At 38.4% G+C, this 72089-nt stretch overlaps 3 protein-coding genes across 3 annotated transcripts; 1 reads left to right on the top strand and 2 right to left on the bottom strand.

Annotated features, from left to right (window-relative positions):
- Positions 1-34865: 34865 nt before the first annotated feature.
- On the bottom strand, positions 34866-37872 carry LOC113328057 (probable serine/threonine-protein kinase SIS8). The gene is made up of 12 exons (XM_026575150.1): positions 37817-37872; positions 36825-37690; positions 36700-36740; positions 36516-36584; positions 36332-36432; positions 36091-36169; positions 35837-35935; positions 35658-35726; positions 35527-35576; positions 35345-35426; positions 35131-35225; positions 34866-35022 (listed from the first exon to the last, which is right to left on the bottom strand). The coding sequence occupies exons 1-12, from the start codon at positions 37870-37872 to the stop codon at positions 34866-34868; spliced, it is 1764 nt and encodes a 587-aa protein (XP_026430935.1).
- Positions 37873-50571: 12699 nt separating this feature from the next.
- Positions 50572-51375, top strand: LOC113328056 (F-box/kelch-repeat protein At3g06240-like). Its single transcript, XM_026575147.1, has one exon. The coding sequence runs from the start codon at positions 50572-50574 to the stop codon at positions 51373-51375; it is 804 nt and encodes a 267-aa protein (XP_026430932.1).
- A 180-nt stretch (positions 51376-51555) lies between these two features.
- LOC113327675 (probable leucine-rich repeat receptor-like protein kinase At1g35710) lies at positions 51556-53776 on the bottom strand. Its single transcript, XM_026574826.1, has one exon. It carries the CDS (start codon positions 53648-53650, stop codon positions 51596-51598), a length of 2055 nt encoding a protein of 684 aa, XP_026430611.1. The 5' UTR covers positions 53651-53776; the 3' UTR covers positions 51556-51595.
- Between the last annotated feature and the right edge of the window lie 18313 nt (positions 53777-72089).

Here is a 72089-nt window from a genome sequence, read left to right as displayed (position 1 = left end):
GATTTCCCCTTCAAGGAGGTTAACCCTAACATGCATGTTGGTTCCTCCCATCCAGTTTTTACGATATTCAATTGTTTTCGTGACTTCTTATCCCTGTAGTTGCATCTTGTCTGACTACTACAGCAAAGTGAAATTAAAGACTATAAATTACTTAAACATACAAGATTCAATATGAACAAGATGTAAAGAGCATGAAATATAAAGATTGACACAAGCATATAACGTGGTTCGACTTTGAAGACCTACGTCCACGGAGAAGAAGATGTTTTCTTATTGATTATAAGGTCTTACCCTTGAAAGTATTACAGATATCTTCTAGATTCCTCACTTTCTCTCTATCTAGATCTCTCTCCGGAATTCTCTGTAGATAGACCATCTAATGTTACATAAGTTGTTCATCTCCTTGTACATGGACTGTATTTATAGTCTAAATAAACTCGTGATGGCTTGATCGTCCGAGTTGGGTGAGCTGTCCTCCATCGTGCTGGTTCCCTCGGGCTGGTTCTATACTATCCCTCGTGATGGCTTGCTTGATTCTCCCGATGAGTTATCTCGCTCTCCCCTAGATCGTGTTGGCCTTCTGTGGAGAACCTCGCGCTCTATTTCCTCGGGGTCATAGTATAGATCGTCTGAGTCTTCCGTCACGATGTGAAACTACCCATGTCCTGTTTTTATCCTTCATTAAATGCGGTATTTCTTTTTTTACTTGACCGTCTGAGAGGATTAGACCTTTACCTACACGCGTCATTCATGTGGCGCCTATGCAGTTTCCTCGACTGAGACAAATCCTCCTTTTTAGAGAATGATTCGGTGCTCCTACCATATCATCTCATCAAGTATTAATCCTTCGAGATGTTGACACGTGGCCATCGAGTATTTTACCCACACATTTTTCTCCTTATCTTTGCAACTTGCCAAGGGCATGATGGGAATAAAACTATGTAACCGTCCCACCTTTTATGCCACGTCCCTGGTTTACGCCATGTCAACATGTTTAATGCAATTTTACTCGTTGGACTTGAGGCGCCGGTTGGTGGTCCTTTGGTTTCTTATAAAATCTTTTGGGAGGAGAGAATGTCGCCTTTAATATCTCTTTTCAGAGTTCAGAACTTTTTCATTCTTTCTCTCCTTTGTGTCTTACTGTTTCTTCTTAACTCCTTGTCTCCTATAAAGAGATTTATAATGTCTGGAAGGAACTCCCCATCTCAATCCTCGAAACGGTATTGTCCCTTCTCTTTATTTTTATTTTTGTTTTTTCCAATGATTACCATCTATTTCTCTGTAATTACTTAGTGTTGTTGGTATCAATGATTCTTATCATTGTTCCCTTTCCTTTTTTGGGTTTTGTGATTGTTACAGTCACTTTGACTGATAACTTTTCTCTTTTTGCTCCGGCTATGAGGTTTTTACGCCATTGTTTCCGGCTGTTCTTGCCGGTGTATGTCTGTTAGTATGGCTTTTCTTTACTTTGTTAGCCATTGTCCTAACTTCTTTTTCTCTGTTTTGCTTTTTTATCAGCCCTGGAAAAGCTCTGATGAGAAATCCCAGTTCTGAGCGTATCTCCGGCCTGTCTGATGAGGCGTTTTTGGAATCGGCGAGGGTCAGACATCGCATCCATCGATTTGATATTTATTTTGCTACTCCAGAAAAGCAGTTTGGTGTTCTGTCCAAGGACTATTGGTGTTACCAGTCTGACACCTATGATGGCTTTGGAGTTGGGATTTCTGGGTCTCGAAAGAGCGCCCGAGATTCTTCGTATATGTCCTATTTGGACCCCCTTGTTGCTACCCAGCGTACGCTTCGCAAGACTCATGATACCAAGTGGCATGTTGCTCCTATTCGAATTATAGGTCCTTATATTTATGGTTGGGATGAGAATGGTAACGTTCTTCCTTGCATTCCTGAGATGCATGCTCATCTGCCTGCTTATAGGCCTGGGAGCTTAGATGGGTTATCCCTCGTAGGCGTTTGTCTCAATCTGCTCGGACTTCTAAGGATGTTAAGGTAAGAATACTATCTTAATGTTTTGGCGTATATGTGTATACCTTTCCCCTGTTTGTTGCCTTAGCAGCCGAAGTTTTTGTGTTTTTGGCAGAGGAGGAAATTGGCTGATGGTGTTGGGCCGTCAAATGCTCCAGCGGGTGCGATCGAACATGCCATGGAGGTGGATGTTGATGCTTTCTTTGGTGAGAATGAAGTGTTGTATGTTACTGATTCATTCTTTGAGGATCTTGATCAAGCTCTGTTGGCTGATCCCACCGATCCTGGTGCTGCCTTTGGATCAGACATAACTGTGCCCCATGAGAGAGGTATCGCTGAAAGGGGTGTGGGTGTTAGTGGCGAGGAAGTAAGCATAGGTCTCATTGTGGCTCCGAATAGTGGTGGTGTTCCGAGTGTGCCAAGTAACTTTGCTAGTGGGTTTCCTTCTGCTCATGTGGGTCCGTCAAGTGCTTCCTCGTCGATTTTCTGGTTTTGTGGTGGTTCCGAGTCAATAAAGCCTATATGCTCGGAGGGATATGCTCAATTGAGCGAGGACGAGCAAGCTCGTCTCTTGACTTCTTTGGATAGGTCCGCACAGCAGCAACTTGTGCTATTGGTATGTGATAAACAACTTAGTTTTTTTTTTTTTTGCTCCAGTCTTGACTGGGAATGTTATGTTTGTGTTTAGAGCAACAATCTGAGAATTGGTATGCTATCCGAGGCTCGGGCTGCTAGGAGGAAAGCCAGGCGGCTGAGCGGGAGGCTCAACTGCTTCGAACTGCATTGCAGTTGGCTAAGGATGAAGCATTGGCCTTTCACCAAGATAAGAAGGAACTAGAAGGTATTTATCTGATCCATTTTCTTAATATTATGTCTCCATGGTAGGGAATTAGACTTCTGAAATAGTCCCTGTGTTGGTAGTTATGGTCAAACGATTGGAAGAGAAGTTAGACACTATTGGTCATAGACATGCTAGAGAGCGCAGTGGTGTTAAAATCGACGTGAGTTCTCGTCAGTGCAAGATTGACTCCTTAGAGCAAGAAAATACCATGTTGCGGGAGGTGGAGGTATATCGGAATCGTACTGTGGAGCTTCGTGATTTACTGGATAAGGCTAAGAAGGTAGCCGTAGAGCGTGCAAATGATATTAAGATGCTTCGAGCCTAAAAGGATCAGCTTATTAATTGGCAGTGCGATCATATGCCTATCTTAGCACAAGCTGAAGATAATAGCGAGGCACTTGGAAGACTTAAGCATGATTACATTGCTTTGGAGAGGGAACGTGATATGCATATGCTAGCCTGTCCTCATGGTGATATGGTTGTAACTCCTGCAGAAGCAAGGATTAGTGCTCTAGACACCGAAAAGATCCGTTTAGAATAGAATTTAGCCGCCGTTTTACTTAAAAAACGAAGGTTATTGATGCATCAATTTGTGTGTTGTTTTTCCTTACTATGTTTCGTAAGTTAATCATCTATTTTTTCGGTCTTGCAAAGGCTTGAAAGCAAAAGGATGAGTTGGAAAAGAAATTGGAGGAAGAGAGAGAAATTGGCTGCTGCTCATGCAGAGACGGAGGAGAAGTTAAGTAATCTCCACGCCGAGTATAAGGTTTTGATGACCAAGGCCTGTAAGGCTGCTGTCATTCGGGAGCGCCTACGAGTTGCCGCTGCTGCTGCTGCGAACATCGTGGTCCCGCCACCGAGCGTTGATCCCGAGCCCGTGCAGAATGTCACTAATGTTGAGGGCGAGGCAGGTGAGGAGCAAGAGGCTCCTTATGACGGACATGCCTGAGCTTGCCTATCTCTTTGCGAAATCTTGTTTTGGATTCCTTCTTTCGATATCGGTTGGGCTTTGTCTGCAACCCAACTTGTGAAGTGAAGTTTTCTGTTAATTGGTTGTTTTTCCATAGCCTGATTGGGCTTGGGAGCCTTTGTTGCCTTCTTGATGAGTCTCCGGGGGTTTAGTGTAGAGCCTTCTTGGGTGGTCATCCTTGTTTGTTCAAGGTATGTTCTTGGTCGAAAATGATGTTGCATGCTAGACTTGTTAATGCAGTGGTTGTAACCTGAGTAACTATCTAGGAAAGATAGTAGGGCACCTGTAGGTGCAATATCCATACCAGCAAATTTCTGTGAGCTGTAGTAGAGGGAATCCTCCAAGGTTTTTTGGGTGCCGGTATAGGCTGTTTTGTTCTTAAGAGTACTTTCGATCTTGGTGTGAGTACGAGGTCTGACTTCTCCCTCCTTGGGGAGGTCCTGTAATTGCTATAAGGGTCGTGTAGTCGGTCTAGAGGTTATGGTGTTGCACGAGGATGGAGCGTTAAACAAGTGTTTTGGTGCATCGCTAATTGCCATGTAGTCATGGGCTTCAATTTAATTATCAATGCCTCTAGCTCTCCTTGCTTGTGCTTTTGGGGAGTTTATGTTATTCTCGTAGTTTTGGACCTCCATCTTGTAGCAATATTTTTCCTCGCCAGAGTCTCCAATGATTTCTGCTACTCCGTCAGGTGTTGGGAATCTTAGCCTTTGATGGTAAGTGGAGGCCACTCCCTTGATTCCATGGACCCAGGATCGTCCGACAATGGTTGTGTAGGGTGATAGAACGTCTACCACACAGAAAGTGGTTATGGTAAGGATTCTTCCCACCCGAATTTCTAATGTTATATCCCCTCTTGGACGAGTCGATGACCTGTTAAAGTCAAATATGTTGTAAGTAGAGGGTATGACGCATTCGTCTTTGAGGCCCATTTGTTTGAATGTTTCATAGAACAATATCTCCAAAGAGCTGCCACCATCAATTAAGATTTTGGGCGTTTCCCATGGTAGTGCTTTGTTTTTTACTTCCTCGTCCTCATGTTCGGGGAGTGCAATGGCCATCGTGACCACTAGAGGATTGTTGTGGCTGTATCCTCCTTCTGGTGCCTCCGAGGCCGAACAACTTATGGGGAGTTTCATCCACTCCTCCATTGGGGGTTCTTTAGCCACGCTGAAAACTTCATCGCCTTTGAAGTTGCGCTTGTGAAGTCGCCCCGTGATGCTTCCTTCTCGTGTAGGGGCAGTAATCGCCGAGTGTGATATGGTGTTACAACCTAAGTATTGCGCCTCACGAGGAATTTCCACACGATGTATGGGTGCCCCAGTGGTTGGTGGGACTGTTGGTTGTGCAATGTATTCTTGGAGCTTGCCCTCGTTGATCATATCTTGCAGTACCTTCTTTAAGTCCCTACACGAGTCTGTCGTGTGGCTGTGAAATTAGTGGAACTCACAGAAATCAATCCTGTTTTTAGTTCGTTCTGGTTGTTGACCCCTGTTCCATGGGTAGGTGATCGTATGCTGTCCGTCGATCTTCTTGAGGATCTCGGATATTGGGGTGTTTAGTTTTGTATAAACTGGGTCCACGAATTTTCCCTTCTTTTGTTGGGTCTGTTCTCGACCTTTCCATCCTCCAGTCCGATGTTTATCAAACTGGGTTGATCCATTGTTGGATCGCCCTGCTCCTCGGGATGGCACTGGAGGGTTCTGTGGCTCTACCACATTTGCTCCTCTGATAGTTACTTTTGCCATTTTGGCATAGGTTCCGTCCTGGAGTTCTTCAAAGTCTATGTATTCCTCTTCGATTTCTCTTAATTTACCCAGATTCTTTGGTGTGGCCTCATACATGCGGACAAAGAGAGGGTATGTCTTTCTAAGACTGTTTTTAAAACCCAAGATTGCATAGTCCTCAGGGACCTTTCCAATATCGGCACATAACTTTCTCCATCGTGTTACCAGGGAACGGAGTTACTCGTTTGGTCCTCTCGAAATTTGGAACAGTGCATCAACTTCGGGTCAGATTCGACTGTTGTGAATGTATGTTTCTAAGAACATCTCGGATAGGTGAGCAAACGATTTGACTGAGCCCTTAGGCAGACTATTGTACCATAGTAGGGATTCATCCCTTAGACTGGAAGGGAAGAATTTACATAACACCACATCAAAATGGTCTCATTGGGTCAGAGTCATGCGATAGGTTCTAAGGTGCTCAATTGCATCTCCTGCTCCGGTAAATGGGGACGTGAACATCGGTAAAGAGCATTTCCTTGGAAATGGAAATCTTATTAGATTTTCAGATAAGGGTGATTGTCATGCCTCAAGCATGACTACTACTAATTTCTTGTTTTCCTACCTCCCGGTGGCCTCTTTGTACATTGCCTCTAGCCGGTCGACTCGGGCTTGCAGCTCGTCGTCGTTCCGCCTCGTTTCTGCCTTCTTTCTTCTTCCCATATCTCTCTCGGGCGAGAAATATGGTTCATAGTGGTGATGCCTAGATCGCCCTGAGTCATCGTCCGACTGTTCAATGAATGAGACAACCTTGGAACGAGTTGACCTCGAGTTCTCCCCTCGTATTGGGTTTTTGGCTGCGAGATTCTCGGTCTTGCCGTTAACTTCGCCAATATCTGATGACCCCTTGGATGGACCATCCTCGTGGTCGAACACACCTATGCTTCCCTTAGGAAACTTATCCGCTGTCCCCTCGTTGGAGGTGTCAGGGATGTTAATACGTTCGTCATCATGTAGATGTTCAAAGAGACTTTCCTCCTCCGGGGTTTCGTTGATATTGGTGAGTGGCACCTTCTTCTTCACCTTGAGTTTTAGCCGGCGGTTCCTTCATTCTAGCCTCCTGTTACGCCTTTCGAGCTTTACCATTTTCTCACCCTGAGCTTCCTGGGCTTTCAGGATGGTTTATATGGCGGCATTAGAATCGGCGAGATCTGAAGGGTTGTCTTCTTGACCTCAGTGTTTACTACTTGCCTTGGCAAGCAATTCAACCCTCCTGGTTGAGTAAGATGGATGTCATCATTCTTCTCGAAGGGGTTTCCCTCGCCTTCGGATCTAGAATTGTCAGTTAGTCCTTCCCGATACTAGTCATCGGGTTGTCCCTCGCCTGGGACCAGAGCTTCTCCTGTCTCCATATCGTCGAGTCCTTCTGTTTGGGCTCCACCATTTTCACCTTGGCTCACGCGAGCAGATCGTCGTGTAACCATTACCTTCCCTGCAACATATGCAATACTACTTAATTTGTCTTTTCTTCAGAAAAGTGGGACTCTAAGTTTGCGGGTCACGTGCAATTACTAAGCCATAGTTCATACTGGACAGTTTAGTACAGGAAGACTTTGCAGTAAATTTTGGAGACATGTGAAAATGTCAAAACATTCTCTCTTTGCATGAGGTGTTGGTGATGGAGAAAAAGGTGTTTTTCCAGTCCCCTTTTTACGAGGTAATATCTCCTTCAACACACCATACCCTTATAGTGAAAGAATCTAATTATGACGATTGAGTACGTTTTCCCATTCTAAGAAATATACCTCATCATCTTTTAACTTTTGATTTCAGACAAACTTTGAGTTTGATGAATGATTATATACTCATTAATTCCTGCCCTTGACTTAAACTTAAACTTTTAAGAAGGAGATCGGAGATTATGTTGAGTTTAATGATGAACATCATGAAAAATTTGTCTTTTCAACTCTCATAAGGTGATTTCTCCTTATGTAGCTTACTGACTAGCATCTCTTCCCAGCTCTTTCATGGAGGAGATGGTTTGAGCGCCGAAGCGTTTGAAGCTCCATATTTGCTCCGATCTGCAACTCTCCTGAGCTACTTGAGGAAGGATTAAAAAACTTGAAAATAACAAGAAATCTTAAAGAAAAACGGCAGAAAATTGTAGATCCGTTGATTTTGAGGTTCTACTAGACTTCTTAGATCGTGAAGATCATTTTTGAGTCCGAGCTCAACTCATTCATCTCAACAGAAATATACTTTGTAGTGTTAAAATACTTCTCTTACAATTATGAAAAACAATATAGTGTTGTTGTTAGGGAGGTAGATTAGATCTTCATACCTCCCTGTTTCTAGCGCCAAAATATAGTTGCATCTTTTCTGACTACTACACCCAAGTGAAATTAAAGACTACAAACTACTTAAACATATAAGATTCAATATAAATAAGATGTAAAGAGCATGAAATGGAAAGATTTACACAAGCATATTACGTGGTTCGGCCTTGAAAACCTACGTCCACGTAGAAGAAGATGTTTTCTTATTAATTATAAGGTCTTACCCTTGAAAGTGTTACAGATATCTTCTAGATTCCTCACTTTCTCTCTATCTAGATCTCTCTCCGGAATTCTCTGTAGAAAGACCATCTAATGTTACATAAGTTGTCCATCTCCTTGTACATGGACTGGTATTTATGGTCTAAATAAACTCGTGATGGCTTGATCGTCCGAGATGGGTGAGCAGTCTTCCATCGTGCTGGTTCCCTCGGGATGGTTCTATACTATCCCTCGTGATGGATTGCTTGATTCTCCCTCCGAGTTATCTCGCTCTCCCTAGATCGTGTTGGCCTTCTGTGGAGAAACTCGCGCTCTATTGCCTCGGGGTCGTAGTATAGATCGTCCGAGTCTTCCGTCACGATGTGAAACTAACCCTGTCCTGTTCGTATCCTTCATTAAATGCGGTCTTGCTTTTTATACTTGACCGTCTGAGCGGATTATACCTTTACCTACACGCGTCATTCATGTGGCGCCTGTGCAGTTGCCTCGACTGAGACAAATCCTTCTTTTTAGAGAATGATTCGGTGCTCCTACCTTATCATCTCATCGTGTATTCATCCCTCGATATGTTGACATGTGGTCATCGGGTATTTTACCCACACAATCCCCTTCGCCGATATGGCTTGAGATTGCAAAGTCATACCCTAAGTGAGGTTTCTTTGGGATCGAGTGCATTGTAGACAAGACTTGCCATACGGTCATGGACGATAACGCTCAAGACGTCATGGCCGGGAACGCTCCAGGCACCCGCAGCTCAACTGAATACGTCGGCGCCTTGGTCATACTCCGCACTCCTTACCGAAGGCCATCATAAAAGGGACCTTCAGCGGATAGGTCTTATCATTGCCCCTAGCTTCCTTTCTGAGATTTTTTCACGACATGCGTTAGGTATTGCCTCTTGCACTTTCATGCGAACTAGGGTGCATGCCGTGGATTCTCATCCTTCTTAGGTGAAGGGTTTAAGTTTCCCTAGAAACCATTTATTTCGTGTATCTTATTCGCCTCCTAATCTGAGGTCTTACTTGAATGTGTTGGGATTTATTTTGTTTCAAATGCCTTATGAAAATTCCTATCTTTGAATCAAAATTCAAAATATTATTGTTATTATTTTGTAAATCTGATACATTGCTAATTGATAGGTTCACAAGTACATTTTCTCGTCTCTATGATTCTTTCTTGATATCAGCGTTCTTCTTCTAGGCGGATGTGCTCAGACTGGTACCTTTTCAACTCCTCCATCTTCACCTCGTTCCTGATCTTGAACAATGTTGAAAATAAGGGGTATCTGTCCGACAATGCATAAATGAACAATCATACTAAATCTTCTTTTGATAGCCTTCCTCTTAGTTCTTTGCAAATCGTATCCTACCTTGCCACAATACTTCGCAAGCTTTCATTTTCCCTTTGTTTCAACGAAAATAGTGCTGCTATTTCTGGTTTACATGGCTCACTTATCGCATATTTGTTCATCATCTCTAGTTCTTCCCACGTTACAAATTTTCACCCTGTCACTGGGTCATTGCTCGTTGCGCCTTTTATCCTTGTCACAATCAATTGCTACATACGATATCCTTTTCCATGAACTCCCTCCTGCTACTTTCTATATATCTTTTAAGATCTTCTCGTTCATTTTGTTCCCCTCGCCCCTTTCTATCTCTCCAATACTCATGACGTCCTTCAGTTGGCAATTCCTTTCCTGAAGCATTTTTTCCCCTTTGGGTGTTGTGTTCTGTTTGTTTTATTTTTAGGTGATTGTGCTTAATCAAGAGCTTCTCGTTTTGTCTTTCTAGCCTTATTCGTTCTCTTATCAAATCTTCCTTCCTTCTTCTTTCTTGGTAGAGTTCTTATTTTAATTTCTCTATTTTCTTGTCTTCGTCGCACGCCTCGTTTTCCTTACCGAAATGACCGGTCAATTCAACACTTTTCTCTCGCCTTGTATTGATACCTTCTTGCGCTTGGAGTTGCTTGCCTTTGCTTCGCCTTGCGGGGTTCGTTTTTCCTTGGTACTGGAGGTTTCTTTCTCCCTTCTCACTACTTCAGCTCCTTCAGCTATTTTTCCCTTCTTCGTTTTTACACTTTGCTTTATCTCAATTTTTCCTTCCTTTTCCGGAGTTTTCTCACGATCCCTCTCATTGACAATCGTCATCTTGTCTGTCTCCTCCATGCTTTTCTGCTTTGTAATTTGCTCCTGGCTAATCCTAATGGTGAACAACATCAGTTGTTCCGCTCTTTTGGCTTCGCATTCCCTTCTCTTTTGTTCTATCTTCCTCCTCAGTTTTTCATCATAGTTGTGGAGATCCTTTTCGATAATGAGCGAGCTTCCCTTGTTCCACTAGACGAAGTATGATCCTTCGGATGTTTCAGTCGTTCATATGATGTCTATGAAACCGATGATACCTGCAAAACTCATGACTCCTAGTACTCGAAGGTGGTTCTCTTAATAGATTTGGTGGGGGAGGAATCTATTCTATCAGTACTATTACTTCCCATACCTTCTCCACAGTTGTATTGAGTTTGGGAAGCTTTACATCTTCAAAGGCCGGTGCATTTGGTCTTCGTTATCCAAACCTAGGTCATTGATTTTTTCTGTGGTGATATCCCCTTTCTCGTATTTCAGATCATCTTCCACGACATGTACTGTTCTCGAGTTTCCTTCCTTTGCTGGAAATGGGGTTACTTCGCTGACTTGCCCCTGCTTCTCTTCCAACGCTATATATTCCTCTTGGTACTCCCTTAATTCATTCATTGTCAAGGAGTTCTGGATTATAAATATTTAGGTGTACAACAGGTCGGTCGGGAATAAGGCGTTCACGAAGGCTAGGATAAAAAATTTCTCGTCAACTCGTCCCGCGAGTTCACTACACACTGTCCTCGATCTCGTCACTAGTCCTCGCAAACTTTCTGTTGGTCTTCGCCTTAAGTTGAACAAGGTCTCGATTCCTGGCCTCCGCAGGTTGTTACTTATGTACGTTGTTAATAATATTATCTGCAGGTCTTTGAATGATGAAATCGAACTTTCTGGTAGTCCTTCTAACCATGCCAATGCTTCAACGGTAAAACTCGCCGGGAAATACTTATAGAGTACCGCTTCGTTTCGTCCCCACTGCATCAATGATAAGGTAATACTATTTCAAGTGCTGCACATCACTTTTGGATCCACTGAATATACTTGAAAATGTCGGTAGCACGCACTTCTCAGGAATGTCCGCATACATTATCTCGTAGGTGAATGGGGATTTTTCTGCCTCCTCTATCGCTTCTGCCAGCTTCACCCTGCCACCTCTTTGCGTATTTTTTATCAGTGTTCTCATATCTCATAGCTCATTCAGGACCTCTTGGTTCAGGTTTCCTCCATTTCCTTCATGATGGTCGCCTCTCATCACGCTAATCCTTCCCTCCTCACGTCTGATTGCTTCTTCGTGTCTCCGGTTTACCTCGTGTTTCCTTTCCTCCTCTCGCCTCATGTCATCTTCGTTCCTCCTTTATTCCTCATACCTTCGTCTTTGATCTTCCCATCTCGTTTCCTCCAACATCCTTCTCAGATTTCTTTCTTCACTACTTTCTCTTCATTGTATCCTTCGTTGCTCTCCCCCGTCGTCCTCGCAGGCGTACCTCCTCCATCGTGTCTCTTCTTCTCCTGATGGTATCGTGTTTCCTTCCGAGTCCATGGCGTCTGCCGCTGCTTATTCGTTAAGTTTCCGATTTTGTAGCGCTAACGTAGCGTTCTGCCTCATCAATCGAGCATGCTGCTCTGCTAGATCCTTGCCTCGTTCACGTTCAAGGAGGAGTGTCTCCCTTAGCTGCTCCAACGTCATGTGTTCCTCATCAATGTTTTCTTCCAACTCTTCATGGGTCATTTCTTCCTCTACAACGGTGTCCATGTCGGAAGTGTGTACCGAGCCTTCCCTAAAGTTATCTTCATTGGTCTGATTATTCCTTCGTTGGTTTTCTCCTTGTCCTTCCCCTGCAATCGATGTTTTTTCCATTTCCATTCTTCCACCTCTCTTTGCTTACAAACATTTGCTCCTTCTCGTTGCTATTAAGTGCCTCGCTCGATCTGGTGTTTTGTCCATCAACCGATCCTTGGTTCTATCTCTTCTGACTAATTTCTTGCCTTCAATCTTTCGATGCAATACCCAAGGGTCACTCTCTCTCCTGGATTTCTAGTCTTGACTACGAATGAATCGTTTAAGATCTACAAAACCTTAATTTTAAAACAACTCGCCAAAATATATAACTTCTACAATTTTAAAGCAATTTCAACCTTTCTCAAACTCTTAGATGAGGATGAATCCCCGATCTAAGTCCTTGTTTCTGGACGCCGAAATGTAACTACTGGAAACCCAGTAGCACACCCAAGTAAGAGAAGAAACAGATCTAAGATATGATAAAGGTTTTTGATAAGAAATTATTTATTGATTAACCATTCAAAGTGGTGAAGAATGCAAGTTTTTTAGTACTAGGAAACCCTAATCTCTCACACTACACAAAGCTCTCCCTTTCCAAAAAATCTTCCCTACATACATTGCCCAAAGACCCCTATTTATAGACCAATCAACCTTAGTGGTGTACATCTCATTTTTTTTCACCAGCATCTCGTGGAGATGCTTTATACTTCGCCCAGATCATTTACCCCTTTCTTTCGCTGACAACTTTGGGTGTTTGTCGGGACAACTGTCTCTTTTCTTGCTCCATAATTTACTGACTTCGCCAATTATCTTTCTAGCCAAGTAACCTTATGATAGACACATTTTTGTGTCTAATTTGATCTCAATACTATATATTGTTGGCACTCGATTTTGTACTAATTTTGGTGTTTTATGTGTTTGTAGGCATTTTTGGGAAATAAACATTTTTGGAAAATTCGGCTCGAAAAGTTGATTTTGGCACTTAGAGGACACGTGTTATTCGGACTCTCACCTTTGGATAAGGGGCACCTCATTTACTAAGGGGTACCCAAAGTACTATTGACACCCAAGTAGCTGGTTAAGGGGCATCTTCTTCCCCTTTGTTTGAAACTGAATTTTGGTCGTGATTTCATGCGACTCAATAGCTGGAATTTTATGGGCCGACTTGGTTGATCATAACAGGCTAGGTTTGGGTCTCAGGGTCGATTGAATTTGGCTAGTTAACTAGTGTTGAAGAAAACAGGGGCGTACTGTATGGGAGAATATTCTCCATTAAAATCGAAAAGATTTGGGATATCTTTCTCGCTCCAATTAGTTGATACCAGCCTGTTTAACCGAAACAGAGATGGTAAGAGCTTTAATTTCGATAAAATATTCTTGTGGTGTGATTTGGAAGAAAAAAGGGCACGTTTGGTCTTCAAGATATTCCCGAGATATCTATTTCATCTTTGGAAAGATTGCATGCATTATCAACATGTTGACTCATTGCTTGATGATCTGGAAGCATGTTTGGAGAGTGTAAACACTGGTTGATAGCATAAGAAGAGAAGAAAGGGAAGAAAATATTCCTAAAAAGATATTATTTACTGTCGAGAAATGGGAGAATTATTGGCAGTTATTGCGTGATATTTCGACGCTGTTGGGTTATAAATAGTTGTTGGTATATCAGAGAGCGAATATGGAGTGATTGGGGCGAGAACATAGCGTAGAATAGAAAGGTGCAGAGAGTTTTTCTGCTGCTGCAAAAAATTGAAGAATAGACATTCAAAAACTGTCGCAAGGACTGTCATTTATGAACAAGTAATTTCGACATTCTTCTGTAACAGTTACATTCAAATATGCAACATCTGTTTTAAATTTGCAAGATATGCTTTATAAAAGTGATTCTGCAACTTTTATTTAATTGCAAATTGACTGCTTTATTAGTTTTCACCTCTTGTAAACACTTTTCAAACTGTGAATATCAATTTTGAGCGTGTTTCCAACATGATGAGCTAAACCCCAACACTGGGACGACGGAGGAAGACGAATTTCATACATGGGTAAAATTGTTTAATTCTTTTTACGAATTTTGCATTAATTTTAATTGAAATATGATTTGAATTAATTGGTTGTCATTTAATTTGATGAGGTATGCTTAGCTTAAATGTTTTGATACATCATGCATAGGATTTACAACTAATCTTTTGAGAATCTGCCTTGGCAAAACCAGAGTCCATGTTAATTTTATTGAGCTTTAATTGTTGAGAATAAATAATTGAGCCATATGATATGAATTCAGTGGAATCCTAGTCCCAGTAACTCTCGCTTTTATTTATTTTTTTCATTAAATCTTTAAATTTAATTTTCACAAGTCTTAGAGTTCGAACCTTATTACTACAACATCATTAAAAAATATCATCAATTTTTGGCGCCGCTACCGGGGAGTGGTAGCAAATCAAATACTCTCTGATTGATATCTTTTTGTACATAATTTTATTTTTTATTTTAGATTTCTTTTGGTTCTTTTTACGCAGTTTGTTTTAATATTTTTTAGGTACCTTAGTCTAAAGTGCGGCGATTGAAAGCAGTATCAGGAAAAAAGGAACTACGCAATCGCAAAGCATTTGCAACAGACGCTTGGAGGATCCATTAGAGGTTTGCTTAGCTCATTTTGGGTATGATTTAAATGATGATAGTGTTATTTGTGAAGTCAATGCCTTGTTAGACTCCACTCGCTGTTAGACACTAATAAATGGAAACCCAAACTAGAACCTCTAGTTCTGCCCGAGTCTCAACTAGTTCCATCAGTCGAGAAAGCTCCGACCTTGACTCATCTTGTGGTTCGGGAAAAACTTTTTGAAAAACTCCTTTATGAGGTCATCCCATGTCATGATGGATTGAGGCTGTAAAGCATAGAGCCAGGCCTTTGCCTTATCTTTCAGGGAGAAAGGAAAAAGCCTTAACTTCAGGGTTTCGTCGGTCATTTGAGTGAAACGCAGAGTTCCACAAATTTCCTCGAATTCTCTCACGTGGTGGTACGGGTTTTCATTCTCAACACCTCTAAAAATAGGAAGCATCTGTATTGTGCTTGATTTCAGCTCATAATGGCCATTAGCCTCGGGCAGCACAATACAAGAAGGTTGACTGGCTCTAGTTGGGTACATATAATCCTTGAGGGTACGGGGTTCTCCCATTGTTTCTGGTTGATCTGGACTGTCTCCCTCAGAACTTAGAATTTCGATAGGTTCGTCTGGGTTAATTCTAACAAGTCTGTTTGTCTGGTCTCTGTAGGTCACAATCATGTCCTAGTAGGTACCTTAACTAACATGTTGGTCAGACAGAGCAATCGGAAACAATTTGGCCCACAAGGGTTATGAAGATTTTGGTTTTGAATGGGTGTTGGACTAACAAGTGATTTTGTTTTTTTTTTTTGTTTTTTTGGTTTAAAATTGGGCTTTGAAAATTTTTTTGAACTTAACCTAGCATAAATTAGCACAACTCATAAAAAAATAAAAACAATATAATAATTAAGACAAGCCCATAAAAAAAAAAAAAAAAAAAAAAAAAAAAAAAAAAAAAAAAAAAAAAAAAAAAAAACAAAAAAAACAAAAAAAATAAATAAAATAATTACAGTCCCAAATATAAAAAAAGAAAAGAAAAAGAAAATAAAAATTATTACAATCCCAAATAAATAATTAAATTAATTATTACAAACCCGAATTTGAATTTAAATGAGGCCCAAGTGGGTTAACTCATGGGTTAGGCTTACTTGTTTTTTGGAGGGAAGCCCAAAAATAGGCTTTTAGTCCCCTTTTAGTTGCACAGCCCAGTTGGGCTTTAGGATCGTCCTAAGCAGCTCACGTTCAAGCCCAGCAGAATCTGCAGCGAAGCCCAGGAGCAGAAGTTGCAAGCCCAGCAGCAAAGGTTGGATCAGAGCCCAGCAGCAGAGGGTGCACAAGCCCAGTTGACAGCTTCAGTTGGCAGCCCAGTTGGCTTGGCAGCAGGCTTGGCAGCAACAACAGCAGCAGCAGGCTTTGGCTTGGCAGCAGCAACAGCAGCAGCAGCAGCTTGGCAGAGAAAGCACCAACAGCAGCAGCAACAGAGAAAGCACCAGCAGCAGCAACAGCAACAACAGGCTTTGGCTTTGGCTTTGGCTTGGCAGCAGCACCAGCAGCAGCAACAGCTCAGGCAACAGCAGATGGCAGCACCACTCCCCGGCAGCGGCGCCAAAAACTTGGTGTGATAAGCAAAGACACACAGAACTTGCAAGTATACAAGGCCAAGTTTATAATATAAGAGGAAAGCAGGGTAAAGTCCACAGGGAGTGGGAGCAAACTAGAGAGAAACCTAAGCTAACAATGGAGACAGGGCACTATGGCAGTGAGCAAAGCAAGGTAATGTGGAAGATTCAAAGAACTAAAACAGTTACACAACAAAGCAGCACAGCAGAATAACAATAGCAGGGAACCAAGGCTATAAGCCAAGGGCAAGGTGAGGATTGTGCACTGATTTCAGTGCACAACAGCTACAAATTGCAGGAATTTAAACAAGAAAAAACAGGCAAGGAGAATAACTGATCAGGAAGCAAAATAGAACTGAATAGAGGTGACTGCAAAGGGATTGGTGGTTAAGCCAAGGCTTAGGATCCACCTTGTGTCCTAATCAAACAACATGTTTCTAAGTTGAGTTTGATCCTATGCATACATCTAGAAATAGAAGAATACTAAATTGCTCAATAGTTTGCCCCTAGCATTGGCTGTCTTTTGACAGCACAGCCAATCACAGGCACTATGAGCATTGGTATCTCCCATTTGCTCAAGCAAAACAGGGCATCAGGAGAACTATCCTAGCAACCTGTCAATTGACAGTGCACAAGGCTTCAGCTGAGCCTTGGCCTGATGCTGTTTAGCTCATGCTAAACATGGTATAGCAACATACATTCATTAAGAAAGATGATTCATACACATTTAACATTCAAGATAATTTAACACACTTGCAATTCAACTGTTAACTGATAGTGGAGCTGGAATTAAATTTTCATCAACATAAAATTCTAAAAACAAACATTCAAGATGCACAGTGTCAAGATATAATCATAAACATTCAAGATAAAATTCTAAAAACAACATGCAAAATTAACTATCAACAGTGATGCAAAAATCAGAAATTGGGATTGCAAGATTAAAATTGTTTTAATTCTCTCCTGGCTTTTCACTACTTTTCTGCTCTTTTTGCTCCGCAACTCATCCAATCTTTATTTATTACCTAAAAATGCAAAATTAAGTAAGAAAAATATTTATTCTTGAAAACAATGATAATACAGAATATGGGATAAAATGTAGAATTAATGCACAAAAGATGAGTTAAAATGCCAACAAAAAGGGATAAATATATACAATATTTGGCACTCATCAAATACCCCCAAACCTGAATTTTACTTGTCCTCAAGTAAAACAACACTAAGGAAATCCTAACTATACCACTGTCGCTGGTCTCTCGAATGCATTTAGCGTATGCACTAAGCCTTTTAAACCACTAAGTGTCCCTAGTGGACGAGTTGAAGTCTCGTGAAGGTTTGCTTAGAACGTACCTACAAAGTTCTAGGTCAAAATATAAGCTCAGATTCCATCAAATGTGACATGTGCAAAACAGTTAAGCTCACAGCAAAATGGAGATGTCAATCTAGCTATCGAAGGCACAATCCTAGCACTGATAACAAAAAAAGACATGTGATAAGAGTGTAAAGTGTATCTACACATGTGTAAAGAAAGATCTGAAGTTATGACTACTAATCACCAAGAGATAGTTTCTCAGGCTAAGAACTGAGGTCGAAATCTAGCTAGCTGTCAGGACTTTACGAGAATTGTGAATGAGTTGGAGGTATTTCACAATTACTCGCGTTGTACATCAATGGCATACACCCTCCTTGCTTATTACAAAGAAAACAACAAAAGATGACAAATTACATGACTCTTATTTACATTGATTATTCTCTTTTACTTTTGGAACAAGAGATGATGGAATTGATAAATACTTGATTTTTTTTTTTTTTTTTTTGTTTTTCTGATATTTTTTTTTTTTTTTGAATTACATTTTTTTTTTTTTTTTTTTTTTTTTTTTTGATAAGGAAACACTTTTGATACATATACAAAAGGAAACAAAAATTACATGACACTTTGCAAGAGGTAGCCCTTTTTGATGCACCCAGTTAAATTCGATGGTTGTCTTTCTTAATGTAACCTCCACCTTCTATCCCAACCAACCAAAGAACAAGCTAGTCAAGTTTCGTTCAGTATTCTAAAGTGATTGGCAATCGTAACTTCCTATCAAACACCTTGAAGATCGAGGCCATACATGTATTGGTAGATCGTGCGCGTGCAAATTTCTTATCACTATGTGAATTGTGCTAGAATCAGGGTGCCTAAATATCTAGACTAAGACTCCTAATAAAATACATATTTGCACAAGAGTCAACATTTCAAGGTAAATGAGCTCCATTTTTATGTTTTTTCATTTTTTTAATTTTTTTTTTTTAATTTTGATTTTTCAATTTTTTTGGAATTTTTCAATTTTTTCAAAAAGAAGAAGGAGTTCGTTTTCAATTATAGCAAATTATCATGGTATCTACTCTATACCCCCAAACCTAAACTAAACATTGTCCTCAATGTTTCAAAATATGGAAAGAATTAAAACAATATATGAAGAGGAACATGTGAGTAGAGTAAAAGGAGAGAGAATACCCGATTGTACGGTGGCAGCTCGATTAAAACTCCGTTATTCAAGGCAAAAATCCATCATATTAGGAGTCACAATGGATGAGCACAAAATATACAAAAGGAAATTTAACTAACACATTATCTACAAGAAAATTTGGTTTTTAATGGGATTGGACTTTTTGGAAAAAATTTGGTTTTGTTGGGAAACATTTGGTTTTGATGGGAAAACGAAAAATTTTGGTTTTTAGGGAAAGATTTGGAAAACTTTTTGGTTATTTAGGGAAAGAGTGGACCAGTTTAGTCCACATAGACTGGGTCCTCCAGGTTGGTTGTTTCAATGTCGGGTGGAAATGGCTCAAGGAATGGCTTTAATCTCTGCCCGTTGACTTTGAAAACGTTCTTGTTGGAGACATCCTCCAGCTCTACAGCTCCATGAGGAAAAACTGTGCGTACTAGGTACGGACCCTTCCATCTGGAACGCAGTTTTCCTGGAAAAAGATGTAATCGGGAGTCATACAGCAAGACTTTCTGACCAGGAGTGAAGGATTTGCGCAGAATACGCTTGTCATGAAAATCTTCATCTTTGCTTGTACAGCTTGGCACTGTCATAAGCCTCATTTCTCAATTCTTCCAACTCGTTGAGTTGAAGTTTCCGTTTGAATTCCAGCTTCGTCCAGAGAAAGTTCAGCTCTTTGATTGCCCAGTAGGCACGATGTTCTAATTCCACAGGTAGATGGCACGGCTTTCCATACACTAGACGATAGGGGGACATGCCAATTGGTGTCTTATAAGCTGTTCTATAGGCCCACAAAGCATCATTCAATCTCAATGACCAATCTTTCCTGGACGGGTTGACCGTCTTCTCCAGAATGTGCTTAATTTCCCTATTAGACACTTCACTTGTCCACTAGTCTGAGGGTGGTACGGAGTAGCAACCTTGTGAGTTATGCCATACTTGCGTACTAAAGACTCAAAGTACTTGTTACGAAAATGTGAACCGCCGTCACTGATGATAGCTCTAGGGGTACCAAAACGTGCAAATATGTTTTCCTTTAGAAATGAAAGTACCACCTTGTGGTCATTTGTTCTGGTTGCTATGGCTTCTACCCACTTAGAAACGTAATCAACTGCGACTAGGATGTACAACTTGCTGTCAGACATGGGAAATGGACCCATGAAGTCTATCCCCCAAACATCAAAAATCTCCACAATCAAAATGGGGTTCAATGGCATCATGTTTCTCCTCGAAATGCTTCCTAGCTTTTGACAGCGTTCACAAGCAACACAATAATCATGGCAATCCTTGAACAATGATGGCCAATAGAATCCACACTGCAAGATCTTTGCAGCGGTTTTCTTGGCACTGAAATGGCCTCCACATGCTTGGTCATGACAGAAAGATATCACATCTTTCTGTTCAGTGTTGGGGACACATCTCCTAATGATTTGGTCTGGCGAAGTACTTAAACAAATATGGGTCATCCCAAAGGAAATGTTTGACTTCAGCCAGGAATTTAGAGCGGTCTTGTCTCGACCAACGTGAGGGCATCCTACCTGTAGCGAGGTAGTTAACAATATCAGCAAACCAAGGAAGGTCTGAGATAGACATCAGCTGTTCATCTGGGAATGATTCTCTAATCAGCTCATTCATCAATAGACTCTAAAGTTAATCTAGACAAATGATCAGCAACCACATTCTCACAACCTTTCTTATCACGGATTTCGAGATCGAATTCCTGTAATAAGAGTATCCATCGAATAAGGCGAGCTTTAGCATCCTTCTTGGAAAGAAGATACTTCAAAGCCGCATGGTCTGTGTATATGATGATCTTAGACCCTATCAGATAAGATCTAAACTTGTCTAATGCGAAAACGACGGCAAGCAATTCCTTCTCGGTAGTTGAATAATTGAGTTGGGCATCATTAAGGGTTTTGCTAGCATAGTATATCACATATGGTAGTCTATCAACTCGCTGTCCTAAAACAGCACCAACAGCATAATCAGAGGCATCACACATAAGTTCGAACGGAAGCTTCCAATCGGGTGGTCGGACTATAGGAGCGGTGGTGAGAAGGGTTTTTAATTCCTCCCATGCCTTCACACAAGCAGCATCGAAATTGAAGGCAACATCTTTGGAGAGAAGACTGCACAGAGGTCTGGAGATTTTGCTGAAATCTTTGATGAATCGCCGGTAAAAACCAGCATGACCTAGAAATGAAATGATCTGATCTCCTTCACAGAGCAAGGTTGTGGTAGATGTTGAATGAGGTCAACTTTAGCTTTATCCACTTCAATTCCTTTTTCTGAGATGATGTGTCCTAGAACTATTCCTGAATTCACCATAAAATGGCATTTTTCCCAATTTAGAACAAGGTTCTTTTCTTTACATCTGGATATCACGAGGGCAAGATGCTTCAAACATTCGTCAAACGAGGAACCAAAAACAGAGAAATCATCCATAAAGATCTCGAGAAAACTATCTATCATGTCAGAAAAAATGCTCATCATGCAACGCTGAAAAGTAGCAGGTGCATTACACAACCCGAAGGGCATACGTCTATAAGCAAACGTCCCAAATGGACACGTGAATGTAGTTTTTTCCTGATCTTCCGGAGCAATGTGAATTTGGTTATAACCGGAAAAGCCATCTAGAAAACAGTAGTGACTGTGTCCAGACACACGTTCTAGCATTTGGTCAATGAAAGGGAGCGGGAAGTGATCCTTCCTTGTTACTGTGTTCAACTTCCTGTAGTCGATGCATACTCGCCATCCTGTGGTTGTACGAGTAGGGACTAATTCATTCTTGTCGTTCTGAACTACAGTAATGCCTGACTTCTTAGGCACAACTTGAATGGGACTAACCCATTTGCTATCGGGAATTGGGTATATGATACCCGCATCAAGTAGTTTCAGGATCTCTCCTTTGACTACATCTCTCATGTTAGGATTAAGTCTCCTTTGCATTTCCCTCGATGGTTTGGCATTCTCTTCAAGGTTAATGTGGTGCATGCAAATGGTGGGACTAATTCCTTTGAGATCTGAGATGGTCCATCCTAAGGCCTCTTTGTGTTCCTTAAGTACTTCTAAAAGCTTACTTTCCTGTTCCGTGTCTAAACATGATGAAATAATGACAGGTAAAGTATCAGAAGAACCTAGGAATGCGTACTTCAACGTACTAGGCAATGTTTTCAATTCAAGCTTGGGTGGCTCAACAATGGATGGAATAAGCTTGGAATCAGAGAGTAGGGGTGGTTCCACTTCATATTTCCTTTCGTGACGTCCATTTGAGGTACAGATTCGAGCAGAGATAGGACGTCACTACAGTATGCATCATCATAGGAATCAGGGTTAAAGTTCTCCATACATGCTTGAAAGGGGTCGACGGATAGAATGTTAGTCAACGAATCTTGCATTAATCCTTCAATCATATTAACTTCATGCACATCATCATCATCAAGATTCACAGGTTGTTGACTAATATCGAACACATTCAATTCTACCGTCATGTTACCAAAAGACAGTTTTAACACTCCATTCCGACAGTTGATGATCGCGTTGGACGTAGCCAAGAAAGGACGTCCTAAGATGACAGGAATGTGACAGTCTGGGTTTTGTACAGGTTGAGTGTCTAAGACAATGAAGTCTACGGGAAAATAGAATTTGTCAACCTTGATCAAAACATCTTCGACCACTCCACGAGGAATCTTGACAGATCGGTCTGCCAGTTGTAGAGTGATAGATGTTGGTTTCAACTCCCCAAGACCTAACTGCTCATAAACAGAATATGGCAGTAGGTTAACACTTGCACCTAGGTCTAATAACGCTTTATTGACCGTGTGTTCTCCTATAGTGCAAGAAATTGTTGGACATCCTGGATCCCTAAACTTGGGTGGAGTTTTGTTCAGAATGATGGAACTCACCTGCTCAGCTAAGAAAGCACGTTTTTGCACATTGAGCTTGCGCTTTTGAGTACACAAGTCTTTGAGGAATTTGGCATAAGCAGGGATTTGCTTGATTGCTTCAAGAAAAGGAATGTTGATGTTGACTCTCTTGAACAGATCTAACATCTCATTGTAATGGGTACTTTTCTGTTGATAGATCAATCTTTGAGGAAATGGGGCAACAGGAGAATGAGTTGGCAAAGGGACATTCACAGCAGTAGAATTGTCAGATTTTCCAACTTGCTCAGGTTCTTTGGTTTTCTGGGGTTGTGGAGACAGCGTGGAATTTGTATCAGATTCATTAGGTTCGCCCACGTTGTTCTCGATGACTTTACCACTTCGGAGGGTGGTAATGGCATGGATTTGATCGGGTGAGGTTTCAGTGCAGGATGTTGTGCCTGTTTGAAATATCCTCTTTGGATTTTGTTGGGGTTGGCTCGGAAGTTTACCCTTTTCTCTCTCACACATTTGATCCATCTTTTGATCTAGATTTTTCTGACTTTGCATCAAACTCTGGAACATTTCCTCTAGGGTGGATAATCTCTTGTCGGTATTGTGTTGAGGATATGATTGTTGTTGAGAGTTTGATTGTTGTTGAGGGTTTCTCGGGTGTTGATAACCTTGATTGTTCTGATATCCCTGATTGTTTTGATAGCTCTGATTGGGTTGAGATGGTCCTCCTTGAGTGGGTCCTTTTGACCATGAAAAGTTAGGGTGGTTTCTCCATCCTGGATTGTAGGTCTGTGAATAAGGGTTATGCTCTGGTTTTTGAAACATGGCATGTGCCTGTTCAAGCCTAGATTCCTGGACTGCAAGCAATCTGGACAATTTTGGAATTGATGGTTGGGGTCGTTACAAGCAGCACAAACAGACGAAGCGACATGTTCTCGGAGAGTAGTGGTGGAAGGTTTTGAATTTTTATGTAGTTCTAACTCTTCTAATCTCCTAACTATTGATGCCATGTTTGCTCTTCCCTCAAAATCCGCTTCAATCCTAAAAGCCTTTGCTTCGGATGTAGTCTTTCTGGTTTCACGGATGGATTCCCACTGTTGCGTCTTTTCAGCTACTTCAATCAAGAAGTCCCAAGACGCGTCAGCAGTTTTATCTACGAATAGACCATTACACATCGACTCAACCGTTGTTCGGGTGGACACATCTAGACCTTCATACAAAATTTGCACAAGTCTCCATTTTTCAAAACCATGATGGGGACATTGGAGCAATAATTCATTGAATCTCTCCAGTATCTAGCTAAGGTTCACCCTCTAATTGCACAAAGCTATTCAGACTTTGACGAATTGTCGCAGTCTTGTGGTTCGGGAAAAACTTTTTGAAAAACTCCTTTATGAGGTCATCCCATGTCATGATGGATTGAGGCTGTAAAGCATAGAGCCAGGCCTTTGCCTTATCTTTCAGGGAGAAAGGAAAAAGCCTTAACTTCAGGGTTTCGTCGGTCATTTGAGTGAAACGCAGAGTTCCACAAATTTCCTCGAATTCTCTCACGTGGTGGTACGGGTTTTCATTCTCAACACCTCTAAAAATAGGAAGCATCTGTATTGTGCTTGATTTCAGCTCATAATGGCCATTAGCCTCGGGCAGCACAATACAAGAAGGTTGACTGGCTCTAGTTGGGTACATATAATCCTTGAGGGTACGGGGTTCTCCCATTGTTTCTGGTTGATCTGGACTGTCTCCCTCAGAACTTAGAATTTCGATAGGTTCGTCTGGGTTAATTCTAACAAGTCTGTTTGTCTGGTCTCTGTAGGTCACAATCATGTCCTAGTAGGTACCTTAACTAACATGTTGGTCAGACAGAGCAATCGGAAACAATTTGGCCCACAAGGGTTATGAAGATTTGGTTTTGAATGGGTGTTGGACTAACAAGGGATTTGTTTTGTTTTTGGTTTAAAATTGGGCTTTGAAAATTTTTGAACTAAACCTAGCATAAATTAGCACAACTCATAAAAGAAAATAAAAACAATAATAATAATTAAGACAAGCCCATAAAAGAAAAAAGAAAAATAAAAGAAAAATAAAGAAAAAAATAAAATAAAAAAATAATAATAATAATTACAGTCCCAAATATAAAAAAAAAAGAAAAAGAAAATAAAAATTATTACAATCCCAAATAAATAATTAAATTAATTATTACAAACCCGAATTTGAATTTAAATGAGGCCCAAGTGGGTTAACTCATGGGTTAGGCTTACTTGTTTTTTGGAGGGAAGCCCAAAAATAGGCTTTTAGTCCCCTTTTAGTTGCACAGCCCAGTTGGGCTTTAGGATCGTCCTAAGCAGCTCACGTTCAAGCCCAGCAGAATCTGCAGCGAAGCCCAGGAGCAGAAGTTGCAAGCCCAGCAGCAAAGGTTGGATCAGAGCCCAGCAGCAGAGGGTGCACAAGCCCAGTTGACAGCTTCAGTTGGCAGCCCAGTTGGCTTGGCAGCAGGCTTGGCAGCAACAACAACATCAGCAGGCTTTGGCTTGGCAGCAGCAACAGCAGCTTGGCAGAGAAAGCACCAACAGCAGCAGCAACAGAGAAAGCACCAGCAGCAGCAACAGCAACAGCAGGCTTTGGCTTTGGCTTTGGCTTGGCAGCAGCACCAGCAGCAGCAGCAGCTCAGGCAACAGCAGATGGCAGCACCACTCCCCGGCAGCGGCGCCAAAAACTTGGTGTGATAAGCAAAGACACACAGAACTTGCAAGTATACAAGGCCAAGTTTATAATATAAGAGGAAAGCAGGGGAAAGTCCACAGGGAGTGGGAGCAAACTAGAGAGAAACCTAAGCTAACAATGGAGACATGGCACTATGGCAGTGAGCAAAGCAAGGTAATGTGGCAGATTCAAAGAACTAAAACAGTTACACAACAAAGCAGCACAGCAGAATAACAATAGCAGGGAACCAAGGCTATAAGCCAAGGGCAAGGTGAGGATTGTGCACTGATTTCAGTGCACAACAGCTACAAATTGCAGGAATTTAAACAAGAAAAAACAGGCAAGGAGAATAACTGATCAGGAAGCAAAATTTAACTGAATAGAGGTGACTGCAAAGGGATTGGTGGTTAAGCCAAGGCTTAGGATCCACCTTGTGTCCTAATCAAACAACATGTTTCTAGGTTGAGTTTGATCCTATGCATACATCTAGAAATAGAAGAATACTAAATTGCTCAATAGTTTGCCCCTAGCATTGGCTGTCTTTTGACAGCACAGCCAATCACAGGCACTATGAGCATTGGTATCTCCCATTTGCTCAAGCAAAACAGGGCATCAGGAGAACTATCCTAGCAACCTGTCAATTGACAGTGCACAAGGCTTCAGCTGAGCCTTGGCGTGATGCTGTTTAGCTCATGCTAAACATGGTATAGCAACATACATTCATTAAGAAAGATGATTCATACACATTTAACATTCAAGATAATTTAACACACTTGCAATTCAACTGTTAACTGATAGTGGAGCTGGAATTAAATTTTCATCAACATAAAATTCTAAAAACAAACATTCAAGATGCACAGTGTCAAGATATAATCATAAACATTCAAGATAAAATTCTAAAAACAACATGCAAAATTAACTATCAACAGTGATGCAAAAATCAGAAATTGGGATTGCAAGATTAAAATTGTTTTAATTCTCTCCTGGCTTTTCACTACTTTTCTGCTCTTTTTGCTCCGCAACTCATCCAATCTTTATTTATTACTTAAAAATGCAAAATTAAGTAAGAAAAATATTTATTCTTGAAAACAATGAAAATACAGAATATGGGATAAAATGTAGAATTAATGCACAAAAGATGAGTTAAAATGCCAACAAAAAGGGATAAATATATACAATATTTGGCACTCATCAGGTATACCCAAACTAATTGGGGTATATCCAATAAGACAAAATCTGGTTATTTTGAAGTAAAACCAAGCGACCCCTTAACCTTGTATTTTCTAAATGGCTAATATGCCCTTGTTTAATTAACACTAAAAATTCTGATTAGGTTAATTAATTGAGTTTAGATTGATTGAATAGATTAAAACTTAGGAATTGAAGTTATGAAATTTTGTTTTTGATTGAAATTTTGTGGGATGATTTTTGATGAGAATATTTTTTTTTTTTGATAATATCTCTTGCAATGAAAATGAAGCACACAACCGAAACACTTTTAAAAGGTGATTGCAAATCTGTGGTATGAAATCATACTCAAAATCAAAGAAGAAATCAACACTTTCAGTTCTGAAAGTATGAAAGGTCGACAGGGTCGACTAATAAAGATCATGCCGACCACTCTATGCCGGCAAGGTATACGGTTGAAGAAAGTGCCGGCTTTATATGGTCGGCAGGTTATATGAATGAAGAATATGCCGACTGTAATATTTTTGACACACATGAGACTGTTATAAATGCGGGTAGTCGGCATGGTATTGATTTATTACCTTGCCGGAATCCTTGTTGTCGGCATTTATTAACTTTCTTACCTTGCCGGCCATCGTTTAGCCGGCATGGTTGCAATATTATAACCTTGCCGACTTTGGTTATCCCCAAAAAAAAAACTGAACTCTAATAGATGCAATTCACTTTATTCATTCAATTTTGGTTACTACATTTACTGAAACATAAAACCTAATCCTTGTCGACGGAAAAACGAATGCATTTAGCATGTGCATCAAGCCTTTGAACCCCTAGGCGACCCTAGTGGACGAGTTATAGTCTCGTGAGGGCTTACATAGAGGTATACCCACAAAACCTATACAAAAACTTCTAAAGCCATCAATCTTCCTCCGACGAAGACGATACATCATCCAAGTAGTCCGGGTTATCCTCCGGGATTCTTTCGGCTAAGAAGTGATAGCTTGCATCGAACGTGAATGCTTCCCCCTTTACCTCCAAGTAGCGCGCTTTCACGACTTCCTGCTCCAAAACACAAACTTACATTTGTTAGTGGTGTTTCATTGAAAGATTAAACAACATGGGTTACGTAAAAAAACCACAAAATTACTTACAAATTGTGCAATGGACAAGGTGAAGGGGAGAGTGTTAAAAATTCGATGTTGGAGAGCTAAAAAAGAAAGTATTTCATTTTCTATGACTAGGTGCCTATCGTGCACTTGTTGAACACTCCTTGCGTTAGGATTCTCAAACTCTTGGATGAATGTGTTGTGTACCCTAGCCCAAAAGGTCGTAGAATCCACCCTTTCGGAGGATTGACGTCTAAGTCGTTTTTCCGCATACCAAGCTTTGGTGATTGCCAAATCTTCATTAGAATCAAATGAAGCCATTGTTGTTTGTAGAGGTATTGGGAGAGTTATATGGTGAATAAGTGGGGGTCTAACAACACCACCCAATATTTCGATTAGTAATCTGTATGGACAAACTCCAATATACTTTTTATGAGAATCAACTAGACATTTAAACTCAATCAATAAAAAGATAGATCAAAGAGTTTATATCTCAATCTCTCGATTTGATCTTTACTCAAGCAAATGGAAATCTGCGAGTCTTTATCAAACAAAGATAACTTGGACGGTACCAAAGACCAATGTCCAAGGATCAATCAACATCAATCAACAACCAAAGGTTGGATTTCCAATTGATGATCTTTAACGCATAACCTGTATTATTTCAATTATATAAAAAATATAATGCGGAAAAGAAATAACACAGACACCAGAAGTTTTGTTAACGAGGAAACCGCAAATGCAGAAAAACACTGGGACCTAATCCAGAATGAATACACATTGTATTATGCCGCTACAGACACTAGCCTACTGCAAACTAACTTCAGATTGGACTATAGTTGAACCCCAATCAGTCTCCCACCGATCCAAGGTACAGTTGTACTCCTACGCCTATGATCCCAGCAGGATACTGCATACTTGATTCCCTTAGCTGATCTCACCCACAACCAAGAGTTGTTGTAACCCAAAATCACAGACTTGATAATAAACAGATCCGTCTCAAAGAGAAAAGTCTATAAGAGGATAAATCTGTCTCCCACAGATAAACCCTAGGTTTTGTTCCGTCTTTAGATATAAAATCAGGATAACAGGAACCAATTGATAATCCTAGATTAATCAATCACCTCTTTACAATCATTCCTGACCACACAAGAGGATTGTCGAGGATTCACAAACAGTGATACGAAGATGTTTGTGACTTCTTTATCTTGCCTATCGGAGAACTCTCACGATCTCAAGCCAATCAATCGATTGTACTCGAACGATAAAAGATGCAAAATCAGAACACACAACTACGATAAAGTAGTATCGGTCTGGCTTCACAATCCCAATGAAGTCTTTAAGTCGTTAACTTGATTTTAGAGAAGAAAATCAAAGGTTAATGGAGATCGACTCTAGCAGGCGCACTAGTAGCACATAGACGTGTGGGGATTAGTTTTGCGCAATGCTAGATGTCTCATTTATATAACCTTCAAATCAGGGTTTTTCCTTAGTTATAAACAATCCATATTCACCGTTAGATGAAAACCTGATTTAGATTCAAGCTAATTTTTCTCAACCGTTAGATCGAAAACTTAGCTTGTCACACACACTTGGGTAGACATTTACTGGGTTTATGAAAACCATGCCCAAACGTACGTGTATGTTGGTTCAACATAGTAACCCAAAAGGTTAACCATATGAGCATTTCATATTAACCTTGTTCTTCTTCACCATAACTAGTTCAATTGACTCAAATTAACTAGTTAAAGAGTTGTTCAATTGCTATGAGATCTTATGTAACTACATAAGACACAATTGAAACAAAGATGATTCGATTCGATTGAATCGGCTCATGAACATTATAGCCACGATTTGCATAAAGCATTCCTTAGTAATTTAATGTTTCATGTTCAGAGAAAATCTTTAGATCATAACCTCTTAAGTTTACAAACAAGTTCGCGGACTTAAGTTAATCGGTTGAGTTTTCCAACTCAGCAGAAATTCTCGGGATGAGAAATTCCTCCAGTTCGCGGACCTAGCACACAAACGAGTTTCGGAAAATCCCAGCAGAAATTCTCGGTCAAGAACTTCCGACAGGTCGCGGACTGAGTCTGCGAACTAGGTTCGCGGACATGGCAAGACAATTCCACAATCCTTCCGATTTCTCTTGAAAAGTTCGAAAACTCCAGTTCAAGGAATACATGGTTATGTAATCTAAACTCTAATTTCAATCATTGAGACATTCTCAGGGGACACTATGTAGCCGTTGTTCACAGATCAATTCACGTCAAAGCAATTCTCAAAGTGATTGAAACTTTTCATGACTTTCGTAACTAGGTGAAGCTAAACTTGATCAAAGGGAAACGCTTTACCAACACACGATTTCGAGATAAAAGAGAAGCAATGAATGCTCAGCTCGAAATTCCAAATGTGTATGATCTAGTCTATATAGTATACGAATTTTGTCTCATAAGAAGTAGGAGATAGAAGAGATAGACTTTTGAGTGATTGATAAGTTCAAGTCTCCACATACCTTTTTGTTGATGAAGTTCCACGGTTCCTTGTATAGATCTTCGTCGTTGTATGACGAATCGCCATGAATTCCTTGAGCTCAACTACACTTTTCTATCCTAGTCCGAGACTTAGATATGTAGGCTACAAATCAAGACTTATAGTTTTGATCACTAACATTGACAAACATGCTTGAGATAGCAACGCATGCGAGGTTGAACGAGTTATGATCTAACATATGGAGTATATGATGATATGAGCTTTGGAGAGCATATGGAACTAGGTGTATGTTGTTTTGTAGAGAAAACTAGTGTATTTATAGGATGGTGCCCAAATTTGGCCGTTATAGTGCACAAGTACAAGTCAATCAATGCAATTATACTTGCAAAAAATTTGAAATTTAAATCCGCCGGCACTGTTTTATTTCACCAGTATGCCGACTAAGTCAGGTCCGAAGGGTCTGAAATTTGTTACCATGACGACCTGATGATGATTTTAGGCATCAGGAGACCAGTTTCTTCTGTGTATCCGCCGGAACTGTATTGGGTCTTAAGCATGCCGGCTAGGATTTGGTCGATAGGGTATGAATTTTGTTACCATGCCGACCTTATATGATTTTAGGCATCAGGAGAAGGTTTTTCCTCTGTGTATCCGGCGGAACTGTATTGGGTCATTAGCATGCCGGCTAGGATTCGGCCGACAATTTATGAATTTTGTTACCATGCCGACCTTATATGATTTTAGGCATCAGGAGAAAGGTTTTTTTGCCACACATAGCCGGCAGGGTCGATAACATATTACCTTGCCGGAAAGTAAACATCCGGCTAGGTAGGAATCGTATTACCTTGCCGACCCTGGTAACTACATAATTTCCGTTGTCAGGGCCGGCAGTCTGACAATTCACAACCATGCCGGCCCTGGAACAGTCGGCAATGTAACTTAAAAAAAAGCATGCCGACATAAGTATTGAAACTTTACATAACTAAACAACACATTCATTCAACAACTGGAAATCCAACACTTTTTGTCCAAAATACGAAAACATGTCCCATAAACCTTAAAAAAACATTTGTCCACACCATTAACTTAAACATTTGTCCACCACAATATAAATAAATAAACTAGGAAAGCATTCATTCACCACGACCTCGACCACAACCTCGTTTAGGAACACTACCACTGCTGCTACCTTCACCACCACGACCGCTACGAGCCCTCTTTTTGTCAGCACTCAGCTTGGCTTGTGCTTCCCTCCTAGCTTTTTCTTCCACCTTTACTTCAGCCTCAAGTTGCTTGAACAATTCATGGGCATCCTCATTGTCAACATTGCAAGCATAGTCAATGTGCTTGCTTTGCTCTTCAATCGACAAAGGCTCTCCTTTGTCTTTAGCGCAACACAACACCTTCACAAAGGTCTTCAAATACTCCTTTTATTTTCAATTACACAACAAACAATTAATATAGTGATTCGATAATGTAATCTTAAAATAGTAAGAGCAACTCTAAATACTTACAAAGAACTTAAGACTTGTTGCTGGGTCTTTTGATGCCATCTTCCTCTTACGAGCCAGTTCTTCAGTAGTCATTTCCCTAACCACAGTAGGACGAGCCCAACCCAAGTACCATGCCATGTATTTCTCACTAGCTTCATGATCGGTGGTCACCTCGTCCAAAAGATTCACATCGATATTACGGCGACGTCTATCATCCCAATGTTCTTGAGTTGGTGCTGGATCGTAAGAGACGTTAATAGTTTTTTGGGACGTGGTGCATTCGGCCATGTTGACAGTAAAGAACGGCTTTTCTTCATAGCTAGAGTTTGTTCTCCATCTCCATCTCCTTCATCTTCTTGTTCCTCTTCCTCTTCAACAATTTCATCTTGGATATTCTTACCTTTATCTCCATTACCATCATCATCATAATCATCATCATCATCATCATCATTACCTCCTCCAACATTAAGCATTTATTCATCACCATCGTCATCATCATTGTTACCTCCTCCAGCAGCCGGAGTGCTTTCATCAGCATCATCATCATCACCTCTTCTACCAGATGGAATTGATTGGTCTTCATCTGGAGTCTCTTCTGAATCACTGGGTTCAGATGGTGGTTTATAATCTTTCGTTATACGGATCTTTGTCGTTCCCGGCACAACGTATGCCCCTCGATGTGTTAAAGTCAAGAGTTTTCACCAACACGAGGAGGTCTTGAAGGAGGACTAAGAGCTTTCAAAGCTTTCTTCTTTGCCTTTTCCAACCTGAACAAGAACAATTAAGAAAAAAAATTTACAGGTCAGCATGGTCGAAATATATAACCTATCCGGCGGAACAATGGCCGGAAGGGTCTATATCTAAATTACATGCCTGCTAAAAAGCAGCCGGCAGGGTAGCATTCAAATAACCTGCCGACTTATAACAAATATACTACACAGGAGATACAAAGATTTTCCACATTACAGGTCGGCAAGGTACATTACCCATACATTTCCGGCCAACCAACAGCCGACATGGTTGTATCCAAACACCATTCCGGATTTAAAAAATTCAAGGCATCAGGAACCAATGGTTCTAAAACAAGTTATAACATGCCGGAAGGGTAAAATATAATAACATGCCGGCTTCATTAAACAAAAACTGCCGCCGGCAAGGTTGCAGGTTGAATAACCTGCCGACCCTGTGGAAGCAGTTGCAGATATTAAACAGCCGGCAAGATATTCAACCTAAGAGCTTTCCGGCCAAACCCTAATTATGAAAAGCCGGCAAGGTCGATAACTTAATACCTTGCTGGCGTCGCAACTGCCAATTCATAATTTCGATTTTTCTGACCTAAGTTGACATGCAAACATCAAATAAAAGTACTAGAGTGAGTTTAAGTAAGCCCTTACTTTCTTAAGCGCACCATTTCTCGTGTTTCAGGGGCTGCGAATTCTCCTTCTTCGACAGTTCTTTTCTTCACTTTTTGTTGAACTAGTTTTTCAATTCCAGGGTTATACTCATTGGGTTTTGAATTAACTTCTTTCATACGAGTTCCCTTCCGCCGTGGTTGATCCATTGATGAAGATTAATCGGAGTTTTCAAATCGATGATTTCAATGAATTAATCGACGAGTTTTGATTGTGGTGGGGGTGATGGAGCCGGTATGGTTGTGGAGGAGGAGAAGAAGAGAAGAAAAAGATGAAATGAAAAGATCAAAACTGATTTAGGGTAATAAGTTTTTAAAAGGTAAGGGTAGTTTTGTAACTTACCCATTAGGACTCCCCCTAAAATCCTTAAAAAGAGTCTCTTTAAAATTGGGTATACCCCAATTAATCTGGGTATACCCCAATCTCGCCAGGTTATATAAGTTCTCTTTCTATATTTATATAAAGAATCTGAAGGAATGTTTGAGGCCGCAAATACAGTTAAGGTGGGACCCAGCACATGCAAGAAAATATCATGCTTTCTAAATGAAATTCATATATTATGGAATGTGGAGATTCGGTGATACTTTACAATGTCTCGTCATATTATGACACGCGACACAACATTATTGGGTGAATTTATATTTTCATGACATGTGGCAGACTTCTATTGGGAGGTGATGTGGCGACGAAGCAGAAAAGCGTGAATTCATTTGTGAGTTATATTTATGTGTTGTTTCAAAATGAACCAGGGGCCCCCGGCCACAGAGCTGGAACAGAAACAAGAGAAGGGTTTAGGAGTTTTGTTTTCGATTCTTCATTTTTCTTTAGCTAGAGTTTGATTTTAATATGTTTATGGTTTTCGAGAAAGCCATGTCTAGCTAGAGTCATGTTAGGGTTTGGGTAGAAACCAATTTAATTGTGTAAAGTCTACATTTATATGCTCAACAATGATTGAAATGACTAGTAGTTTTTCTTCATATAGCTTGGTATTTTATTGTTCATGAGATTATCTTGATTATTTATGCTTTTCAATTGATATGGCGTGCTTTGCTTAAATCCCTTGACGTGATATGCTTTAGGATTGATAGGTAATGCTTTAGAATCACTACCCATGAAGCGAAGAAAATTACAACGGAGAAACAATATTTGGAAAATGCATGGAATATATTTTTAACCACTAGTAGAATTTGCATAATTAATTGGTGAAAACCGAAAACCCTAATAACCCGCTCTCATTTTGTTTACTATTAAAATTATTTATTGTTTCTTTTTGTTTCGAATTTCTGAAAACGGTTAAAACATCATCTTGTTAATTAGTTATTTGTGATATTAGTTAGTAGTAGTATTTTCACACTCCTCGTGGGAACGACCCTCATTTGCTATCGATACTACAATTGACCTGTGCGCTTGCGGATATAACTAGCTTTCATTTAATCATTAATTTTGGTTATCTAAAATCTACATCACCTTACTTCGTCAATATTTATTTCGCGGCTGGCGCCTTGCCGGGTACTCCAATTGATTCCTCGCAGTTTAGATTCCTTATACGAGGTACTTCGCTTTAAGATTTCGTGCTTTGTGTTATTAGTTAATGGCGAAGTAATTTTGACATTTAATTTGACAAGTCATTGACCGATATCTTTAAGTGAGATTGTTCAGTCTTATTTCATGTCTTCCTGTGTGGCCACATGACGAGCCTATTTTGTGTACCTACACATTCCTTGTCAAGTTGTTTTGGTAGATTCACTTTGATTCATTTCTTTGCATATTATTTTTATACATGTTAACTCATTGTTGCAAGATTCCAACAACTCTAAAAGTTGGCTTGGAGTCCGAGCAATCCCTATCTTACGAATAACCTGAACGTTGAATCCATCTGCCATAAATCTCTCTGCTGCTAGATAATTTACTCCACTTCTTCTTCATCGTGTTTATATTGCGGTACATCATTGCTAACCCTGGCCGAGCATGTCTTTGATGTCGCTTTTTGAACAGAATAACGTTTTTGAAGAGTTTTCAGCTTTCCTAATAATTCCTTGAATGTTGGACGGCATCTTGGGTCACTATTTGGTCAAAAGTGAAAAACGATAGTAATTACCGAGATATAAGAGACATGCATTATTGTACATGGTTACAAAAAATTGTATACTAGTTGCCATATTGTCAAGCACCTTTTCCAGCATCTCTCAATTAGAGATGCCCAATGTGGGTCTGTATCCTCTGGAATCTCAAGCCGTCGGTCCATGAATCCTACAGCTCCAATCACCTGCATAAGTGATCATTTGTTAAAACTGTGAATGTTGCATTATTCATAAAGGGCACCCACATCTTTTGGTGCATAAATGAGAAGTGGAACCAAGTTTTTTGTATCAGTTAAACGAATACTTGGAATGAGTTGAGGGTATCCCATGGGATCTTTCCTGTTGCAAGCTCCCACAATACTACCCCAAAGCTATATACATCTGACCTGTAGTTTACCATGCATTACTCAAGAAATTGGAGGTGACAGAAGTCAAATAACCCTAATCTTATCTTTAAGAAAGAAGGTGGAATCATTTCTAACTTACTTCTCATCTGAGGGTTCGTTACGGATAACCTCTGGAGCCATCCACTGCGGCTGGAGGGAAGAAAAGAAGTGGAAAGACAAACTCATAAGCGCGGAACTTGGTAAATAGTACTTAAGGTATATAGTACATACCGTTCCTTTCCCTGACTTCATAGAGAGATACGTTGCATGTTTGAGTCGTGAAAGGCCGAAATCACCAACCTAAAAAGGAAAACAAAATAAATTAACGGATGATATATTGAAAGCACATTTTAGTAAGACGAACGTAACGGAACAAAAGAATCATAACTTAGAAGGTAGCAAACATGCACCTTCACCGTCCAATTCTTATTAACCAACAGATTTGATGACTTCAAATCACAATGGACAATTGCTGGGTTGAGATGATGAAGATAACTCATACCTCGTGCCTAAAGAAAAGTTGGCGAAAATATGAGGTCTAACATAAGAGGAAAGAAAATTGCAAGCAACAAAATACCGAAAAAGTAAGTACTTCAAAAGCCATAGTCTAGTACTTATAAACTAGCTAATATTTTAGTTTATGCCTTATCTAAGGAGTACGTACAATGTCTAAAGCCATGAGTACACGCCGCTTCCGACCTATCTTACAAGTGCTGTGATGAAGCAACTGAAACAAACTTCCCCTACATAGCGAATATTCTTGACCCGGTTAATAGAAAGATAAGGGATAATCAAAACAAACTCAGAACAATTAAGGAATCATCTTCGATATACGGAACACAAGAACTAGAGTGTTCCATGGGAGATTATGAAGTTCTGATCACAACATAAAGTAAAGAACAAACCGTGGCATGAACTCTGTTACAATGCACAAGTGCTGAGGTGAACATACTGCTCCCATAAAGAGTAACACATTTGGATGACGAAGCTTCTTCATAAGTAACACCTGCGAAAAATATGTTCATTTACAAGGATGCATATATATGCATGTTTATTGAGGACAGTAATGAGCTTAAGTTGAATAACTACCTCTTGTCTGAAAGAGTGTAGCAGGTCATCAGAGTACTCGAACTTAAAAAAAACCTTTAGAGCAATTTCCTGCAAAAAGAAGATTGTGCCTCTTACGATCTTAACTGGGGCACTACGTTTTGAAAATTTAGGCATAACTATTACTCCAGCTGATTAAGTTCTTCTAAAAGAACAGAAAACTTACCGAACCATACCACATACCATGATATACAGTTCCACATGAACCTGAGAGCATTCAGATCAGCAAATTACGGCATATTAAAAACACAAACAAATTCCTTCTAAAGAAATATCTAAAGTTCGTAGTACCTTGCCCTAATTTTCCCCCAACCCTTAACTCTTCCCACAAGATGTCATAATCTGATGAATCTGTTCCCGTATCAAATTTACAAAGAGGACTGCTAATGCTATTACTAGTACGGCTTACACTAATTTTTGCAGTCGCATTAGAATCATTAGCATCATTTGCAAATTGGTTATTACTTCCCAGAACCTGGAGTTTAGGCTTTCCGTTGGACACTGAACTCTTTGGCCGAACAAAGTCATTTTCTTGTTCATTACTCATGCAGGCAAAGATGCGATGTCTAGTCCTTTCTACCAACCCATCACGTTGACTTACTTTCCATGGCCATGATATGTTTTTCTTGCTAATGCAAGCCACTGCTGCTGAAGTACCAATTTCGCCTTCACTGTTCCCACCATATCTTGCCACTTTTCTTCCGGGGAGTTTTTCCACTGGGACAACTCTAAAAGGAATGTCTCGTGTAATAAGTGTTCGAGCTCCACATGAAGTAACTAAAACTTGCAGAGGCTGTTGACAATCATTATGATCAGGTTTAGATGTCGAATGAGTAAAGGTGGAACCGACCTTCGATGATGAAACTGGTTGTGTTTGGTCCATTTGAAGAAAGTCCCGTGCATCAACAGATGTACATATAATCCCAACAATACTTCCATTATCATCATAGAGTGGGGTATTGGAAATATGCACAAACTTTCGATTCCCTTGTTTAGTCTTAACTGGAAATGTCCCCGTCCAATTTCCTCCCGAGACATTCTTGCATAAAATGTGCATCGCGTCTTCTCTGGCCTCCCTTATGACAGTGAGGTCAAGGATATTCTGACCAAGGGCTTCTGAAGCAGAGTAACCATAAAGGTTCTCAGCTGATCGATTCCTGTGTGATCCACATATAAGCATAATCAATCAAGTGCACAATCTTGAAACCGTAATAAAATAAAAATAAAAATTCCAAGTATAATCCCAAATTGAGAAATGCACACACAAAGAAGAAAATATTTACCAGTAAGTCACCGTACCAGTGGCAGTGGCATCAAATACAATAATAGCTTGACCCATTGACTCCAATATATTCAAAAAAAAATTATCTCTCGAATTCATGGCAATTCCTTTCCTAGAGGTTGGTTGGTCGAATTCAATACCTTACTGAGAGGATATAAGACTGTATCAATAAAAATCATTAGTAAGAATATATAAAGTGGGAGAATTACTGTTTAAGGTTTGCATGTTCTGCAGGCTACAGCTTCAAGTTCTTGTTTACTCTTTAATAACATCGATCTCTGTTCTTTTCCTGGAATTGATCAGTGCTAGTGGTGATGATGGGTGGTTTTTATTTGAAAACTAGAGAGAACAATTCAATAAAGGCATCAAGGAAGAAAATTAGGGCCACCTTCAGCAGTAGTGGTGGCTGTTGGTGGTACCGGGGGGGTTTTCTTTTGTCAGTTTTTACAGTTTGTCGCTCATCCATGAAGGTCATCGAATTTGGCAGTAACATTTCCACCCACATGGCACTGCATGTTCAGCTAGAATTGGTGTCCTTAAGCAAAGAGTAGCAATGAAGGAAGAAAATATGTGACAGCTTGCACGATCACGGGTAAATTACGGGACTTGTCAAAAGTCGGCAGAGACTGTCAGTGTCGTGATTAACTTCCGCTTTTAGATGAAATCCACCCACCATGGGTACGTGGCTAGTGCAGAAATAACTTCCATGAGGTGTAAAGAGTTGCTGTCAGAGCCATGCACTAGTCGACATTCGGAAGTGTTGAGAGGTGGTCGAAAATTTTGTTTCTGGTCAAGATGACCTTGACTAGTCAACGGTCAAAATCGATCATTATAACTTGCCTGAAAAGAATGGGCAGGTTAGTTGGGGTAGGAGCAGGACTTCCATTTTAGAACCGCATGTTCTACTTCCCCTTTGCCGAGAAAAAAAATAGCATCAGCTTTGGTACGACTCTCATAGCATTCTTTTTTCCACCGTTTCTTTTTGGGGATTATTGTTAAAAAAATACTTTTTCTTTCGTTCGTTTTTTCACGGTTTGTTAAGAACCACTATGAAAGGGAAGGACCACTTTATATTCCAAGTATCTTCCATTTTAAGCAGCATTTTTTCTTAATAAAACTTTAATAATAATAGATTTAGAACTAAATAATATTTTGGGGATATGTTCTCCCGGCAAAACTCTGTCCCTACTAAAAATGAGCATGCTCCTAGAGGTATAACACTACACAGAAAATCGGTAGTTGAAAATCCTCAAATTCCAACCATTGAATTTAAGATCGATAAATAGTTAGATTTGGTATTTTGGAACTTACTCAATTTTAATAGATACATAGAACATTATAAGAGGAACACCATAAGACATTACCGGTTAAATTTTATGAAGATAAACCGCAAAATATGAGATGTGTGAATATAACATTATGAAAGGATATAACATGCGTGAAATATAAATAAGTGAAGGAATCTTCTCCTATGTGAAATTCTCTATGATGTCTTCTGTGTCTTTTAATGATATTGATATTGATATGCCATTCAATGTGAAAGATTTAGATAAAACATATCAAGGAAATTGCTAAAGGCAATAGCATGAGTGATCAGCAAATTGAAGTTGAAATGACTGAGATCGTCAGGATTGCTCTCTCAAAAGGAAATTTGAGACAATATCAAATAGAAAGGATAAGTAATCGCAATGTTAAAAACAAGCTTAATGCAATAATCAAGAAGTGGGGCATTTGTATAAAGAAGAATGCCAGAGATAAGACTGCTCTTAAACCAGACTCGCTGACGTTCACCAGAGTACTTTGTGTATTTCCTCGAATTGCAAGTGAGCTCTTGATTCAGAATCCCGAAAAGTTTATGCAAAAAGTTCCTAATGATGCAGAGAAGTTTGTGGCCAAAACTTACAAGCTTCTAATGGGCATGAAGCATATGGGTTTTGGTGCGCTTATTCCTAAGATAGTAAGTAATTATGTCTACAACGAAATTCTTGAAGTTGCGTATTTAGCTTTTTTGGCCGAGTTCAGCTTCACGATTAATCCGAATTTGAACAAGACCTTTGCGGAGCGTATGAAGGTAAGCAAGCTCAAAAGACTGCTGCTATTAATGGTCCTATATCTCATAGTGATAGGATCAGTTATTTGATGAGTATGGGATTGGATACTGTAGAAGCTGTTAGTAGTATGGTTGATGTTGCGAATCTAGCTATGGCTGCTTGTGGTTACGAAATTAGATATAGTATGGACACTTTCCAAACAGTAGTCCAAGGAAACAAGGTAAAAATTGTCGAGGATGATGGTGTTTATGCTCAACTTGTTACCAAGGCAGTAGAAATAGCTGCGGTTTCTGTTCATAGATGTGACAACTCAAGCGGAGCATCATCATCTTCACAGCAAGTCTCGGAGACAGCTTCTGGAGATAACAACAATGACCAACTGTGATGGTATATCACTGGTGGAAAATGGAAGTTAAACCACTGTCAGGACGAGACGTGATATCGTTAAAAACGACTGTTCTTATCAGTTGTAATTTAGAAGTGGTTTTTTCCAAAACGACTATTTCTCACAAAGGTTGAAATCTTTAAAAAAACTACTTTCTCCATCAGTGTGTTAATAAGATTGATAAGACTCTGATAGATACAGTGGTTTATATTGATAATTTTACAACAAAAAAAATGGATTGATTCAGCTGAATTTTAAACAAACATTAAAACTGAGATCAAAATTAAAACTAAAATTATTATATGGAAACAAAATTAACGTTTATATTAAAAGGTGGATTCCATTTACAACTTCAAAATTTAAGTATAACCCCGGTTTAACATATCAAAACTTTGAAAATACACTCACTAACTTCAATTGTATAAACATAACAAAAACAAATCGGTAAACAACACTAGTATAGATTGAATTCTTTGAATAGCATGTCCGCAAGAGCAATACCAGCAACAGTTTCATCCTCCTTTGTGAAGAAGTAAGCTTCCACTTGGAACCTTAAAAAAGGGCTCCAACACAAAGGATACTTCAGTTAAAGCACATCTGCAAATATATGGACACAATAGCATGTCCGCAAGTTGAACAAAATTATAAATAAATTTGTGTAATAGATTGAGATAAGTTGAACAAAATTGAGTACAAAATGATCATATATTAAAATAGATTAATAAAAATTACAAGTAACCTTAAAAATGAAAAAAAGATACACCCAGGAAAAAAAGAAACCAATTAAGTATTTTTTTTTATTAGCTATCTTTATGGTTGTTGCTTCGGATCTGGAATCGCTTCTCCGAGTTATAGCCGACTAATCGACAATGATTCCCAAATATGTTTTTCTATCTCGTGAAGGAATTCAAGATACATGCTGTAGAAGAGAACAAAAGCCTCAAATAAGTAATGATTTCGGTATGCCTAAAGTAGCATGTGGATCGAAGAAACGCCGATCAGATCTTCAAAGTCCTAGCCCATAAAGTTTTTTATGCTTCTTCCATTTTTTTTCTTGATTACATACAAAAATACATCCAAAAAAGAAAAATGAAATCCTCAAAATCTGAAAAGTACAATAGCGAAACTTACAGAAAAAGGAAAATCAAAACATCTCCTAAGAAATGTTTTCCTTTTACTTAAGGAATAAGAACACCTGTTCAAAAAATATAGAATCAACAAAAAAATGGTGGAGACAAGACTTATCTTTGTACTGTGTGATGTCCTTTTCGAGTCTATAGGTTGCACAGGATTTGGTGGTGGTGGCGGTGGCTATTTTAGTTGACATGTTGATTGGTTTAGAAGAAGGAAGAAGAGAATAAGATGGAGACTAAGAAGATAGTAAGAGAATAATATTTGTTATTTTAGGATTACACCACGTATTAACCAAAAACGTAATATATCGAAACTAACTTTTCTTTTTTTATCAGAATATTGTAACTAACTTAGTCCAACGTGCGCACCGTTATGTAGATGTGGTGGTTCAGTTCTTGACCAAAATCAAATCTCTTGTTTGTTTTTTTTTGTTTTTTACTTTTTAAATGAATTCATTTACTTTATACGGCACCAACACGGGTGTTGAAAATTATTAAGCTCACCCTATTTTAGCACCTAGCTAACACAATACAGATGTTACATAAGTACTGTCACAAATGAGTATCTTTTCTGACGGCTTTTATAATGTTGAGAATAGAACGTCACTAACCCGTCTGTTTGTTGTAGTGTATTTATCCTAGATTTACTTTCTCTCTCTCTATTTCTTGACCAAGACTCACTCTAGAACTCCCCTACAAGTAATGACCTCTCTCCTTTATATAGGATTTTACATAATGGATGACAGCTAAGAAATCCACTATTTTCGGGATCACTATGCGACATATTCGCTCATATACAATCGCTCATCTTCGCATAGCGTACCTCTTCGCACAGTTCTTCACACTTTACTCTTGACTTTGCTGACATCATCTGGTGTGTCGTCTTAACTTTGATGTGTGCGATGCTCTTCGCTTAGGTTGTATTCTTTACTTCGCTTGATTACTAACATGTGCAATATCTTACTCCTATATTTTGCCTCTTCTCATTTCGTTTATTCTTCAGAGTGAGCGATATGAGAAACTTCCATCTTATGTCATCGCACATGTTAATCCTTTTACGTTTTATTTTACCGACAATTTCCCTGATTTCAAGCTTTCTTTATGTACACGTGTCCTTTTAACCACTCATCTTCCGACACGTCTTTTTAACCATATGTTTCTATCCGTTCAGTTCTTCGCATTAACGAGAATAAATCTCGAAAAACGAGTCGCGCTTTCCTATATACTCTCTTATACCTTTTTCCTTACTCCTTTTATTTCTTTTATTCTTCTTCACCTTCTCTGCAAGTTTATACTCTTCATTCCCATTCTTCAATGGCTCCCGCTGGTAAAAAGATGGAGATTGAATTTAACAGATTAAAAACTGAATTCAATCAGAGGGGTTATGAATTTTCTCTTCCTCCTTCATCTAATTTCGCATCAAAACTTAACCTTGATCTAATCAAATCTGATCAATGGAATAATCAAAAAATCATCGTTGCGTTAGGTCAACTTCAATTTCTACCAATTCCTCTATATAACCCTGAGATTCCTCTCTTCTATAGAATTCTTGTTGATGATAGATTCACACGAGGAATATTTCAGTTGAGTGGTGATGTTATTAGGATACCATTAGAGTATGCTCGTCGCGCGGCTGGTCTTGGAAATTCTTACCCTGATGAAGTGCGAAAAGAGGATCATCGTGATAAAATTATAGATCCCGCTGAGTATACCCTTGATAATTTCTTTAATAACTATTACGTCGCTGTTATGAAAAGTAACGTAACTAAATGGGATGTTCGCATAAGTAGAGTAGATGGTATCGCTGAAGATAAGAAAATTATGCGAGATGTTGACTGGAATTCAAATTCTAACCGAGCTGCTCGCAGATCCAATGATTCTTGTTGGCTTAATTTGCATGTCATCTTAGAAGGTTCCTTTGTATCTGGTAAAACTGAGGATGGTTCTGACAATCCTCTGCCCGAAGATTTACCTCTTTACCAACCTTGGGAGTTTAAATTACTCGAAGATGAGGAAAAGAAAGTAGCGGTATGTGATCCTCTTGATCCAATTTGTAACCTCTCATATATAACTTTCCTTCTTATCTCTTATTTCTTTTCCTTCGCAGGCTGCCAAAAAGGTCAGTACTTCGCGCAAGGTATCAACTTCGCGGAATAAAGAAGTAAGAAACACTCTTTCTATTTTTAACAATATTGTTGCCTATGTTTCTTATCTTGATAATTCGCGTAGGTGAATCCTTTGAATGACAAAACTTTAGGCAAGGGCAAGAGCGCTCCTAAGAAACCCACATCAAAAGCTGTATCCAAGATAACTTCGTTAAAATATGATGTCTCTAGGAAGCGTGCGAGATATGATTCTTCCTCGAGTTCGAAATCTTCAGATAAAGATACTTTTGTTTTTGAAAAAGAGGTATCGATCGATTTGTATCGGAATAAGTTATATGATCTTTTTTCTTGAGAGATGCTTTTTCTACTTTTGAGGATGATGAAACGGATCGTGCCTTCAAGATGGTCTCAAAGATCTGTGTTGCTTCTAATTGGGAAGATCGATCTCTTCGTGGATCTTCCTCCGCGATAAACCCAGATTTTCAATTTGCGATGAATGGCTTGGTAATATTCTGCAACATTTGTCTTTTATCTTTTCCTTAATATTTCTTCTTTTATTTATAATGCTTCTTTTATATTTTCACAGAATGCCCGCATATCTTATGCGATTTCTTTAGATATTGAAAGAAAGCTTCGCAAGTTGCAAGATGAGAATGCCAAGCTGAGACATGAGAAGTCTAATCTTTCGGATGCGAATGCGAATCTTACAAGCGAGAATACAAAACTTAAAAATGAGAATTTAACTAATTATCAATTGATTCTCCAAACTCGAGAAAGAAACAAGGAACTCATTGGTATGTAACTTATATTTTCTCTCTTTTTCTTTTATGCGATCATTCGCACTTCTTACTTAGTTATCTTCGCAGACATGTATGACCTTTCAAATGAAACGGCTAATCTTCCTGATGCTGAAATTCTTTTAGAGCACCTCAATTCCTCTTTAAATAATTATCCTACTCGAGGATTTGAAAACTTTAGCTTGGAAGAGTTAAAATTAAAATATACTACCATTAGACAATGCCATAGAAGTGCATTATCCTCTACCAATAATTTTAAACGACGTTTTTATGAGAGGAGGGAAGCAATTCAAGTATTGGAGGCGAAGAAGAACAAACTTATTATTGAAAAAGATGAAATCGCTCTTAGGGGTGCGAAGGCATTAGAACATTTTCAAGAATCTAGTATTGAAGTTAAAATAGAACGTGATTCAGCTTTTCGTGAGAGGGACACGCTTATCGAGGAAAGAAACTTAGTTCGATCTCAACTCCTTATAGAAAGTGAAGCTGAGTTTAATTGGGCTGCTAGAGTTCTGAACGATGCTAGAATAATTTAGGTGTAAATGTTAGTCTTCAAACTGAGCATTCCACACTGGTCGCAGACATTATTTCCAATTATGAAGGTCATTTGTTGTTCTTTGATCTTCACTCATACTTTTAAGAATAATTGTCTGTTATTTTAACTCATTTGTTGATACTTCGCAGAGAAAGAGAAGGAGTATCAAAAGAGAATTGCAGAGTTAGAAATGGATTAGCTGCTAAAGAAGAAGAATCATCCGCTCGTAACTCCAAGTATCAGCAATTGAAGGAAAATTGGTTCAACTTAGTCCAAAACAACAGTAACGATGCTAATCGCTCTCGTGAGGCTGTTGTTAAAAGAGTTTGTCTGGAGAATGGTATTCCTTTGTCAAAGTACAGTTTTTCGGTGATTCCTGAAAATGTACCCATTTCCTGATATCCATCTTATTGATGGAGAAGAAGATTCTGAAGAAGATTATGAAGAAGAAACTAGTGATTCTGAAACTGAGCGAAATGAGGAAGATGAAAATTGATCGCTTCTTCTTGTTGTAATTTTTTGTTGTAAGTTCATGTAAATTCAGCTTTCATCTTTTTCATATAAATCTTCTTTTCTTCGCTTCGTATTTATGATCTCTTCATATGCATATAAGACTATCAAAATGGGGAAAATAACACTTTCTTTGTATTCCCATTCTTGCCTCTTGTTATTTGGCATATCTTGATAGTCCAAGTATGATTGTCATCCTATATCATAAACTTCTCTTGGTGCGAGCACATGTGGAACTTCATGAATAATTTCTTTTCTTTTCTTGTATTATCTATGAGGTCTTATTTTTGCATTCCTATGTAAAGGTCTTACGCTGCCTCTGTTTATGTGCGACGAAATCACAAGCAGTCTTTAGACCGTAGTGTATTGACCCATTGATCTCGTCTTATCATTTTTTTGTATTATTTCCTCTTCAGGTTAATTCGCATAAATATCACAAGTCTTAATACTCGTATGAGTTAAAAGTCTTGTGACATTTATGACTTTTGACACAATTCAGCTCCGTAATGGAGGGTGCCGTCCTTATATTCCCCCTGGTTTCCCCTTCAAGGAAGCTTACCTCTATAGGGTTAATATTATGGATATTCCCATCCAATTTTTCAAAAACCAGTTGATTTCGCAGTCTTGTAACCTTTCAGCTACAAGACTGCACCCTAAGTGGGGTTTCTTTGGACCGAGTGCATCATAGTCAGGACTTGTCAAGAGTGGCAAGGTACGCTCCAGACGTCCCGGGCACTCCTGACTCAACCGTGTACCTCAGCGCCCTGATCGAGTTTCTGCACTCTTTCGGAGTGCCTTTCTCACCTTAGGCTCTCAATCTAAGATTATTATCTTAGACTGAAAATTTAAGGTATCTCTCCCGGATGGCATTATCGTTTTATTCTCACCCCAAAATCTCCACAACTCAAGTTCCGGGGTCAGTGTAGCCTTTCCTTGAGTCATGCCTTCTAGGTTTCTCCAATTATGACGTGAGATAGGTCTTACTATATTTCCTCTTGCATATAAGCGAACTAGGGTGCACGCAACATTTGGATTCCTAGCCAATCTGATAATAAATATCATTTTATGTAGCCTTTTATAAAGGTCTTATTATAAAGATTTCTCTTTTTGTTTTCTTATTATGGATTTACCATATGAAATTAAAATTTCTCATTCCAATCTTTTAATTCGTACAACTCTAGTACGTAAGTGCTTTTATCGAATCATCTTGCTCAAAGAAAATCAGATACACTTCATTCTACTCATTTGTCTTCTGCACTTTTTGAATCTTCTTAAGTTCGCGTATGTTTTCCAGAATATTCATTTGCATAACCATTCAGTTGGCTTTGTGGAAAGTGATTGTACCCTCCAATTTTTGATATTTTTCCTCTACGCTTTTTCTTTCCATAGAAACTGTGTTGCTAATCTTGATTAACATTCTTTATTCGCATAGGAATCTATTCCAGCACTTCGCATACTTGTTTCCCCAACTTCGTACACAGCATCAACCATCAGTTTCTCTGCTCTTTCACTATCTGCTGCATATGTTTTCCAATTCCGTCGCTTGAATTCTCTTGCTTCGCATTTGTCAACATCAATTTCTTGGCAATTTTTACTTTCAACTGTATCTCCTCTTATAATGCCAACACCCTGAGGTAAAGGAAACTTTATGTATTGATGAAATGTTGATGCAACAACTAATATACTATGCAGCCATGGTCTTCCAATGAGAGCATTATAAGGCGATTCGACATCCACTACACAGAATGTGATATCCGTTGGTAAATTTTGTAGAAGAATTCGCATAGTCACTTCTTCCTTTGGTTTATTCGCAGAACCATTAAAGCCATAGATTTTGTATGTTGAAGAGATTAACTCATCATCTCTTCCTCCCATGGTTTTATATGTATGATAAAAAAGAATATCTACAGAAGTTCCAGTATCTATAAGTATTTTATTTATCGCCCAGGTGTTTTTCTCATTTTCTTCCTCATCTTCTTCCAATGGCTTCGGATTAATTCCCAATCGCACCACCAGTGGACACTCATGTGATTCTCCTCCTCCTGGTGTTTCATCTGCGCTGAACGATATTTTCTGCTTTTGCCATTCCTTCAAGGGTGATATTTTTGCCAGGTTAAGAATTTCCCTTCCTTCAACATCTCTTGCATATAATCGACTTAAGACATTATCATGAAAATCTTCAATGTTTTTGAACGAGTGTATGATCGAGTTACAATATAAATTCTTTGCCTCCGCTCCCAATTCAATAACAAACGTATTCCTGTCTTTCTCCTTTGCGTATGTATTTCCTTGAGGTGGTGGTGGTGGTAAATTCCTTGGTTGTTTTAGTAAGAAATGGTCCAACTTTCCTTGCTCAATCATTCGCAATATAATCTTCCTCACATTTCTACAGTTGCTTGTTGTGTGACCATGGAATCTATGATAGACATAAAATTCTTTACTCCTCCTCCCTGGCGGTGGCTCTTCGCCTACATTATGTGGTTATGGAATATCATCCATTAGGAGAGCGGCTTCCCATACTTTATCCACTGTAGTATTCAACTTTGGCAAATTTATCTATTCCCACACTATTCTTCCAGTTTTCTTGTTATAATGTGTTTGTTGTCCTGCAGAACTTCCTGGTTGAACTGTATCAGTACTCCACGATTTTGAAGTTGCTTGTCTCTGTACTCTTTATCAAACTCTGCTTGATCTGCACTGCCCATAACCACTAACTTTGGTTCCATCTCTGCATTATTCCTTCCCTGATTTCCCTGCGATGTACTCGCAATAGCATTTGTCATCCTCGGAAGTAAACTTGTATTTCCACCTTTCAAATCAGATATTTCGACTGGGTAAGACTCCATATCTCTTTGCTTTTCTTCAAGTGCTATGTATTCTTCTTGAAATTTGCACAGCTACGACATTGTTATTGTATCCTTTATTCTGAAGATTTGGGTATATAATAGATCTGTTGCAAAGAGAGCATTAATGAATGCAAGAATAAGATGTCGCTCATCCACCCGTCTTCCCATTTCACTACACATGGTTCTCCAACGTGTTGTTAGATGACGCAAACTCTCATTTATTCTTCTGCGAAGTCCGAATGATGTCTCAATCCCTGGTCTGGATAGATTATTACTTATGTATTGCCACAGAAAGACATTTTGAAAGTGATGAAACAAACCAATGGATTCTACAGGTAGTCCTTCAAACCACTTCAAAGCTTCACCTTCTAAACTTGTAGCAAAACATTTGCACATTACTGCATCATTATTTTCCTACTGCAATAAAGATCTTGCATAACCTTTCACATGTTGTATCGCACATGCACTTCCATCAAATATACTTGTAAATGCCGGTAAACTACACTTAGATGGTATCGGTGCTCTCTGAATTTCCTTTGTAAATTGAGTTTTTCCAGCTTCCTCCACTGCTTTCTCTAGTTGTCTTCTTCCATCATTTCTTTTTGTAGTCATCATTTCTCTTAATTCTGCCATCTCCTTAAGAATTTCTTTGCTTAATGATTGATCCAAGTCCTCTCGCATGGGTCTTTTTAATCTTGCTTGTCTCAATTTATTCTCATGATTGTTTTGGCGTATTGCTTCCTGTATCTCCTGTTGTTCAGTTTCTTCTCTTCTTCGCCTATGCCTTTCAGTATTTGCTTCAATTTGTACTCTATCATGTCTTTCTTCGTTGCCTGTGCGATCATATCGATGTCTTGATATCTCTCTTTCTTGTGGTGTAACTCGACCTTGTTCTGTATCATTTATGTGATCACGCTCGCGTCTCCTATCTCGATTATCATAATCAATTTGAACGCAATCCGCTTTGTAATTCTCTCTCTTCTAATTCTTCCCTTCTTCTCTGTTTAACTCTCGCACGTGCAGTCTCTCGTTCGCGCTCATATTCGTCTCTTAATATTTATCTGCCATGTAATATCATCTGTCCTTGCCTTGGATCCTCTTCTTCCCTTTCAAAATTAATATGTGCGCGACGAAGAAGTTCACGTGGATGTTCGTACTGATTAGTTGCTAAGTCAACTATACGTTCCCTTTCCTTTTGATCTTCCAAATTTTCATTTTCTTGCGAGTTTTCTTCAATGACTTCCATGTGTTGCCTTCGCCTATCATTTCCTCGATTAGATTGACTCTACTTGATCTTGACCTTCTACTTGATCTTGACCTTGAGCGTGTAGCACACCTTGACCTTTGTTCTTATAGTCTAAGATTCTCTTTTCGTAAATCATCATTTTGACGGATTAGATTCGCACACTCTTCTTCTTTTCTCCTTCGTTCAATTATTAATCTTTGCCTAAGTTCTGCAATCGTCACATTTCCTTCACTCGCTGTAATTGGTCCTTCGTTCCCAATTCCCTGTCCTTCCTCTGTAGAATCCGTTATTTCAGTATGGACACTCATCCTATCATAATCTATATCATTATTCTGTCCTTGTTCTCGCTGAGATCCAATTGGAATTTCTGTTCTTTGATGTTCGTCCACTCTTGCTTCTTGTTGCTCAAGATTTGTAATTCGTCTTCATTCAGCAATTCTGTTACTTCTTCTAGTTGTCATTCCTTGTTCAACAACAGATTCAATCCTTACCATTTCTAAATTTTTAGATCTCACTTTTTTCCTTAAAATCTTTGATATACTATCAGGAATTTTCATTCATCCCTGTTTCTAGCGCCAAAAATATAGTTGTCATAAATCTGACAATTGCATTCCACTATCACTAAATGAGAATTTAGGCAATCATTTTCTTATTATATGAAATGTAGATAGAATTACAAAGATTGATCCAACTATTACAATGATCTATTTGCCCTAGATTTACTTTCTCTCTCTCTCTCTATTTCTTGACCAAGACTCACTCTAGAACTCCCCTACAAGTAATGACCTCTCTCCTTTATATAGGATTTTACATAGTGGATGACAGCTAAGAAATCCACTATTTTCCGGATCACTATGCGACATATTCGCTCATATACAATCGCGTACCTCTTCGCACAGTTCTTCACACTTTACTCGTGACTTTGCTGACATCATCTGGTACATCATCTCAACTTTGTTGTGTGCGATGCTATTCGCTTAAGTTGTATTCTTTACTTCGTTTGATTACTAACGTGTGCAATATTTTACTCCTACAATCCCCTTACCAGAAAATATGTTAATCTTCCTCAACTTGTTGTAAAGGAAGAAGACGTTGATCCTGATGTAATAGAGGAAGAACCTGATCTTATAGTTGAAGGAGAGGTTGACATGTGTAACCGTATAGCATGTGGATTTGGGTATGTCAGGTCTACTCATGAGTACAAGGTTGTTAGAATACATTACCTCGATGAATACTATGATGAAGGGAATGTTGAAGTATGCACACTTGGCAGTGGTTGTGGGTGGAGGGCGATAGGTAACACTACCTATGAAGTTGCCACGATGTGTGGAGGTACGGGTACTTATGCCAGTGATGCTATATATTGGACTTCATACAATTTCGTTGTGTCCTTTGATTTGGCTAACGAAGAGTTTCCATTGCAATCTGTCCCCCCTCCTATGGAAAACCGTCGGTATGACGACGTCATGTATGAACTTGTGACTCTAGGAGGGCATTTGTGTCTTTATGTGGATGATGATTTACACGTGGAAATCTGGGCCTTGATGAAAAGTAAGGACTCTAAGGAGACCTGGCGCAAGGAGTTTGATATAAATTACGAAGCCGTAGAAGCTGCTGATATAGGTACTGATAGAAGGAAGTTGCAGCCTATTTTACTTGCAAAAAACAGAGAAATCATATGCTTATACGCTGACTCTGTGCTATATTGTTATGACACGAAAACAAATTTTTTGAAGATGATTTCCGACGATACATCAGCGGACTATTTCGAAGCTGTCGCAGCAATTGCTCATGTAAATACGTTGGTATCGTTGGAAGCTATAGGAGAAAATTCAAAGAGGTATACGGTTCGTCCACGCCGGGCTCGTACTCCATGGGATGATGTTATTGATGAGTTGGACCGAGTTGCCCTAGGTGAGGAAATTGATATTACGCGTTTCAGACTAAGGTGATCAGCATTATGATAATCCCTATCATCTGCCTATTTGGTAGTAAATTTATTTATTTAAAGCTCTCCGTTCACTTGAGTTATATTATAAGGTTCTGGCAGTTTCAGAATTCTTTTTTCTATCTAATTATGGTGTTCTAGCCAGGAATCATTTTTGAGGATTATATGTGTAGCCAGGATAATATATCAATGAGGATAATATATAAGAGAAATTTGATTGCATGCTACAATTTTTTTTTATTATGACGGGTAATTGCGACTGCAACAGAATCAACATTCCTCCAGTACGCTGTCCACCATTCCTCTTTTCTAAGAAGCAAAACTAAAAATAAACCCCAAAATCCAGCTACAAATCCCATTGCAATAACACCGTAAAACAGTAGTCTCTCATTCGCATCCTCCTGGTCATCTTTTTCCACTGCATGTGTAGAGCCAATGTTCTGATCGCCCTTGCAAACATTTATCGTAGGTGTACCGCATAATAAATCGTTCCCAATGAAAACTGAACCATCCCAACTCAAAGTCTCAAAGTGAGTTCCTTCTGGAATCTTTCCACTCAACTTGTTGTAAGATAAGTTCATGAAACCAAGAGAATCCATTGATGTCAAAGACTGGGGGATATTTCCAGACAATTTATTCCAACTTAAATCCAAAGACTCTAAACCAGACATATCTCCCACACTGGCTGGAATATCACCCGAGAAATGATTGTGTGACAGATTAAGCATATAAAGTCCTTTTAACAAACCTATCTCTTTTGGAATGTTTCCGGTAAGATTGTTAGATGATAAATCAATCGCCGAGTTATAACTTAAGAATATCGCAAGCGGAGCACTGATCCCTTTGATCACCATATTCAATTTCACATCCTCAGAGGCATAATAAGTAATGGTAGATATATCATCTAGTATAGTTAATAACTTCTTTAGATTCCCGACATTCTTAGGAATTAGGCCAGTGAGATTGTTTTGAGACAAGTCCAAAATACGGAGTTGGTACAACTTAGTAATCTCTTCAGGAATAGAACCGTTGAACTTGTTTGACCTCAGGGAAAGGATCTGAAGGTCATGAAGTGAACAAAACTCAGAAGGTATATTGCCTTCAATATAGTTGTCCGCTAAAATGAGAACTTTCAAGTGCTGAAGTTTACCGAATGAACTAGAAAGAGAACCACTGAGGTTGTTGTCATTTAGTTGCAAATATTCCAGTAATCCTGCATTTGCAAGCTCATTTGGAATACCTCCAGAAAAATTGTTGTTGCCAAGATTTAGATATGTAAGCTCGATGCAGTACCCTATACTAGCAGGTATACTCCCCGAAAGAGAGTTACTATCCAAAGAAAGTAGCGTCAACATGGTTAGATTTCCGAACTCTGATGGTAATGACCCAGATAATTGATTGTCAGAAAGAGAAAATTGAGTTACGTTTCTCAAATTACCCACAGAAGTAGGAACTGAGCCAGTTAGTTTATTCATATACAAAGATAAGTGATAAAGAGACCTTAAATTTCCTATATCATGAGGGATCGAACCAGTGAGATGATTTTCGTAAAGAAAGAGACGACGCAAGGCAGTCAAGTCAGTTAAAGAAGAAGGGATAGAACCAGTGAAAGTATTGGAGGATAAAATCAAAGCACTAAGAGACCTTAAATTTCCGATTTCTCGAGGAATGATGCCCGAAAGGTTATTTGCACGGACCGATAAGCTGATCAAGTTTGTTAGATTGCATATTGAAGCAGGCATAGAACCATTCAGTTGGTTAAAAGATAACCACAGATTAGTAAGAGAATGCAAATTTCCAATTTGTTGAGGAATTAGTCCACTAATTAGATTATTGGAAAGAGTAAGATGAGTGAGTTTTGAAAGATTACCAATTTGAGAAGGAATGAACCCGGAGAGTTTGTTTTCGCTTAAGTCAAGACTAACAAAGTTGGCAAAAGATGTGAAGTTAAAATCATGGAGTGCACCTTGTAAACCCATACCTGCAAGATTCAATTCCGTGACACTTCCCTCGCTGTTACAAGTGATTCCGTACCATTTGCATTGACTGATTGTACCATTAGTAGAATTTCTGTTCCAAGATGGAAGGAGAGAAGAAGTTTGGTTCATAAGAGTTGATTTCCATTGTAGAAGAGATTCTACCTCTCCATCTAGTTGTACCTGTTTTTCCCCAATTGAACTAAACGAAGAACCGGAGACTGAGATATGTAATTTAGAAGAAGAAACAAACACAAGCAACACTAACAAAACATCAACGGCAACTTCTGATATTAGGATCATTTTTTGGTAGTATGTAATTGGGGGAGGAAGAAGAAAGAAGAATGATTATGTGTTTTTATGCACATGGAATTACAGGTTTTTTGCTAATGTGATAATGTGAAAGGTTTTCTTTCAGTGATATGTGTACACTTTTCACCAACCAAGATGTTGAAGGCGGAGCCATCAGAATGATTAAAGTAGGCCACTTGGAGAAGCACTTTGCTTTTTCTTGTTTGGCTCCATATATGCTGGTTTTCTTAGAAAGCAGCAAGTCTAGCTAATTTACATGAATAAAATATGTTGTGTGCCTCTTTCACAATCTTGGAGATCAATTGTCTGAGTGTGTGTTTAATACAGTAATAACCAACGACGATCTTTTCTTTCAACTCAACGCAAAAGTGCAGATGTCACTGTTGGACATTGATAAAATTATTGTAAAGATTTCAATGACCCGAGTTCGAAACTCGTCGGCACCTAAATTCTACTGAACCGACGGATTAAAAGTAAAATTTAGGAAAGAAAACATCGACCATTAATTTAAAAATCTCGGGTCTAGCTTGTAGTTATCGATGTTCATTCACAACATTTAGATAAAATCACATTTTCAAACGATTATGTGGGATAGATAAATAAAGATGCATTAAATTTAATTTGATTATAGAAATCAAAATGGGTGGGTAAGGCTAGATATGGATCCGCTTGAGAAGCCACCAAGATGTGATGTTGTTCAACCATTTTATTTTCAGTCACTATCTAAAGAAGACGAAGGTTTTATTTTGGCCACGTTTGAAATATTTTGAAATCTGATATACATTGAATGAACCAAAGTTAAGAAGCCTCCATCAATGGAAGTTACACAGACACCAAATTCAAGTTTATTATTCTTCTTACTCAAATTTCTTCTTTTATTATTTGAGTATTTGAAAGATTAGGTGATTTAAGTGTGCGTTAGTACTGAAACAAATTTGGCATGATGGAAATGATCGTAGGTAGAGAATGCAGAAGCGGTGGAAAGTATTTGGAAATTTCCTACAAATACTGATATTGAGAAACCGCAACCGGACTCCGTCGTCTCTTCCCATGGATGAGTTACAGTACTCTGTTTTTCAGAGAAAACAAATTTTATAAATGTGAAATTTGTTAGAAGTTACTCTGATAAAAGTTTAATCGATGGATTTGGTACTTCCATGTTCTCCTTACATGGATTTTTCTCTGATTAACTCCTTCGAATGGATTTTTTTCCATTTTGAATGAAAATGATGAATAAGTCGATCGATTCCGGTCGATCTGATGGATTGTTCGATGAACTTTGAACTTATCATATACCTGTTTCATAGTAACTGAAGGAATTTGATGATCAATTTCTTCGATTATATCCAATTTAATGAAATTGTATAATAAAAAAACTAATGTCATATTTTTTGTACAAAGATTGTGACCGACAAACTACAATTTACCACTAGATGACCGCGAGCGGTGGGGGGCCGTGACAGAGAAACGGATGTGCATACATCATTTTCTTCGCCAGCACATTTCTGTAAACCAATTCTGGAATATGACAACCCATTTCCTTAAACTCTCACAAGACACAAGTCCATGCAAATACTGGTCACTAAAATATGCAAGTGCACCACCGAGCAGTATGTATTGAAAGCCAACTTGCAAGGCTAATTAGGTTCATGAGCTTCGATAAAAACCTACATTTGCTTTTAATAACTCACCTTAATCCTCCCTAAATAAGAAAGTCACCTTAATCCTAATGTTACTTAATAGTTACGTGGAGCAAACAATCTTTTTGCGTCTAGTTACAGTACATTTGGCAACATCAATTATAGAAGTTAATTTATCGGTCCATTTAGTTGTCGACAACGTGCAAGGTAAGGATACCAAATGCATGAAGCCCACTTGTTCGGTTTTCTCAAGAGGTTAAGGGTAAATTCTGGTTATTAGACGATATAACCCTTATCTATGTTTAACATTTCTGTCTCTCTTCCTTTCACCAGCATCATCTTTTCCGTCTCTCAGTAATCCCACCACTAACTGCCAGTACAATATCCATTGGCACAACAACACCATTACTTTGCAATCAGAAAAATCAATTTCATATGAGATTTTGCGATGTTTAACTAAGTTCCCGAAAGAAGAAATCAATGCACGTGTGATTTTTTTTTTTAATCAACTCATGTGACATCGACTCAATTCTCTTGCTTTGTTTTTCTGTAAATTTCTATATACTCTATGGTTTGCTTTATAACCCGTATTAGTAATTTTCCTTTATTAACTTACAACTACACTCCAATGTATCTAGATTATTACTCAAGTAATTATAATGAATTCTTTATTAACTTTCAAGGATTATAATTGGATGCCATGAATAACAATGACTTTACTTCCTCTCCAAACAAACTTTCTCTCTCCTAGTTTCTTATCTAACACACACTAAAAGATCTCTCCCTCTATGTGATGACTTCCTTCCTTTATATAGTGATTCCTCATAGTGGATGACAGCTAAGAGATCCATTATTTTCGGAATCACTATGTGATACATTCGCTCATTTATAATCACTCATTCTCGCACAGACTATACTTCGCATATAACATCACACTTTACTCGTGATCTTGCTGACATCATCCAATACGTCGCTCCAGCTCTGCCGTATGTGATAGTCCTCGCTTACATCAGATAATCCTTACTTCGCATACTTATTGATATGTGCGATATTCCACTCCTACATTTTGCCTCTTCTCATTTCGCTTACATTGTGAAGTGAGCGATATGAGAAATTTCCATCCTATAATATCGCATGTGTATATCTTTTCGTATTCTATCTTGCCGACACTCCTCCGGGATTCCAGTTTTCCTTAATTACGAGCGCATTTTTAACCACTTATTATCTGACACGTCATTTTAACCGCCTGTTTTTATCCGTTCATTCTTCTTTCGTCTTCTTCTTCTTTCTACTTTCTTATTTCATCTTCTCTGCTACTGCTTTCTCTGATCAAAGCTAAATTCATTTCTTTCTACTTTCTACCCATTTCCATTCCCATTCTAAAAATGGCTCCTGCTGGAAAGAAGATGGAGACAGAATTCAATAGGTTGAAGAATGAATTCCATTCGAGAGGTTACTCACTTTCTCTTCCCCCATCATGTGACTATTCATCCAAACTTAGTCTTGATTTGATCAATTCCGATCAATGGAATAATCAAAGAGTTATTATTTCATTGGGACAAATGTCCATTCTTCCAATTCCCTTGTTTAACCCCGAAAAACCCTTATTTTATGAAATTATTGCGGGATAATTGGCCTTTGGTATTCAGGTTTTGCCCAATACTAGGCTTTGGTCTAACATTTGTCCAACGTTGGTATTTGGTACCTGGACTGGACGTTGACCTACGTTGGCTAGGTTAAATATTGATTTCTGTTTAAAAATTACTAATAAACCAATTTATTAATTAAACTACAAAATAAAATGAAATTATATTATGAATTTACTATAATAACCTTGACTTTCTAAACATTTACATAATCAATCTTCTCCAAGCCCATCACCGCCACCGTCTTTCTCTATTTCGTACCACCTGTTCTTCGGCTTCTCAAGCTTTGATTACAAACCATCAGAAGATTCCTCCAATCATACTCTATCTCCATCTCAGCTTCAATTCCACCAAACTGCTTCTCCGTCGCAAACTCAACGTCACCACCCATGGTGTTCACCACAAATAGCACAACCCTATATTCGTGAAACCCCCAATTTCTTGCTCAACCTGTTTCATGGTAGGAATTCTGTTTTCTGTTCAATTCATACACCCACAGCGACCACAAACCCTTGATTTCTTCTTTATGTTTGATTAGAAATCTCAAATTCATTTACTTCTCGTCTTTGATTAATACATTAATAGATCTCTTTCTTCCACCAAGAACCCCGTTAATTCGACCATCTTTTCTTCATGCTTACGACCCTGAAAATCCAAAATCAAGTCAATCAAAATAGCAACAACAAATCAAAACCCTTGACTTTAAAACTAAACTCTCTCAGAAGAACCCTAATTCATCATCTTGTTATTCCGATTCCCCCCGATTCCAGGATGATTCTTGATAACAAAATCCAAAAGAACCCTATATTCATCTCATCTTCATCTTATCAACTAATGAACTTCACAATAAAATATTTTGAACAATTCACAAATAACGATTGTTCAATTCCAAGACACCCAATTACAAATATCAAATACAAATCTAAATTTCAATTTCAGACCCACGAATTACTAACCCTAAAAGTGAAATTGAATGGGAGCAATTTGGAATTGTTTCGGAGTGATTTGAGGGAAAGAAGAAAATAAATTCGACATTGGTTCTGATTCAGCTAATCTATCAATAACGAAGGAAAAAAATAAGAAGAAAATGTTGGAGGCAGAGGTGCGGGAGAGAGGAAGAAGTTAAAAAGAGAAAGAAGAGACTAAGGTTAAGTTATTATGAAAAAAAATAGGTCGTCGAGATAACAAGGATCTAACGGTTTAAATAAAATAATAAAAATAATTCGGGTCCTTTAATTAAAATTCAACTTAACCTAGTCAACATAGGTCAACATCCAGTCCAGGTACCAAGCACTAACATTGGACAAATGTTAGACCAAAGCCTAGTCTTGGAAAAAACCCGAGTACCAAAGGCCAATTATCCCAATTCTTGCTGATGATCGATTCGCACGGGGAATATTCCAACTAAGTGGTGATGCCATCATAATAACATTGGAATATTCTCGTCGCGCCGCTGGGCTAGAGTCCTCTTATCCTTATGAGGTGCGAAACGAATCGCATCGTGATAAGGTCATTGATTCTACCGAATATACTCTTGATAATTTTTTCAAAAATTACTACGTTGCAATTATGAAAAGCAATTTAACTAAATAGGTCGTTCGCTTAAGAAGAAAAGATGGTATCGTTGAAGATGATAGGATCATGCGAGATGTTGATTGGAATGACAAATCTAACAATTCTGCTCGCAGATCTAATGACTCGAGCTGGCTTAATTTCCCTGTCATTCTAGAGAGTCCTTATATTTCTGGTAAAGTTGAGGATGGTTCTGATATTCCTCTTCCTGAAAAGTTTTCTTCTTACCAACCTTGGGAGTTTGTACTTTCCGAAGCTGGGACAAAGAAAGTGGTATGGGCTTCGCATAATGTTTTCAATCTCGCATAATTTCTTCCAATTTCTTATAGTCGTATTAATGTTCTCAATTTCGCACAATAATCCCCCTTTTTACAGACTGTTAAGAAGGCCAAAACTTCACACAATGCATCAGCTTCGCAGAATAAATAAGTAAGAAACATTCTTTTTTATTTTAACAATATTGTTGCCTTTGTTTCTTATTTTTATTATTCGCATAGGTGAAATCTTTAGGTGATAAGACTTCAAGTAAAGGTAAGTATATTCCTAAAAGGCCTACGTCTAAATCTTCATCAAAAACGACATCTACAATGGATGATCTCTCTAGGAAGCGTAAAAGATACGATTCATCTTCAAGTTTGGAGTCTAGTGAGGATGATGTCTCCATTTCTGATGATTCATCAATTTCTTCTTCTTTGAAAGAGTTGTCCAATCTTTTTGCTGGAGATCTCCTAACTGTTGTTGATAGTGAAGAATTAAATCGTGCTTTTGGAATGGTTTCTAAAATATGCGATGCTCCTACTTTAGATGACCCATCTCTTCGTGGAGCTTCCTCTGCGATAAATCCAAACCTCAAATTCACAATCGACTCTTTGGTAATATTTGCAATTTTACCTTTTGTATTTTCTTTAGTCTTGCTTTATTCCTAATAGTAATACTTCCTTTCGTTCTCGCAGGGAGCCCGTTTATCTTATGTAATCTCCTCGGACTACCAAAGGAGACTTACTAAACTTGAGAAAGGAAATGCCAAGCTTAAAGCTGAGAATTCAACCAATTCTGATTTGATTCGCAGTGCCCGAGAAAGAAATGATGAACTCATTGGTATGTAGACTTTATTTTCCTTGTTCTTCTATTTTATGCGATAATTCACATTTTTTATTTTGTTATATTCGCATACCTATATAACCTTTCGGATGAGACTTCCAATCTTCCTGATGGTGAAACCCTTTTAGAACACCTTAATTCTTCTTTAAATAACTATCCCAACCAAGGATTTGAAAATTTGAATTTGGAAGAATTAAGATTGAAATATGCTGCTCTTATAAAAAGTCATAGATCTTTATTGACTACATTTAATAACTTTAAACATCGTCTTCATGAGAGCCAAGAACAAATTCAAGTTTTGGAAACAAAGAAGAATAAGCTTATTGATGAGAAAGACGAGATCACTCTTAAGGGTGCGAAAGCACTAGAAAAATTCCAAGAATCCATTGTTGAGGTTTAAAAATAACGTGATTTAGCTTTGAGCGAGAAGAACATACTTGTAGAAGAAAGAAATTTAATTCGCTCTCGGATTCTCATAGAAAGCGAAGCTGAATTTAGTTGGGCTGATAGAATTCTGAATAATGCTAGAAAGGACTTAGCCATAAACGTCAGTCTTCAGGCTGAACATTCCGCATTGGTTAAAGACATTGTTTCCAATTATGAAGGTCAAATATTGCTCTTTTAATACTTATCTAAGAATAACACACTTTTTTTTATATGTATTCTAACTTGCTTATTCATATTTGGCAGATAAGGAGAAGAACTATCTTCAGAAGATTGCAGAGTTAGAAACTCGCTTAACTTCTGAAGAAGAGAAGAATTATCCTCAGAAGATTGAAGAATTAGAAACTCGCTTAGCTTCTGAAGAAAAAGATTTATTTGCTCGGAACTCTAAGTATCAGTAATTGAAGAAGAACTTCATCATCATGGTTTCAAACAATAGCAACGATGCTAATCGTGCTCGCGAAGCTGCTGTTAAGAAAGCCTGTGTTGAGAATAAAATCTCTCTTACAAAATATAAATTTCCTGAAATCCCTGATAATGAACATATTTCTGATATTTCAGACAGTGAGGGAGAAGATGAAGAATCTGAAGAAGAAATAAGTGGTTCTGAGGTAGAGCGAGATGAAGATTAATCATTTTCATTTGTTATAAATTCTTTGCCTTCTGAATATTTTATGTAACCTTAAAAACATGTACCTTTTGAGTATTAATTTTCACTCTTTTAATATAAATTCCCTTTGCTCGCATTCGCGTCCAAAATATCATTCTCTCGCATGTATATGAGTCTATCAAATGGGGAAAATAACATTCCCTTTGTATTCCCATTCTTGCCTCTCTTAATTGACACATCTTGATAGACTTAGTATGATTAATTCTATTTTATAGTCCTTCATGCATTTGGTGCGAATGCTTTCGCAGTATTCCTATTTCCCTGTAAATTCCTGCAAAACAAAATTAGTATAAAATTTTATGTTTCTCACAAGGTCTTATTTTTCCTTCCTATGTAAAGGTCTTATCTTGCCTCAATTCTATGCGATGAGATCGCAAGCGGTCTTTACACTGTAATGTATCGACCCATTGACCTCATCTTATCTTTTTCTTGTATTATTTCCTCTTAAGGTTTTATCGCATAAATATGATAAGTCTTAATACTCCCTTGAGTAAAAAGTCTTATGACATTTACGTCTTTTGACACAATTCGGCTCCCTAATGGAGGGTGTCGTCCTTATCTTCCCCATGATTGCCACTTCAAGGAAGCTTACCTCTACCGGGTTAAGGTTATGGCTCTTCCCATTTGGTTAATTCAACAACCAGTTGATTTCGCAGTCTCACATCCCAACACCGATGAGGCTTATGGCTGCGAGACCGCACCCTAAGTGGGGTATCTTTGGACCGAGTGCATCATAGTCAGGACTTGTCAAGAGTGGCAAGGTACGCTCCAGACGCCCCGGGCACTCTTGACTCAATCATGTACCTGATCGAGTTTCTGCACTCTTTATGAGAGACTTTCTCACCTTAGTCTCTCAATCTAAGATTATTATCTTAGACTGAAAATTTAAGGTACCTCTCCCGGATGAGCATTTTCGTTTGTTCTCACCCCAAATCTCCATGACTCAATTTCTAGGGTGGGTGTTGCTTTCCCTTGAGTCATGCTTTCTAGGTTCTCCGACTATGACGTGTGATAGTTCCTACTTTTTTTCCTCTTGCATGTATGCGAACTAGGTTGCACGCCACATTCGAATTCCTAGCCAATCTGACTAAAATCACTTTCTGATGCCTTTTAATAAGGTCTTATTGCAAAGATTTTAATTTTTATTTTCTCGACATGGTATCATTTCATGAAACTAGAATTTGTCATTTAATTTTCAAATTTTGAGTTTATATAACTCTAGTGCACGGATTTCTTATGAACTTATTTCTTATAAAGAAAGACATCTGCATTCTCCATATTACTCATTATCCCCTTCATTTTTTGTATCTTTTTAAACTCGCAGATATTTTTCAGAATACTATTTCGCATACCCCTTTCATACTTCTCTGTGCAATAACTATTAGGGTTTCGCATACTTATTAAACCCTGTTTCAGTACTCTGTTTTTCTGTTTTTCCAACTCTCAACTATACTGTATCCACCATTAACCTCTCAGCTCATTGACTATCTGCAACATGTTTTTTCCAATTTCTTCGCTTACTCTCTCTTTCTTCGCACTTGTCAATGTCAATTTCTTGACAAATTCTACTTTCAACTGTGTCTCATCTTATAATACCAACACCTTGAGGTAAAGGAAATTTTATGCACTGATGAAATGTTGAGGCCGCACCCAAGATACTATGCATCTATGGTCTTCCAATTAGAGCATTATAGGGCGATTCGACATCTACAACACAGAACACAATATCTGTAGGCATATTCTGAAGAAGAATCCTTAGAGTCACCTCACCTTTTGGCTTGTTCGCAGTTCCATTGAAGCCATAAATTTTGTACGTTGAAGGAATCAATTTGTCGTCCCTTCCACCCATGGTTTTATATGTAGAATAAAAGAGAATGCCAGCAGAACTTCCGGGATCTATAAATATTCTATTTATTTCCCAAGTGTTTGCTTCATCTTCTTTATCATCTTCTACTTTTGGCTTCGGATTAATTCCTAATCGCACTACTAATGGACATTCATGCAACTCCCCTCCTCCTGGTGTTTCTTCTGCACTAAATGAGATAGTCTGTTTTTGCCAATCCTTCAATGGTAATATTTTCGCAAGATTAAGAATTTCCCTTCTATCAGCATCTCTCGCATACACCCTTCTTAAGACATTGTCATGGAAGTCTTCTATGCTTCTAAATGAATGTACAATTGAATTACAATATAGGTTCTTCGCTTTCGCGCCTAATTCAATTACAAATGTATCCTTTCCTTTCTGCTTTGCATATACATTTCCTCCTGGGGGTGGTGGTGGTAAATTCTTTGGTTGATGTGCTAAGAAATGATCCAATTTTCCTTGTTCAATCATTCTCAATATGATTTTCCCCACATTTCTGCAAGCACTTGTTATGTGACCATGGAAGCGATGATATACACAAAATTCTCTGCTCCTCCTCCCTGGTGATGGTTCATCTCCTACATTATGTGGTTCTGGGATTTCTTCCATTAGAATGACAGCTTCCCATACTTTATCTACTGTAGTGTTCAGCTTTGGCAGATTTATTTGTTCCCATACTATCATTCCAGTTCCTTGTCTTTTATTATCATATGGTTGTTGCCCTCCTGAAATTTTTGGTGGATTATCAATTCTTTACATTTTATTACTACCTCCATGATTTTGAAATTGTCTGTCTCTATATTCTTTGTCAAATTCTGCTTGATCTGCACTACCCATGGCTATTAGTTTTTGTTCCATTTTTGTAATTTTCCTTCCTTGATTTCCTTGCGACGTACTCGCAACAGCATTTTTCAGTCTTTGGAGTAAACTTACATTTCCACCTTTCGTATCAGGTATTGCGACTGGGTACGAATCCATATCTCTTTGTTTTTCCTCAAGTGCGATGTACTCCTCTTGAAATTCGCGCAACTCTGACATTGTTATTGTATCTTTTATCCTAAAGATTTGTGTATATAATAAATCTATATCGAAAAGAGCATTAATAAATGCAAGAATAAGGTGTCTTTCATCCACTCGTCTCCCCATTTCACTACACATGGTTCTCCAGCGTGTTTTCAGATGACGCAAACTCTCATTTGTTTTTCTATGAAGTCCAAATGCCGTCTCAATCCCTGGTCTTGACATATTATTGCTGATATATTGTACTAAAAAGACGTTCTGTAAGTGGTGGAACGATACAATGGATTCTATTGGTAGTCCTTCAAACCATTTCAGATATTCCTCTGTCAGGCTCGCAGCGAAATATTTACACATTACTGTGTCATTGTTTTCCCACTGCAATAGAGATCGTGTATAACCTTTCACATGTTGTATTGCACAGGCGCTTCCATCAAATATGCTAGTGAATGTTGGTAAATTGCACTTAGGCAGTATCACTGCCCTTTGAATCTTCTTTGTAAAGGGAGTTTTCCCATCCTCGTCCACTACTTCCTCTAATTGTCTCCTTCCACCATTTCTTTTCGCAGTCATCATTTCTCTTAATATTCCGCCATTTCTTTAAGAATTTCTTCACTAAATCTTTGATATATATCTTCACGCATAGGTCTTTTTAATCTTGCTTGCCTCAGTCTATTCTCATGATTATTATGACGTATTGCTTCTTGTACCTCATATTCTTCAGTCTCTTCTCTCCTTCTCCTACGCCTGTCAGTGTTAGTTTCAATCTATGTTATATCATGTCGTTCCTCTTCACCTGTGCGATTATGTCTATGTATTGATATTTCTCTTTCTTGTGGTGCAACCCATCCTTGCTCTATATCATTCATGCGTTGACGTTCGCGCCGCCTTACTCGATTATCATGGTTATTTTGACGTAATGCTTCTTGCAATTCTCTCTCTTCAATTTCTTTCCTTCTTCTTTGTCTGTTTCTTTCATTCCTCACACGTGTAGTTTCCCTTTCGCGTTCATTCTCTGCTCTCAACATTTCTCTTCCATACAATATCATTTGTCCTTGCCTCATATCCTCTTCTTCTCTTTCGAAAGTATTGTGTGTGCGATGTAGAAGTTCACGCGGATGCTCATATCGATTAGTTCCCAAATATTGAGCTACATCCCTTCTCCTTTGTTGTTCCTGTGGATTATCATCTACTTGCATGTTTTCTTCAATAGCTTCCATGCGTTGTCTTCGCCTAGTATCTTCAATAGCTTCCAATCTTAGGTTCTCTTCTCTTAATTCATCATTCTGACGTATTAAATTCGTACGCTCTTCATCTTTCGGCAATCAATCTTTGTATAAGCTCTGCAAGTGTCATATTCTCATCATTCCCCTTAATTCTTCATGTATCCCCAGTTATTTGTATTTCCTCTTCAGTTGAATTTGTTTGCGAAGTATGAACTCTCAATCTATCATAATCAATATCATTATTCCGCTCTTGTTCATGCTGAGGTCCAATTGGATTTTTGTTTCTTTGATTTTCTCTTACTCGTTCTTCTTGTTGATCAAGATTTGTAATTCTTCTTCTTTCAGCAATTTTATTGCTCCTTCTGATTGTTGTTCCATGTTCAATGGTAGATCCAAGTCTTGCCATCTTCAATTTCTAGATCTTACTTTTTCCAATATTCTACGAATTTACTACCAGGATTTATCACCCAAAGCTGTTTCTAGCGCCAAAAATTTAGTTGCAAGAACACTTACAACTACACTCCAATGTATCTAGATTATTACTCAAGTAATCATAATGAATTCTTTGTTAACTTTCAAGGATTATAATTGGATACCATGAATAGAAATGAATTTACAATGACTTTACTTCCTCTCCAAACAAACTTTCTCTCTCCTAGTTTCTAGTCTAACACACACTAAAAAATCTCTCCCTCTATGTGATGACTTCCTTCCTTTATATAGTGATTCCTCATAGTGGATGAAAGCTAAGAGATCCACTATTTTCGGAATCACTATGCGATACATTCGCTCATTTACAATCACTCATTATCGCACAGACTATACTTCACATAGAACATCACACTTTACTCGTGATCTCGCTGACATCATCCAATACGTCACTTCAGCTCTGCCGTGTGTGATAGTCCTCGCTTACATCAGATAATCCTTACTTCACATACTTATTGATATGTGCGATATTCCACTCCTACAGTACTTTTATTGTGTGGGTATGTTAGTACAATTGCAATTGATCCATCCATTTGTTATGTTCTTTGTAATATTTCAATCTGGTAATGTTATTCAGTTGTTGTTGATGATGCTAACACCAAATTTTGTTTCCGGGTCAAAATAGAATATTGGTCAAATTATGGCTCTGTGCCGGTCTCGGGTATACTCGGCCCGCTGTTCTATCTTCTTACCCAGTATCAGAAGAACATCTCTGTTTCTTTTCTGATGGTGATCAACTATGCTTTTTTTTCTCTAAATTTCTTTGGATTGATAGTTTCTTATGGTAAAATCCAGTGACTTATTCGCTTATAAATGTGGGTTTTAAAATCACTGAAGTATGATTATTTAATAATCCCAATTTAAGTGATTTCACAAAAATTGGAAGAATAAAAAAACTGATTTGGATCTCCAGATTGATCGATTCCAATCGATTTAATGGAGTTTTTCCATAACTTTCAACTTGAACTTTGTTTCACTAACTTTATTTGAAGAAAATTTGTGATCAATTCGATCAATAATCTCAAGATTCATCTTAATTTTGTGAAATTGTGGATTCAAAAAAACCAATTTCATTTTTCTGTACATTTCTTGTGATTGACAAACACTACATACTCTCATCATATAGAAGGCCTCCTTAACAGTCGGCCAATCATATAGAAGGTCTCCTTAAAGGTCGGCCAATAAAGATGGATTCCTATCTTAATTTATTTCCACGGGAGAAGTTGATAATCCGAAGAAGCTCATAATAGTACATTCCCATCGCCTTCTTCAAATTAAACTCTGGTTTTCAATCTCAAATGGCTGCATATAATTCGATCATGTATTGAATTAATAGTGTAGAACATAACAAGATATAGCAAGCAAGTTGCTTGGGTTTTGAAGATAATTAAGTTTCGTCAGAAACTTAGCTAAAATCTGATGCAAGGATCAAGATTCTAAAGGTTGTAAAATTGATAATTGAATTGATAATAATATTGATAATAAGATGTGTTTTCAAAACAAGAAAGCATAGCCTTTAAATAGGTTCTCAAGAACCGACTAACAGAAAAGAAAAGGAAAGCTAAACAAACTATGAAAGAAAAATACTTGCAAAGGAAAAACTCTGTTCACAGAGTAAAGGAGTTTCCTAAAACCGGCACCCTTCCGCATATAAGAAAAACTTTGTTCACACTGTAAAGGAATTTCCTAAAATTGGCACCTTCCGTATATAAGAAAAACTGTGTTCACAGTATAAACCAGTTTCCTAAAACTGGTACCTTCCGAATACGAGACACTCTGTTCATGGGTCAACTGTCATAGTTGATACACAAAGAGATGTACTACATCAGTCCCCCTTCTTGAAACAAACTCGTCCTCGAGTTAGCGAATAAGAAAATTTTTGTTCTTTCCATTGCTCTAGACTTTGAGTCATCATCAAATTAGACGGATTCTTTTCCTCCATGAAAAATGTAGATTTTACCGGCTTTCCACGATCAAACACAAAACTCTTAGCTCTAGAGATCATGAACCAAAACATTCAAGAAATGTGTCTCAAAACATGATAGAACTTGTGCTTAAATTTTCCCACGATCAAAGACAAAAATCACCTTACCAGTGATGATAATGTAAACCATGCAAACAACGACTACCGCGAATACAATAAGTATATCTTTCAACCAACCAAGTCTTCTAATGTCGGCATAACGTTTGGCATCAATAGTAATATCTAGAAGTTGTCCGACCAATGACGCATCAACAGGCGACGGAAAGAATGACGCATTAGTAATGTAATTGAATGATCCCCAGTCAATAAACTCATCTTTCAGCTTAATTTCCATGTCAGACTACTGGTCAGTTATAGTTGAGATTATTTTGCCTCTCTCGAAATAATTGCACTCGTTATTATCTTGAAACACAAAATCAAAAGTAGGTGTCTGACTGTTTGCGAAATTCGAAAACAGAAAATCATCAAGATGCGACTTATTGTTACGGTCTTCAATTGTCATATAAACCTTTCTTTGTGCATCTTCATTACTGTTTCCTATAAAACTTTCTGTGATGTAATAAGTCTGCAAGCCCAAGGTCGGAACAGAAACACTACAAAAATAACGAAGGCTCCCAGAAAAGATGTTCAAGTTGTCATGCCGCCATTCAAGAGCAACCTGACCTTCCACACAAGACCAATACAAACTTTCTTGAACAGTAATACCTTGTTTCTCAAAAGAAACCATCACAACCTCATCACTTCTTAAAGAATTAACGTTAATCCCTTGGGAGCAGAGTGGATTTACTTCTTTAACCTTTGCATGCTTCAGGACTTCTTTTTCAATTAACTTCTCACTGGGTTTAATCACGGTAACTCCAGGATGAGTTACCTTTTTCCCGTTACCAAGAAGACCAAATTTGTCGCAGCTACATGTCACCAAATCCACCTTGGTGTCAGCATCGTACCCATCGTTTGGTGTTAGAAATATTGACCCATACAGATATGAATGATATGCAACGGTAGGTGTTAGATACGCAGCTTCCCATGTTATACTTCTTAATCTGTCCGATAAAATTTCTGCCATCATAATTTTCTCAGTGCTTGGGAAAATTCGACCACGAATTCTCCCTGTGTAATTCTCTATAATCATATCATCTTGAGATCGACATACAAACTCATCGGCGGAAATATAAGACGATGGTTTATAATTCATTGTACTTGACGATGGTTTATAATTCATTGTACTTGTTGAGGAATGAATCCACTAATTTTGATTTTCAAAAAGATCAAGGTGAGGGAGTTTTGGAAGATTACCAATTTTGGAGGGAATGAATCCGAAGAGTCTGTTGGAGCTCAAGTTAAGACTAACAAGGTTGGAAAAGGATGAGAAGTGTAAATCCTGGAGTGCAACTTGCAAGCCTAAACTTGATACATTGAATTCCGCGACACTGCCCTCTTTGTTACAAGTAATACCATACCATAAGCACGGGCTTGTTGTACCATTAGTAGTAGTATTTATGTTCCAAGATGGGAGGAGAGAGGAAGTTTGGTTAATCAAGGTTGATTTCCAATTTAGAAGAGCTTCTACTTCTTCGGTTACTTGCACTTGTTTAGTATGATTAGTTGAACTAACTGAAGAACCCAAAACCAATATAAGGACATTAGATGAAAGAACAAACACTACAAACACAGCAATCTGTGCTGTTTGCACCATTTTGATGAAAATTTATTTACTTCAAGAGGTACTAATACTATGAGAATGCAGGCAATCATTCAAGCATAATTTACAAGACTATATACATCGAGAATATGAATGGTGTATGTGATGCAGAATTGTCAATTCCTTGGTTAGAGAAGTTCACATGGTAATGTTCAAACTCAAAATTTTGTTCAGCCACGTGGATGGTCAAACGGGTTTCTCCACTACGGTAAAGCAGGGAAAAATGTACGGACTTGGTTTTCAAGGGACCCCATTAGTATTTCTTTTTAATATAAAATGCTTTGTAGGATAAAGTTGAAATATAAAATATAATATTTTGGTGAGATAAAATAAGATGGAGTGAGATAAAATAGGATAAGAGTGAGATAAAATATTAGTAAAAAAACTGAATTTGCAGTAGGCGTTCATGCTAGTGAAACCAGAGTTTGTGCTAGTGACGCCCGCGATTGTGCTGGTGACGCCCGCGTTTCTTCTTGGCTCGCGCGTTAGTAGGGATGTTGCGCGTTCTTGCTGTAGGATCCAAATATCGCACAAGTATTTGTTAGTGTACGAGATTCATTTACTTCCTTAGTGTGCGAGAACTTAGCACGAAATAAGACAATATTAGCTGTATGTGAGCTGTCATCCACTATGTAAATATCTATATAAAGAGAAAGGCAGGAGAGAGAAAGACAGGATAAACAATTTAGGGAGGACACATTTGTAGAGAGAGAAAAAGCAGAATTTGTATTATTATTATCTCCTTCTTCTTCCTTCAAGAACTTAGAGCTCCAAGTATCCATTAATGGAGTCTCAATGTAATATTTATGTAATTCCAATAATCACTAATGAAGAACCATTGATGTATATCACAATGATCGAACCATGTAAAAATTTTTGTGTCTCTCTTTACAATTTTAGCATTTTAATCTTTATTTTGATTGTGAAATAGGTTTAGATCTAGAAATTAGTAATGGGGTGTGTCGTAGGATTTCCAATAACTATATTTTTGGCGCTAAAAACAATAACTGATCTTGTTGGTTTAAGAAAGTTTAGAAAAATTGGCTACTGATTGGTGTTGAATTTCACTGAATCTATAAATTTTGAGAGGAAAAGTGAAAGTTTCAATGGAGAAATTGTATCTTCAAGCGGCAAACATCGACAGCAGTTAAAGAAAGTAAAAGAAAAAGACGGAGATGCAAAAGCTACGTCAACAAACGGAAGAAATTGTGATCTGTTAGTGACGCAGAAAGTCTAAACCAAGTAATCAGGAGACCGAACAGCTTCTCAAAGCTAGCATGCGAAGTTAAAGTTATAAAGAAAGAGATATATGCGAAGACAGCAAAGAAATCAATGGATGATTGGATGATTTCTGCACGAGCGAAATCAACGGAGAGAGGAAAAATCAAAAGATGAAAACTGGAGAATAACATCGCTATTCTACGATGAAAAACCAAGAGAAGAAAACTGGACAGAGGAAAAATCAACGGATGATTGGATAATTGGATGATTTCTACAATGAACGTGCGATAGCATCGCTCAAGAGAAGAACATCCCCGCAACCGGAGAATAACAGTGTACAAGAAAACTGAAGAGTGCCGTAAATTCGCACTGGAGAATTCGAGTTCGGCACACAGAGCGATAGCAGCTACTTGGAAGGAGATGAAATACCAGCCAGGACTTCGTGTGGTAGAATAAAGTACCCCATAAATCTAGAGGAGAAGGGAGGTACGAGACAACAATATCAGGCGAACAGCTTCGCAGAAGAAAAGATATACAAGAAAAAAGGAGAAGATGAAAGCCAAAGGCGATACATAGACAGAGATAATGAATCAATAAAGGACGATTAAAAATTCTTGTACAGGAAGGGAAACCAAAAAAGCTACTCAAGGAAGAAAAGATGATGTGCTGAGATTATTACGATATTAATGGCAAAACAACCGACATAATTGGAGAATAATATACTGAAATCTACAAACAGAACACCAGCCATTAGCAGCAGCTTAACAAAGTGAATACAGGAGACAAAAAAAACCAGCACAAAGAAGGAAATGTGAAAGCCTTCTATACGACTAAGAAAAACGATCGATAGCAGAATTTAGCCAAAAACAGCAGCAGCTACAATCACGCAAAGCAAAGTTGAAAATCTCTCTTTTCATAAGCAGTCAACGATAGAAAGAAGCTCTCATGCGAAAGATAACAACAATGCAAAGATCAAAGGACAAATAGGACGGTGAAACCTATCCAATTACGAGAAGCTAATGACAGAGAAGGTGAGGTAATACTGTTGGGTGCAATAATCAAAAACAAGGAAAAATCAAATAAGCAAAAGTTATTGATACTTAGCTCCTTTATAATGGAAGTGATCGATTTGATGAAACGAATGAGCTCCCTATATCTCCGCAACAACAACAAGGCAAAACTTTGGAAAAACAGAGTGAGTCACGTGTTCAACACGTTGCCCTTAAGACATTAGCGTCCGGCTACACTCAAGAGTGATGCTATAGCCCTCATAGGACGGATATCTCCAGGATAAAACACCCTAATACACCTACTACTAGCATATGTAGTAGATGCTCAACTTGAGCTTGGCAACTCCGAAAAAAACATAAAGGAAAATCTGGAACGCTTGAGACAACAATATAAAATATTTTTTTTCCTTGGGGGTCCTCTAAATATAGAGCAACCCTTTTCCCATAGATTTTACAAAAATAGTGAATTTGTTTATATAATTGACAAATACAACTTAAGAAGAAAAACTCCCCGATGTGGGACTAAAAGGTTTATATAGTTTCCTAAAACTATTAAAAATTGGAAACTCCACGATGTGGGACTAAAAAGTTTCATTCACAAAATAAAACAATAAATTATAATTTTTTATTAAAACTTTAAAAAATTATTTTTTTATTAATCGTTTTCCAACAATCCTCCACATGAATGAAAACTCAATAAAACATGAAAATACAGATAGATCTTGGTAAATCAACATCCCAACCTCACGATCCAAACAGACCGATCGTGCAAGTGTTGAAATCATACTAGTCATTTCTACGTCCTCTCACTCACAAAAAAGTGTGTTGACCCCAGGGTCATACT

Source organism: Papaver somniferum, unplaced genomic scaffold (assembly GCF_003573695.1).
Source record: "Papaver somniferum cultivar HN1 unplaced genomic scaffold, ASM357369v1 unplaced-scaffold_107, whole genome shotgun sequence".
Taxonomy (NCBI): Eukaryota; Viridiplantae; Streptophyta; class Magnoliopsida; order Ranunculales; family Papaveraceae; genus Papaver; species Papaver somniferum.
Note: the sequence above shows the minus strand (reverse complement) of the source record. Positions and strands in the feature narration are given on the sequence as shown.

Coding starts and splice junctions, on each gene's coding strand:
- LOC113328057 (XM_026575150.1), bottom strand. CDS start 37,872: ATGGGTCAAGCTATTATTGTATTTGATGCCACTGCCACTGGTACGGTG. Junction 36,170..36,331: donor GTAACAGAGTTCATGCCACG/GTTTGTTCTTTA, acceptor TTCGCTATGTAG/GGGAAGTTTGTTTCAGTTGC. Junction 35,936..36,090: donor TACTCATGGCTTTAGACATT/GTACGTACTCCT, acceptor ACTTTTCTTTAG/GCACGAGGTATGAGTTATCT.
- LOC113328056 (XM_026575147.1), top strand. CDS start 50,572: ATGTGTAACCGTATAGCATGTGGATTTGGGTATGTCAGGTCTACTCAT.
- LOC113327675 (XM_026574826.1), bottom strand. CDS start 53,650: ATGATCCTAATATCAGAAGTTGCCGTTGATGTTTTGTTAGTGTTGCTT.